Source organism: Sycon ciliatum, chromosome 12 (assembly GCF_964019385.1).
Source record: "Sycon ciliatum chromosome 12, ocSycCili1.1, whole genome shotgun sequence".
NCBI classification, from domain to species: Eukaryota; Metazoa; Porifera; class Calcarea; order Leucosolenida; family Sycettidae; genus Sycon; species Sycon ciliatum.
The window spans coordinates 24,226,316-24,280,402 of record NC_088654.1 but is presented as its reverse complement, the minus strand read 5'-3'; the positions used below and the strand labels follow the sequence as shown (position 1 = coordinate 24,280,402).

Here is a 54,087-nt window from a genome sequence, read left to right as displayed (position 1 = left end):
CTGACAAACTACTGAGACATTCAGCGACCTGAGATGTACATTTGCACAATAGTATTACGTTTTTCTGGGACAATGTTCTTGTGCTTCTCCTGCGAATATGTTCTTAGAATTACCACTTAGCCAGCTGCATTTTTCTTCCCGCAGAAGCCCAAACGCCTACCAATTGGCGGGAATCTGTTCTTGAACTACAGCATAAGATGTGGTGTTGGTGCTGGTGATATTGGCGTGATGATTCGTTGTCTCCAAGGGCGAAACGTCGGAGAGATATTTACATGTACGACGATTGCAGTATAAGACCGTGGTGGGGAAGAAGGGGATTGAGACATGACTAATTGGCTGCAGTAGAACCTCCGCATATTGACAAAATGCTGCAGTATAGCCTCCATAATTGAGGATCGTTAATGCGCTCTGATCTAGAATATACACAGCAGTGTACATGTATGTCTCAGAGTGTGCATAACTGCTTACGTAAATGTGTCTCAGGAGAAATACAGAATGCATGGCGTTACAACACTATTGATCACATTCTATGTTTTGTGATGACAGTGAGTTTCGAGTCCTCATAATCTCTGTCTGTTGTCGGTTCACACAATCATGCCACTAGTCACTGAGGTGATATCTTAACACTTAACACGTCGGTCCCAATGAAGCAGGGGCGGTCAACGCTGCACCAATAATCTTGGATGATTATAACATGGAAAATGTGGGCACAAGTTATGCGACCGAGTCCACCAACAAAAGAAGATTTGGAACATACAATAGGAGGACAGAGAAAGTGTTTTTACTCCGAGTTTCACGCACTAAGCGATCATCAGAAAACAGATTTGGAAAAGTCAGATTACAGATTACAGATTTGGAACAGTCAAAAGATTTGGAACAGTCATATTACATTACAGTGTTTTCCTTGGTCTGTTCCTTTTTCACTACACTATCTCAGTAACACCATCTCAGTTCAATGATCTTATCTTAGGGCTTTTTGAAGGAATGAAAATAATAATATTTTCATTTGGGCCCATTCCAAAATGAGTTACGCTTCCTAAAGCCAAAGGCCGTAAGAGAGTTGGAAAGTACGTGTCTTTGAGCGTAGCCATGGCAATCATGGTGGTTCCGCGCGAGTCTGCGCAACGCAGACACAGCCCAACGTGGTCGTCACTTCGCAGTGGCCTACTTCCCCAGTATACTGATAGGATCAGAACGTGGAGATTGCCAGCCACTGACTATGCAACTCTGTCGTTGTTGTTGTTGTTTGCTGTGTTGTACGGGCAGAGCACAAAGACTTACCGGGGTCGTCACCCTTGTCTTCATGGCAGCACATACATGTACTTGGAATATGTACCTTACGGCGCCCCCTGCATTATACAATCATTTAGGTGCGCAGACAGGCACAACCAAGACCAGGAGTATTTGAGAGATCAAGAGAGAATACGAAAGAACGAAAGAAGGTACACAAGAGAATATGGGAGAGATATACCGAAGGATGTACCCAGAGTGCTGACAGTGCGCAACACCACAAAAGCAGAGCGTAATACACAACAGAACAACAAGGACAATCAAGGCGTGATGATTGCGTGAGCATGAAACTTAAAGTGGAAGCAAACAAGCGTTGATTGTCCTTCTTGTTCTGTTGTGTATGGGAGAGATATATAAAATAGAGAAGGAGAGAGAAGTGGATAGACCTATAACGAAAGAAAGAAGAGAGATAGAGAGAGAGAGAGAGAGAGAGAGAGAGAGAGAGAGAGAGAGAGAGAGAGAGAGAGAGAGAGAGAGAGAGAGAGAGAGAGAGAGAGAGATAAAGAGAGAGAGAGAGAGAGAGAGAGAGAGAGAGAGTGAGAGAGAGAGAGAGAGAGAGAGAGAGAGAGAGAGAGAGAGAGAGAGAGAGAGAGAGAGAGAGAGAGAGAGAGAGAGAGAGAGAGAGAGAGAGAGAGAGAGAGAGAGAGAGAGAAGAGGGTACCAGAGACCGTGGGATGCACATGTACATAGGGAAATAGAAAAGGCGTATAGCGATGGGAAGAATGAAAAGGATAGAGCTGAGTGTTAGAGAGGGGAAATAAGAAAGAGAACATGGATTAGAGTAGGAGGAACAAGAAGGCATAACAAAACGTTATATACAGCAAGAAGAGGACGGATACAACGGTGAAACTCTGAGTCACAACGCTTTATCCATCCTCTTCTTGTTGTTAGTAGCTCTGCACTTGGCCATCGATCACACTGTATTGGATAACCTAGCTGGAACTTCCGTTTTACAAACCTTAGATACAGGTACACTGTCGTGGACATGGAAATCCGATCGCACGCATAGCGGCCCCTTGGCGCTGGCCATGCAGCCGTGAGTAAGCGGTACACACATTCATTTACTGTATGCGCTGCAGCGTGCTGGTCTCATCGGATCAACATGATGATTGTGCAGCGTGCAACATTCTGTTGGCGTGGACGGCGCCGCCCCGGTCATTCGACCGGATTTCCAGGTCCACGACATAACTAGTGTATATGTACCTGTAGAGGACAGGAAGAAAAGACCCGGAGGAGAATCACTCTCCAGACTCCAATCGATCTCTTTTCAATGGTGCTTTGGGTTTGATCCTCAGTAATACGCCTCAAATTCTACAACAGCCATGGCGGATCCAGACATCGTGATGAGCTTTACACCCGCCAACAAACTATACCCAAAGCACTTGGGCCATCTGGAGCTGTCTCGTGCTGGCAATGTCGCTTCTACTCGGATTCCCTGAAGCGAAGCGAAGTCCATGACGCCGGAATGACTTCGGTTATCTCTGCAGATTACGTTAACTCCTCACTTGCCGCTGGACAACGTTGTCTTCTCCAGGCGTCGCGGCCCAGGGGCTTCTGCAATCGCTGACCAAAGGCCAGCAAGGTCCTAAAGCGAAGTGCCCTGAACACAATGCGCTGTGATTCCATCGAGGTACTGTTATTGCATTGTGACCTTACTAATTAACTCAGATGCCTGAAGGGTGTGAAGCTGTGGAAAGACACCAACAGAGTGCAGTAACACTTAGAAGGAGGAAATACTTGTACTTCACGCTTTTAATAATAATAACTTTATTAGGATGACCCAAAGGCAAATCGCCTATCGAGGGGTTCACCGCATTCTCAACAGAAACATTTGGAAAGTTCTCTCGAGTACACTTTGAAGCCTTCTTTCAAATTGTAACTGTTGCCGACTGCGGGATCCTCCTTCTACATTTCACGTGTCCTACCAGTAATTTCTTGTAGCATTTTGTCCTCGAGAAAGATATTCGGATAGTACATGACTGATGTTTCTCTAAACTAATTTTGATGAAGAAAGGAAAAGGACAACATGTTACGAGTTATGACAAACTGTCCACCAACGTAACCAGATCTTGTTTGTCATAACTCGTAACATTTTGTCCTTTTCCTTTCTTCAACATAACTACATGTATATTGGCTCACCATCCGACTCCGAGTTCATCATTAATTTTCTTCTACAATTTAGCCGACATTCAGATCGGTATGCGCAGAAAGGTCCACACGTTTATAATATGTGCGCTGTGCGGAGTGGTGTAAAGAGTTGCGCTTTTGGCCAAACAAAAAATGGAGTACAATCGTCAAGTACTTCTATTACACAGGCGTGAACACTAAAAGCGGCCCGCACCCGCAGTTTTGAAGTCACTTCACGCCTACCGGCATTCTGTGTCTGTTACTTTCAGATGTTTAGTCGCAGAAACATGGACTACTACACGCGCCTAGACCCCAAGTGCTCGTGCCATGGTAGACAAAGGCCAAAAGGTGTGAACATAGTAGCACTGGGCGTAGACGGCTTACAAGGACCAGGGTATCGGGGCGGTGGTGATAAGTGGGACTCGCCCAGAGCGCGTAGATCTACAACTAATACTTCCTCGCCATGATACTTCTTGTCCGAGATGGGAGCGACCACTCATCAACTCAGTTACCGCCACAGTTCGCATAGCTTTCTGCACTGGCCGGCCGGAAAAGCCCTGAGAAGAACAAGCGTTCTCAGCGTGAGAAAAGCTAAATCTGCCCGCACCACCCCACTGACTAGGCCAGAGCTAGAACTGCAGAATGTCAGCGTTTGACGGCGTCTGCAAACACGTTGACACTTAGTTGGCTGACAACAAGGTAGGCTACGGACAGAGAAATCCAAACCTTTGAGTAAACTAGCGCCGGGTGATGCACAGCTCTAGCACCACACACACTGTTCTGTGCCTCGAACGCGGCGCTTCTACTATGTTCATGACATGCGGTCGAATTTCTCTGGCCAGAAATCTGTAGTAGCCAAGAGTTAGCAGAATTATAGTTATTGAGAATGCATTGAGAAAGCACCTTTTCTGTTCTTCATTGGGCTTTAGTGGTGAGGTTATTGTGCGGAGAGCCCCGTATTTCCAGTGCTCATACAGTTTGGTCAGCGTTCGACTGGAACATTGAACAGGTCTTCAAGCAGGAAGTGTATCGCTGGCCGGAAAGGTTTGGTGGGCACGCTGTCGAGTTTCGGTGTCGTTCAAGCTTGGTGTATGGCACACTACATGTGGCAACAACGGCGAGACTAACCCGTATTACTACACGAGGTACGTGCATATTCTTGTTGTTTGCGAGGGCTATTTAGTATTTAGTATTGCGGAGATTTGCATTCTCGGGTGGATTACAGCAAGAGAAAAAGTAAAGCGCCGTGAATGGCTGCAATGAAGTTTGCAAATCTTGAAGAAAATAGCTACAAAGTGGGAATTAATTAAAAATTTAATATCAAAAAGTTAAGAAAATAACTTCTGCTCTGAGGGGAAGGAAAGCGCAACGAAGAAGAGCATGAGGTACCCATCACGGCAACAAAGAATGTCGAAAGTTACTGGATGATGACGAAACTATTAAGACTATTGGACAGACCGGCCTTACTACAACTCGACGACGCAAAGCAACAGACCACCCAACTTACTTGGGAGGCTCAAGTTTATGTAATAAACATAGAAGGGGAAGCCCTCTTGGAACTTTCCGAACCGGAGCCTTCCAAGTTGGAAGGTTGCTGGTTTGCGCCTTGGAGAAGTGTTGGAGCTAGGTTTCAGGTCACCCAATGTCTTAGTACTCCTTGTCAGTTTTGTGCCATTTTGTCGCACTCGCTGACTGTGTAAGATCTGGTTACGTTGGTGGACAGTTTGTCATAACTCGTAACATTTTGTCCTTTTCCTTTCTTCATCATAACTAAATCTACTTGTTCACCGCCTCTCTCTCTCTCTCAGGCTCTCTCTCTCTCTCTCTCTCTCTCTCTCTCTCTCTCTCTCTCTCTCTCTCTCTCTCTCTCTCTCTCCCCGTAGCTCTCTCCTTTTTGAAATTCGCTTCCATAGAATTGGGCACCATTGCCCGTTTGGCCTTGCGAAGCAAAATAAAAATCAACAACAACAACAACACCCTTCCTGCTGGGCTATAAGTTTGTTAGCATAGCACTTATTCCTTCATTTTTGCAAAACATACTTCAAAATGTCAACTCATTTATGAAACCCATGGCTTTATAACTGAGACTGGTAAATTATCGTGTCCGTTCCCGAAGGGAACTCACGACGGCCGCTAACACCCGGTAAACCCTAGCGGCAGATGCAGCGCCTAACCTAACGGTGGGGGTGAGTGGGTAAGTCTCACAACCACTGGCACAAGTGCCGAGAATGACCCCATTAGCTGCATCCATGTACCCCTTGTGCCCTCCCAAGCAGGACTTGAACCAGGTACCTCTCGTATCTCAATCATGGTCTTTGACCAACCCACTGTGCCTGCCTGGTCATTTCGGTACTTCTAGGGTTAAAACCGGCTCAAAGCAACAAAATCAGAGTGCTAGAACTGCGAGAAATACCTCGTGCTTTGCACGATAGCACAATGATTGAAAAGGTTTTCGTCATCTATGCAAAACGTGAAGTGACGATATGTACATTATGGGAGGGGGGGGGGGGGCGTGAAGATGGTAGAAAGGATTTTTCCGCTATCTGTCTCATCATAAAGTTTACATGATACGAACAGAATTCTGGCTGGGGAAAACCTGTAGTTGATACTATAGCTGCATAGCAACTTGTAAAGTGTGTTTATAGCCAATCTAACTAGTGCATCAGAATCTTCATCCAGTTGAGCCAGACTCAGGATGCAAAAACGAGCTAGTGACCTTCGCTGTGCCCGTACTCATGTCAAGACTTTCTCAACTTCTCCATCTCAGTTTCCCTGTTTTTTTCTGTATAAGTATTCCCTTGCCTGACTATGTACCTGGAGTTGCGCCGATCTGTGTCCTTTGTTGGCTCATCAAACGTGTCCCTCTCTTTGTCCCAGGATTCTGTAAATATACAAATCTTCGGCAGCTTTTTAATTTCGGCTATATTCGTCACCGACCCAAAACGCCTAAATTAAAACGCCGATGAAATTTTTCACAGCATCTGTCGCACTATACCATGCCCTCTACCCCACGACGAAAATAAATCGCCACCGAAATGTCAAAAATCGTGAAGTGCCGAAATTTTGCAGTGCCGAAATTTTGTATATTTACAGTATGTCCCTGTCCGTACCTCTAGGTCTGTCCTTGGTGGTGCCCCTGCGTCTTTCCTTGGTGCTGCCCTGGGTCTGTCCTTGGTGGTACCCCTTGGTGCATCCCTGGATGGGTTCCTATCTGTGTTCTTTGTGATAACCCTCGTGTTGGACCTGGCTATGTTCTTTTCGGTGTCACTAGCTGACTCCCTGGTAGTGTTCTTGGTAGTGTTCCCGCCTGTCTCCTTGGCAACGTATCTGGCAGATTCCTTGGTGGTGTCTCTGGCCGTGCTCTTGGTGGTGTCCATGGATGTTCATGACTATCTCTGCATGGATTCCAGCCTGTCTCCTGGGTGGTGTCTCTGTCTGTGCCTTGGTTGTGTCTCTGTCTGTGCCTTGGTTGTGTCTCTAGTTGTATCCATGCTAGTGTCACTTGATGTATTCCTGGCTGTGTTCCTGGGTACAGTTGGTTAGAAGTTCCAAAGAGAGTTGAGGCAAACTCTCGAAACATCAGAATCTTCAGCCAGTTGAGGCAGGCTCGGGATGCCAATAGGAGTCAGTAATCTATTTTGTACCAGTCGAGGTGCCAAGAGTTTCCAGACCTCTTTACTTCACTTCTTTCAAGCCATGTGCATAGCTTCTTTAAGTGTACAAATTTTTAAGCGCTCTTAAATTTCAGCCTCCCAGGATGCGCACACATCTCGACCGTATTTATTACAATCTCACCAACTTGACTTTTACTGCCTCAGGAAATACTTGTTGATTCGCAATATTATCTTAGCTGTGTCCCTGGTTTCGTAACTAGCTATGTTCCTGCCTGTATGCACGGTTGTGCCACTGGATGTGTGATACTTGGCAACCTTTGCAAACCTGAGATCGGGAAAAGGACATACCTACAATGTAGGCATGAACATGTATGTAAATGTAGCAGTGAGGCATGCAACAGATACACTTGTGGGTGCCTATTACCATCCTGAATATCAGGACGGTCCCGGGCAAATCGAGATGGTTGGTAGGTAGCAGTGTCCTTGAACGTGTCGTGTGTTGCATCCTCGGCTGTGTGCATGGCTCATGTACAGTAGTAGTACCTCGGCTGTGTGCATGGCTTATGTACAGTACTCAGTAGTACCTTGGCTGTGTGCATGGCTCATGTATTTAGTGTAACCTCACCTGCCAAAGGACTCTCGCCCCCATGAGTCTCATTGTAGTCGTGTTCGGTGCTAATAGTAATACAGTGGCCTTCAAGGCTTATAAATGCTCTCCTGCAAGTGGTAGTGATTCTGGGGACTTACCCAGGCATGAGGGGGGGGGGGGACTGACCCAGGCATGAGGGGGTGGGGGGACTGAGTACTATAGTGCTATAGTTTCTCGCCCCTGCATATGCCTTCTATTCCCTGAAGGATTTGATATTGATGGCACGTTGAACCTGTATCTGATAATCCTTTGCAATCAAAGCAATCAAAGAGGCACAACTATACAATAAAGCCACAGTCACTTTGGTTTATTTTTACTTCAAGTATATTTCTGTAGATTTGTTCAATGCCAAATTCCTGTAGTACTGTATGAAGCCACATGCTTTCAATGTTAGGTGCCTTGGGCTGAGGATACAATTGCTGATTGAAATCAGTGGAGTGTTTTAACACCCTTAGCAGTGACTGGCCAAAGGCGACCTCATACTAGTCGTAGCGTCTAGTATCAACAACTTATGTCAAGTTTACACGTGGCCTGTTTGGCAGTGCAACCGTTTCCAAGGGGTCTAGTCTACATTAGATGCTTTGCCGAATCGTCCACTCCAGGGGCGGATCCAGGAGGGGTTCCAGGGGTTCCGCGGAACCCCCTAAATTTCGTAAATGTACTACTGGCAACCATCTGCGTGTCCATGTACATGTAGATCTACATGAATCCGACTGAGCTACTAGCATTCAGTTTTGAGTCTTTTGACTATACATGTACTGGAACCCCCCTCTAGAGATCGCTGGATCCGCCGCTGCACTCCTGTATATGCCATGCAGTTCTGAGCTTTTCAAATACTGTGCTTTTCTGGGTGAAATCCGTGGAGTGGCTTTTAAGACCCTTAGCAGTTGACTGACTAACCCATAGCTCATAGCATCCAGTATCAAAACATTTCCAGTTGACACACAACTTGTTGGTAAGCACAGTTGTTCCTACGGAGACTTCTTTGGTTGCTTTGCCAAATTGTCCACTCATGCACATACCCTGCAGTTCTGAGCTCTTGAAATGCTGTGCATTGCTGAGTGAAATCCGTGCAGTGGTTTAACGTAAAAGACCCTTGGCAGTTCACTGGCCAACAGAGAACGCATAGCGTCAAGTATCAATAAATGTCCAGTTTACACACAACTTGTTGGGAAGTACTGTCTCAGTTGTTACTACGGATACTTTTTTGGATGCTTTGCCAAATCGTCTACTTCGAAGTACTCCTGTATATGCCCTGCAGTTCTGAACTCTCTGCACACCTGCAATGTGCATGCACTATTTTCTGACGACTTCATGTTGTCCGCTGCGGGGACGATCGTCCTGCTGGTATCGCCATTGAGTCACACAGCGCCAACGCCAAGAGAGGAGTTAGTTTGTGTTTTCCACTTGAAGCAATGTCACCCTCTGGCAGGTGCACATTGCATGCGTGGTGGTGGCACGACAGTGCACAGTTCAAAAATATCTCTGTTGCATGTCTTTCGATTTGAAGGGGAGGGAGGGGGGGGGGGGGGCATGAAAACATGACCCACTAAGTAATCACACTATGAGGAAAGGTGAATGGACGCGTTCCAGTCCCCATTGTAATCAGGCTGGCTTCAATGAGCAATGATCGCGAGCTGTCGAGTATGCGTTGATTGATTACAGCATCTCGTAATACTGAGTACAACGTGTTCATGAGTCGGAGTACTGGAACATTAGTTAGCGACCACATCATACCTCAAAAGTACATGTACTGGTAACACATTCCCCAGTTGGAGACTGGAAAAATCTGGAAAACATCATGAGTGACTGAACTTACTACCAGTACTGGACCCAGGGACATTCATTGCAGTCCACTGATGATCGACAATTACATGTATGTACATGTATGCTAGAGTGTAGCCATTACTGTATTCAAGGTGAGACTGTTCACCCCATGGTCCTTAGTCTTTATATTTAAAAGTATTTAGACCGACACCTTGCCTTTGACACCAGTATCGCAGTGTGGAATGGGGCATTGTCACGCCATTAGGAACAAATTGTGACAGTAAGTGATACAGGGTGTCGTTCAATACGGCAGTGATCTGAGTATGATTATGCTGGTGCCTCCATTGCAAGTATTCTCCACATACAGAATTTCTTGCAACAAAGGCAGAAGAGAACAGAGACATTGTTGTAGCGCTGCATATGATGCACATACATGTACATGTAGCAAAGCTAAGGGAATCCTCAGACAACTGATAATCTGTACATCATCTGGCTGCAAGCAACCCAGGCAAGTAGCATAGCGTATAGCCCTTTCCCAAAGGTGCTCGCCCTTTTTTCGCCCTTTTTGGCCCCTTTTTTGGAAAAGCCCGTTTCTTTCGCCCTTTATTGCGTTTTTGGTGAATATCGCCCTTTTTGAGCGTTTTTAGCTGAAAAAGTGCTAAAATCTGTTTCCTCATGCATGCGATCACAGTTTCCAAGTGCTCGAAGGGCCTTGGCACGCTTTTTGGGGGGGGGGCAACAAGTTGGTGAAGCTCGTACCCGGTGTACACAATGCTGTAAAAAGTGGGTTTTTTGAACTTTACTTCCTGTTTTGCCTTTCGAGGACCCATAAATCCGATTTTTTTCGATTTCTCAGCTTGGGTTCACATCTGAACATGTATCATGGCTATGCTTCACTGAAAAAAGAGTACTTTTTGCCTTTTTTCACTGAAAAAAGAGCACTTTTTCAGCATATTTTGAGGGACGCGAAAAGCACTAAGTGCGAATTAAAAGAGCACCTTTGGGAAAGGGCTAATAGCGTGGCATTACTCACATTAAAATATTAATAGTTTAACATTATAGTATAGAATTTCTTGTATTGTGATTCATGGCAAACGGAATACCTTACCTATGGAATACCCCGGCCCCCGTGCTACAGGCATAGTAGCACACTCCTTTCAGGAATTTGGGCAACACTTCTTTTGGCTAGGTTCCACCTAGATGTACCGGTGTGTGTAGACGAGGCAAGAAAGCAACTGCCCATCGTATTAGTAATAACTAGCTTTACGGTATTTGTTCATCAATACTAATTTAATAAAGAAAGGAAAGAAGGTACAGGAGACCAGCCCGCCTAGGAAATCGTAATGAAAAATTCAAATTCTGAAGGGATGGTTGTATCAAGGTTGTGTAAAGATCAATTCAATCGATACCCTAATCCTTCCGTAACGAGCTCCTGTAGATGTGTTGCCTCCACTAACGATGTACTGTATAGTGCACAAGTGGGAGTAAATAGGCTCCCTGGGACCTTATCCACTTTTTGTAGTAGTTGCAGCATTGTATTTTTCGGCACAAAAGGCTTTCTTCAGCTACTTGTAATAATACTATAACACTAGTTGCCTTTGTTGTCGACGACTGTGCCCCAGAAGTAGACAGTAGGTAATTACTTACCATTACGATCAACTCCTCAATAATTATGATGATGGTTGAGATGGTTGAGCTCACCAGACAAGGAGGCTCAGCACTTCAAGCCAAGCGATTCCTGCTTGGAAAAAAGACGCTGACACAAAAGACATGTGAAGCATCTGAGTGAATGGACTCCGCACCATACTAGTACCAAAGATAGACCTGGCATTGTGCTGGCTGAAGCAGTGGTGTCTACTTGTGCTGGAGCCTAAATCCTGGAGTCCAGCGTCAGTGGTGCTGTGGCTCAATATGAGACTAATCAGCACCATGCGCACGACAAGATGTCGACCAAACGGCTAGAGCTAGAGCATCGTGCTAATCACTTTCAACATTGATTGGCTATGTTCAAAACAAAGAAGCCAATAACGATTTAGTGTCAGGGCCAAATACAGATACTTTAAGTAGGGAAGTTTGTTGGTTGGTAGGAACGAAACACTAGGCCGAGTGTACACTACTTGCAAAGCGTACAATGAGCATAAAGGTATGTCTCGACTTCTATAACCTAGTGTAGGTAGTGCGTAGCCATTTGTACGGCAGTGGAGAGCACGAATGCTCGGAGCTGTACCCATACACATCAGCAAATACACCAGTGCTCACAGTCACAGAATACCTTGTGCCAGCGTTCTAGCTTCACCATCTGCCCGAGAAGATATCCAGCTGGCTAACGAACAGGAGACCTTGAGAGAGTCGAGCACACTTCTGCGTCGCTGGAATAGGAACAAAGACCCTGGTCCAGTGGGTGATTTCTGTTTCGCGACACGTTCGAATAATTTGATCAAGGTCACAGCATGATACGCAGCAAGCATGAATCCATGTCCTTGGCCGTGTGCAGTAGTCAGTGTCCCCATCCATGCATGCTCTGCACAGGAATTCTCACTTTCCCACATACCGGTGAATGTGTCACATACCGCACAATTCTCGTTTTGTCGCTACTCGTACAGCTTCTAGTTGCTGCCCTTGGAACACACATACACATATGAAGCAGGATCTACTTGGAAGTAATAATGACTAAATTTGCGGTGGGTCGTAGTGGTGTGCTAGCTTTTAAATCCATCGTTGTATGACTTGTACAGTTCTGGACCATTGCAATCCCTCGATGCCACACAACTCGCTTTAAGTGTTGTCCTTGGAATGAATTAATAATACTATGAATAGTAGTTTCACACGTGCCAAGTCCGAGTACAAAGGTTAGATGGGCCTCTCCTGTGCTCGGAATGGTAGTGTTGTGTCATTCAAGTGCCAAGTCGGGAAGAGAACCGCATTTCCATCGTTGGTAGCCACTAAGTACATAGCATCGTATCACAAACAAGGCCGGTCTAGGAAGCTCGAGGTAGAGTACTCAATGTACGAATGTACAGAGCGGTATACACACACAACAGAGGCGAAAAGCTGTGTTAGCTGCAACTTAAAATTTCACGCATCGGAGCGATCATCAGACAGCAGCAAAGATAGTACATGTATCGTATCTGAACGTGAATTGCTGAGGTGCTTGCAACACTATCAGGAATATGGGATGCCGTCATCGGTTTAATAGTATGCGAAGAGGAAAGCAGGGGCACGGTTTGTCACTTTGTGCATGGTGCTTCCTGGAGAGGGGGCCTTGATCCAGAGTGGTACATTTGGCAATACTGTGCCATATACAATCAGATCCAGAAAAACCGCGAGGGGTCTTGGTCCAGGGTTCTGTATCCCGGACCGGCAGGCCAGACCACATTCCGAACTGACCGGATAGGCAAAGATTTTATAAAACATGTACAGTCTCTGTTTGTGAGACAAGAGTGCAACATGTGTGTCAATGGCTACATACATGTAAGTACGAGAGATCAACACAAGGACCTTCTTCCTGCACGGGCCGGCCGTAAATCGTATTTCGCCCATTGTGCAGTGACTGATCTAGTTAGTGAGTCAGAGCTTTCTTGTGCGTATTTGGCTGTTCCAGCTCTGAATTTGTCCGGACGTAGCCGCAGGTATCAAAACTCGAGTATCAGTCCGGGTACAATCCGCGCAAGCTGCTAGAGTGGGCCACAGTGATTAGCCCCGTGCAGTGAGTCATCGTGGACATGGCACAACATGTGGAGAGTTTGACGATGTCACGATGCCCTACGTTATCAAGCTGCAGCATAGGTATTTCTATTCCGAGCTAGACAGGTAAGACTGTCTTTCCATCATGTGATATTGGCCCACATGGATACCTGCCAAACATTCCGATTTAGCCCGGCGTCGAGGGTGGTAATGGGCACCCAAAACTGCCAAAAGTGCATTTCTCGCATGCCTCTTGGCTACATTTGTACACAATTTCACATCGAGTTATGTCATCGTCCCGATCTCCGGTTTCCAAAGGCTGGCAGGTACGCACATGATCGTAATAGATCTTCATTTTACGACTTATGAACGTGTACGGCTCGATGAAATCCGATCGTGTGGTGTCCTCTACAAGTTCGTATCCCAGTGCACGTGTTCGCAAGCCTGGGGCTGCATGGCGTTCAGCGCGTACTTGTCTCGCGCGATCGGATTTCATTGCGCACCACCGTGTGTATGTAGGGAAGTAGAGGTACCGGGTCTCTGCTGGTGGCTTGACTCACTTCTTCTTTCCAGGATGGATGAAGGGCTCGCACTGCGTACCGGCGTCCGCGAGCAATCTGAATTCTTGCATTGCTACGAAGACAAAGAGTCCTTATGGTGTGGGTGGCCGAGAAGCCGGGTGCTTCGCGGTAACTCTGGCGAATCTGCAGAGTTGCCCAGGTTATTGAAACCGTGTTGCTTCCCCATACCACTAACCATCCAGCACAACCTAGGAATATGGGACTTGTTCGTTACAACCGTGCATGTCACCATCGAACCAGGAGATGGGGACTCTGGAGAATACCTACAGTGCGTGAGGAACTCACGGACACACGCACAAGTGGCCACAACACGGGATGCCTTTGTCACTTTCTCTGCTCGTGTAGCTGCACTTACCCCGTTGAGAGTCTGGAGGCGAGAGAACGGGATATGAGCGAGACCCGCGGCCGTCTGTGTGTATTCAACTTGAAGTGCCTTGGAGAGTTGGCTACAAAGCGATGTAACATGTGCTGCAACTGCACACTAGATCGTTAGAAGTCCGCATACCAAAACCGGCCGATCGTCCACCACTTTCGCGAGGAATTCACCTTTGGCTTTGCGATGTGTGCGTGTGTATGCATGCACTTTGCGTGCAAGCGGTGAGAGTGAGCAGATCAAAAGAGATAAGCTCGATACGGTTGTGCTCAGTTGGCAAGCTGCGTCTGAATGTGGACGGTGTCCCGACAAGGAGTCTAGATTTCGTCTGTACCTGTAGATGGAGATTAGAGATAAGACAACTGCTGATATTGTGCTGCTCTGCTTCCTGACAAACATTGCGCTGCTGAACATCCGGGACATCTGATTTTGATCGCTAGTGACAGGTAAGGAAGAGAAGGTTATGAAGTGGGGGGAGGTACATGACACATAATTACCCATTCGCCTTGGAAAAGAGAAACTTACTTAGATACTGATGAGGAGGCTAACAAGGACGTATACTGCATGGCTGTTGATAGCTAGCTGATGGTAGACAAGACCTTGAGAATACTACTCTGCCAATAGACTGTGATCCGCGTACATACATGAGTGTGCAAATGGAGTTAAATAATGTAAAAGTCTATAATTATATCCCTTCAAGACCCTCTATCCTGGCTCTGAAAGGACCAATTATACCTAGTTCGGGGAGGTGAGACCTAACAAGGTGGACACAGCTACATTGTACCTCAGTGATTTGTTCGTAGATTGATTGCCTGTAATCTATACTTCGAGAGCTTTGGGAGGGCAAGGTTGCCGTCGCTGGCAATTCCAAGGGCGAACTTTCACAAGAAACTTAGTTTTCACTTCGTTTGCGAGGTGACAGCGATGGGCAACTGCCACTTGTCAAATCCACAACACAGGCACAAGGTTTCTTGGCTGGCTGTGAAAGAAATCTGAGTATTAGACGTCACACTGGCTCTGTGATCTTCTCAGGGCTTTCCGTAAAACACACAACAGGCTCTTTGTCACTGCCAGTTTGTGTCCTCACTACTCGTATGTACATGTTTCCGTGGCATTCCTCGTGTGGAGTTACAGCGTGGGCGGGCGAGGTTGCAATCAGGCTTGCCTATCATAGGGTCTAGTTCTTAGGTTTAACATCGTTAGCGAACTCAGTACGAAGTACATTGCATACAACACAAAAGTTTTGCGTGATCCTGGACTATGCGTGATCCTGGACTATGCGTGATGCTAGACTATGCGTGATCCTGGACTATGCGTGATGCTAGACTGGACACGTTCATGTTCAGCAGAAATCTGCGTTGGACACGCACTGAGGAATGTTGAAAGTTGGTCGCCTTAGCCTTGTTGCTATCGCTAATAACTCATTATCCCAAACCTGAGCTCACGAGGAGTGAAGTGAGATGAAAGGCAGGTGTCCAAGAGTTCTCCACATACTACAATGTACGGCTACTTAGCATCATTGCCGAGCAACGCGCAGAAGCAACACCGCTCCTTCACGTAACCACAAGCAGGCGATGGTGCACAGCTATACGCAGGGGCTCTGTGCGATTCCACACAGTATTAACAATGACCCTAGCATACTCGTGTAGGGATCATTTAAACATGCTACCAGGTGCAGTACAGCATCATTAGAAGTAGTAGAAGCAGGGTCTAACTTGCTCCGCGTTCCTCATGATAATACAGTCCGTATTTATTGAAATAGTTGCTGAAGAGGGTGGTTGCTCCGAACGTTGGAGCTCGCGCTTCTTGCAGACTGACTGACACTTGACGTATGGAGCAGCCAAATTCTTCTACGAATACCGCAGAAGTTGGAACATTTCAGCTCGGAATAGTTACTTTCCAATGTGTTATGACTAGCATCATTAGGGGGGATGGATGGAGAGTTGTGTACTGAGTATGTCAAGGACAGTGCTGTAGACAGAGGTATCAAACAAATCCTGGTCATACTCAGTACACAACTCTCCATCCATCCCCCCCCCCCCCTTCCCCCCCTTCCCCCCCCCCCCCCACACACACACAGTCCATGCTCAACAGGAAGATACACAATATGTCCTGCTGCTACTTCGTAGCCTATCTCAAATTGAGCCAGGTGCCATCTTCACATGGATACGGATATGGAGCCCGGTTTGTTTGGGAGCGTCTAGGCGGTGTCAAGAGCTGCACATGCCAGGACTATTATAATTAGGTGCTGGTATACCAGTCTCCTTCAAAGGTTTGCTATGTAAAGCTATAAAGAGATCGTACAAAGTGTCAGTGAACCCATAGTGCCCGGTGGATACTTTCACCACATAGATGATCATGGATAGTGAAAAAGGAGAGAAGAGCATGGCTCACGGGCGTGGTGTCTCCGCGAGAGAATCTGTGACGAGAGAAACTCTATCCATGATTACCTGAACAAGCGTGGAATGTTTGTCTCAAACCAGCGTTATCATACCGGGTGTTTGCATTAGTGATAATACGACACGGATATCCAGCGTATACACAAACTGAGTTTCTTAGATTAAGTTAATAACGCTGATCGGTACGGATATGAGAGAGAGTTAGATCATTATAATTTCCGCTTCACTGATAGCCTTCGCGTAGAGTGCCGATACTGGCGATAGTGACAACATTTCGTGAGCAGTGTTGCGCTCTTTGTCTGTACGTATATGCACATAATTCAACTGCGAGACTTGGATTTGATTACTGTGCCCCCCCCCCCTCCCCAGAGCAAAGCAGTAACAAGAAATCTATTCTGCATGTGTTACTGAAAAACTGAGATGGAAAGGTGTATACGCTGTATTGTTTGATTGGCTAGTATCAGGGAGTCGTAAGATACCGGTATTTTACGACTCCCTGGCTAGTATACACGTACATGTACATGACTGTACATAGAACAGCAGCTGGTATGTGCTTGTGCGTGGACACATGTTCGCAGCAGCAGCAGCAAATCAAACAGTCCCTTGCATTATGTTCCTACTCAATTCCCGGACTGGAGACCATTAATTTTAGACGTCTTCAACCGATGTTGTCAGAACCTGCTCAACTGTGCAGGATATTTCAGAGTCGGTCACGGATATCATTTTAACGATCGCATCGACTTCAATTGACTTAAACAAAAGGCGTGAAGACATGTCGACACCGTTCTTGCACCTTGCATAGTATGCAGTGGAGTGGAAGTCATAAACCTGTCCCTTGGGGGTGAGTTGCCTGAGCGACAAAGTAGCCGTCCTACTTTCACCTGTGCCGTGCGCTACAAATTGCTCTCGGATTATGCCTGATGTCATCCGGATGCTGCTCCTGTGTTGAGGGCAGGATGAGATAGCGAATTTCATGTTGCTGTATATAGTCACGTCTTCTTATAGTTCTATCCACTCATATTCGCAGTTTAATAAGTAATGGCTTCAAGTAGGGTGCTCTGCCAGACGACCTTGCACCTTCTTGGGGTTCCTTAGCCACCTGCCATCACTACCGACAGTGGATGGCATCTCAGAGAACATGTCTGCCTCTTTGGAAGCCACTGCTTTTTGGCCAGGTGATGGCAATAGCTAGGCCAACTTGGTGGATCCAATCACAGTTGCTCCACCACAGTGATTTCTATAGCAATGCACAAGGGCCTCTCTCTATTCCTATAACAGCGTGGTCAAGTATTGAAGTACTAGTAACAGTCAAAACTGAGTCCTGGTGGTGACAGCCAATTTTATCTTCAGACTTCCGCCTTTTCCATTCCCTCAACTACTGAACTGTGATAATAATTCAATAGTTGCCGGCTTCACGGGCCCATGGTACTCACACCAGACAGCAGCGATAACTTCGCACCATCAGAAGCAATCGGATGTGTGAAAATCAAATCCCATTGAGCCCCGGTGCAATCCAAGATTTCTCGTTTACACCTAAACACTCTTCCCGGTATGGAAATACGACTTTCTAGCATTGTCTGCTCACCAATCAACTGACGTATATTAAGGTCATTGCTGCCATACGGGCTGCAATGGTCTTGAAGGTATTTTGATGTCCTGAGTGTCTGCTCACAGCGGGATGCCGTCTGAAATATGCACTGCACTCGGCTCTGCCTCCATGTTCTCAGCAACCGTAGTCCATGCTAAGGCTCCATGTTGGCTCAAACTGCTATGCTTCCTTCAGTGTGAATGTGAATTCCACAGCGCTGAGAATTTAGGAGTGTACAAATAAGCCCCGCACTTTGCACACAGGCGATGAGGCCATTTCTTGAATAGTGTTATCATTAAATGTAGTGCGACTTAAAGTATACTATACAAAGCAAGTAATCAAGCTATGATCAACGCAAAATGGATATTACCACACCGCGGGGGACATACCTCATCGAGTATAGCCATCACGAGAATACTGGTATCAGTGATGAATATCAGACGTAATTTGCAGGCAAATTGCATGCAAATCACCAGTCTTCGACGCTACTCCAGGGCTCTGCAAGGGTACCGACCATCACACACTTCAGCCAGAGACCAGGCATGGAGCGTGCATGCATAGCAGGCATGGACCACTTGCCTAAGGCAGTATGCGCCAACAGAGGCTGCTAATTAACTCGAGGAGATAATCCGATTTGCAGGAATGCTGGCACGATAATTGTGCCCCTTGCACATAACTAGCATTCTATAACACCTGGTCGACAAGTCCTGGCATTGGACTATGAGCGTGCATCTTGAACCTCTCAAGCTAGCTCCACCATGGTGCCAGTACATGACATGACTGTAACATTGTTAGGCAATCATCATGCATGCACCACGTAGTGTACTAGTATTGGAAGTGAGAGATGCCCATTCCAATCAACGCGTGCTACTTTGCTCCCACAATCATTGTAGCCTCATGTAGCATTGTAGGTTCCAAAATATCTATGTATGGCACGTAAGAAATGTATGCATCAAAAAATTGAAAATGCGATGGAAGCTTCGGCGATGCATACAATTATTTAGAAGGATGAAAAATGCCAGCGATAACAATGGCTGATGGCCGAGAGTGACTATCCAGACATCGTGTCTCGTTGAAACCAGCCACCAACCGCCGTTTCCTCACAGGTGTCCTTACCTAGCTCTTTTAACAATTTACCTTTTGAGAAACATACAGGGGTTAGGCGTATGATAGACGGACCAAACACACCTATGAAGGCTCGTTGTATTTGATCGCATCCCTTTCATTTTGGTTGCTCTAGAATTTCCGCTACACCTTGTGTCCAACCTTCACCTGGTCTGCTTAGTGACAGTGCAAGGTCTCACGCTTCTCACCAGCCAAATGTGATGACAGCAAATCCATACAGATGACCGTGTTAACTCGCAGTGGTGTAAAATATAGTACATATGCTTCACTCGTTCTTTTACCAGTTGCGAGATTTGGAGATTGGGTCGTTCAGTTTGACTTCTGCTCGATCCTTTCCGTCTGTTGCGGATGCTGGAGGTCTTGTGCGTCATATGAAGTCAACTGCTGGCCATTCGGCGGCGCATCGTTTCCCACAATCACGCCGTGGCGCCAGAGGGCTGGAGAGCCGCAGCCTACCATCGCTTGTAATCATAATACTACAGGCTGAGTCGTTGCAGCACCGTCCGCACCACCATTTTGACTGACAGCTGCGCATGTACGTCTCCTGGATCCTTGGCTGGAGACCTGCATAACGCATTGCTCTGCCTGCTACTACTACTACAGCATGGCTGCATGTATTGCAGCTCTTCTTGGCAAGCTGATTGTACACGACCTGTACTCGTATAAATATAATTATGTATTGACTATTACCGCCGAAGTCGCAACTTCTAAGTTCGTATGTATTGTATAGTTGCGACAAATACATGATTGTACAGTCTTCGTTTGACAAAAAATACTTCCACTGGTGGACAACTGTACGTGTATCTACAGTAGGCGTACATGTATTGAGCATTGTACTACAAGAATTTAGGTGGCAACACTCAGCTGTCGAAGCTCCGAAGGCATTGGAAGGGACCTGGTGCGCAGCAGCGCAATCCACTGCATTCAGACCATAAAGACTGGAAGCCACTCAGGGCGGCGTGCATTCGTGTAGCCGTTAGGTGAACGCGGTTTCGTTTGACTCGGTGCTAGAACGATCCCGAATTCATCGTTTCTCCTGGCAACCGGCAAAATGAACGGCCCAGCCGGTTCTCCTCTACATAGACCAGTACTTGGAGATTGTTCTTTGTCACTATTACCAGTTCTACTAACGTTCTATAGAGTATAGGTCACTACATGTACAGTGTACCTCCGCTTCAACGACCATTGTATTCATATGACAGCACAATTCTATGGGAACTGCTTGTCGAGAAGTACATGATGCGGAGACCTGCCCGCATCTGCAAACTGTTGTTTTGTGCTGCTCGGCGCAACACTGTCCAACACAGCGATCTGATCATGAACTTCACTCAGTGGCCTACATGATTGTGTTCATGTAGTGCTGTATGGTTCTGCATTCATGCCACTCGAACTAATCCTTATCCAGGTTTCGTTTAGCTCCTAGGCTATTTGCCCAACTTACGAGTCTACCACTTCCATGCACATGTGTAAACAGCGAATATTTCCTGCGATGCAGCCTCGTGGTGCGAAATTCCATTGCAAATATGATTATTCCATGGGATCCCGATAGACGACAGGGACTTCGCAATGAAACACGCTATCTTTTCTTCCCCTGTGTTGTGAGAGGCCACCACACTCGACATGATCTAGAGAGAGGAGATAATCAATTCCGCGATTCCAGGTGTTGCCTGGCTCTGTATTGTCGCTACACTATTTCCCAAGCTAATTAGCATGAATGTGGTATAGCTAGGTCGGTATGATCGTAGGATGGCATGATTCCCCGATGATTGCCTGTACATGCAATGATGTGCATGGTGGACATGACAGCACATGTACAAGCTATCAGTGATTTTGTACATGTACCAGGCATATTGTATTAGCTTGATGGGTAATGTGAAGTGGAGACGTGCCAAGTCACTAGGTAGTTATTTGTAGGTATTCTTTGTGGTCCCCGCTCACAACAACACACTCTGCTGCAACAGAGTTTGTTGTCCAGAGCACGTCGGCTCAGCAATGACAAAGTGGTGATCGTGGTGATGTGGAGATTATACGATATTTAATAAAAGGAGAATAACTGACTAAGAGAATGTAGGGATATGGTTCAAGTAGGTATGGAATGTTTAGGAAAGCTTCAGCAGTTCGGTGTGTGTATGCACATCTGAGTGTGTGTGTGTGTGTGTGTGTGTGTGTGTGTGTGTGTGTGTGTGTGTGTGTGTGTGTGTGTGCGGGCGCGTGTGTGTGGTGAAATGTTAGAGAAGCGAGAGCGGATGGGTAGCGCGCTGAAATTACATACATGTACTTGAGCCTCTCTACGCAAGTAGCCAATTGCCACAGCGGCCAATTCGAAAACGTCAAACAAATAATACAAGGTACATACATGTACATGACACATGGTACAGTTGGCTAATTATACCAAATAATTTGACACCAAAAGTTAGGTTCGTGGGAACGTTGTCTAGTCCTGATTGCATTGGGAGTGCAACTCAAATAGAAACGGAGTTATCATTCTTGTTTCTACTGGATGGTTTCGTAGACACCCAGACCTTGTATTGCTTGTAACTGTGGGAGCACTGTGCAGCTGCTGAAGGCCTGTTCAGTTGCCATCGCTTTGACGCCAAGTTGGCTTCCTTTTCAGTTGGAGAATGCGGCGAAATGCGTGACAGCATGTCATGATACGCATTTTGTCACTTACCACTGGGATACTGCCATAGGCGGTATTCTCAACTCGAAGTTTTCACGAGGAGAACGTCTAAATCACAAGTATCACCTGTCTGGTCTATGCCTATGGGGAGTGATGCGGATGAACAATTTCAGTTGCCAGTGACTTTGTTCCAGCTTTGTGTGCTGCCAATTCACAATCTAGGTACTAGGTAGCCTGAGCATTGCTAATGGCGGTGCTAACTAGTGTGCAACGTGAAAATAGCGAGGTGTCATGCTTCAATCTTATCCAAACTGAACATTGTCACTCTCGTACACCAAACATTCTCCGTGTTCCTCCCCGCCCCAGGTACACACACTGACAGTTCCTTATCGTTTAATTAATAGTCATCATCCACTTCAAACGTTAGAAAAAATGTAAAAATCTACCTGAAGGTAGTCGGACGGGTTTTATTGGACGAAGCTAGGCAGCAGCTAGCCATGCTGCATGCATCACCTAGGGCAGGAGGAACATAATTATGGTACGCTGTCAGACTGGACCCTGCACTTTCGGCGAATCATGACATAATACATTGTATTATGTTCATGCACTGCACCTTCCTAAGCTGGTTGTGTTTCTCAACGCAATTATAATAGCCTGCTGTAACGCGGACGTGTAAACTTTACTTTTGACTGCATCGTTAGAAGGATCACCAATCTCAAATGCGTTGGCGTTCTTGCACTGGTAAAGGCAGATATTCCTGACTGTATTTTAAGACTATAGGACTGTCTAGCAGATGTCTTGAAGCAGGTTTCCGTGTGATCGGCTTGGGAAGTGCCAGCAGGCCAGGGGGAGATGTGTGAAGCGCCGCCAGGCACACTACCCCATGCTGTACATGACTGGCGTGCATGAGGCGAGGACCTGCGATGGCTGCGGGGCCCTGACCCTACGCCAACCACAGGAAACGCAAATGTTACCCTGAGTGGGCGCGCGAAATGCACCGCAGGCCTCGGTCTGTCGCGCAGAGCAATTCGGTTACACACAATGTACACGTGCACATGTAGTACCAGTACGTATGTATCTGTGTGCGTGTCTAGGTGGCATCCAATCTGCTTGCATATACTGATTACAACGCTGGTAATATCCGCTGGACCCGCCACAGCAACATCATCCCGACTCCGCTGATCTTGGAAGCTCTCACGTGCCCCAAATACGACAATAGCTAACGTCAGCGTTGCAGATACTGAAATAGGTAAAACCCAAAGGTCTCGAGAAAGCTAGCTGCATGTCGGGTAGTGCGGGTGTGGTATGTAGGAACTGTGTCGAAACTCAATCAATACCACAGCGGCCTGCAGCTTATCAGCTCTGATCCCGAGGCAGAAGCGTTTTCGGTTTTCAACCATCCCCGCGCTGAGGCCATTCTGTCGTTCCGAACACAATCAGAGAGATTTCTAGTTCAGCTTTCTCTCTTGCTGGCCGCAAAGACAATCCACGGCATGATCGATCGCAACGGTTTCTGTGAGTCCATTGGAAGTAATTCAAAGTCCTAAGTGAGGTCCTCAAGTGTTAGGTGCTAGCTACAACTGGATAGTATGTAAAGTTAGCTGAGCTGGTTGATCATTTCGTGACTCACGTGATAGCGGCTATCCAACGCTCTCCAGTGATATTGTGTTGTTCGCCTTGGTGCCATTTCTCTCATGAGTAGTCTGTGCACGGGCAGCTTTCCATCAGTTGGCTAGCATTGTCCCATTGCGTGAAACAGAAAGTGATCGTGGTAGTGTTCGCGCTCCCCATAGATCTCGTACTGAACTCTGTTACTATATCCAGAGAGACCGGCGCAAGACGAAGCCATTTGACTAGAGACCTAGCGCAGAGTGAAGATCCAGTGGAGTGGATTACCGTTTGCCTCGTGTGTGAGGCCACACTAAACTTCACAAAGATCTTCTCCCAGAGCCTCTGCATCCTTAGTCGTGGTTGCGCCACATGTTCACTGGACGACGTTAAACAGAGGCGAAGTCTTATGCAAACTAGTTCCGGCGTTCCTGTTGGATACGATATTTCAGCGTTTTGTCAGGACGTTTCATCTCCAGTAAGTGTTGTAGTACATCCGCTACTCTAGTCTCTAGTGGTTAGGTAAAAACGTCTACTTTCTACATGTTGTACTACTATAACTATCCAGGTGCTGCCAATGACATTCCGTGTCGAATAGTACGAGAGCGTATACCGTTTGTCCTTTTCCTCGTAATGTCACTCTCACATACTGTGACATAGTGCATGATGATATCACATGATAATGACTGCACAGTAGCTCAGAAGTACATGTACATGTAGTGGATTCTTCAGACTACTGTGTGTCTGTACAGACTCCATAACAATGGTAATGTACAATGTAGGCTTAGGATACTGGAGTGCATAGTGAAAGGTGACATTGGGCACTCCCTTGAGGCTTTGGATGACTGCATTGTACTTTAAATACTGTACGTCAGTAGGCGGCTTGTACTGCTCACACACTGCTCAATACGTGGACTTATACTGCTCATACAGTGCGGTCAATACCAGGAACAGAGCTCTCTAGAGCAGAAGTCGGAACGTATGGAGTTTGAATAATACCCAGTACAACAGTGAAGTAGTCTGAATAGCGTGAATAAGCAGGTCACGTCTAGTTTGAGTTTCCACGCCTAGCCTGGAAGTCCTGTACTGCTGCTTGTCCTGCACTGGGGCTTCCAAAGTTGTGCAAAGTCGAGAGATGGATGGCTTAGACGTGATGTGATGAGACGAGGTGTACTTGGATTCGCCGATTATCCGTCTCTGGAATGGCATACGACTAGGGATTGCCACTGCTTTTGAAGAAAATGTATGGCGTATGGATCCCGGTGACTGGATAAACATGGCTCGTGACAGTGTGTGTTCTGATGTGATGTAAACTCCAGTTTATCATACTTTTGCTTGATATCGTTATGCTTCAAGACCACACATGACGGTGTACATGCGAACGCGCAAACGAAGTAAAAGTGCTTTGAAGTATGGTGGCTTCTTTGGAACATGCACATGTACACGGGGTCGCATGTCATTGAGCTGCTGCAATCAATTACTTACGTGTACATGTACATACCATTGTGTCGTACTTCGCACAGGAGACAATAATAGTAATTAAATTAAATTTAAATAACTATTGCCGCTGGGCCGTGACGTGCACAAGTAGAAGTACAATGTGTGTGGCCAGGCCTAGACCTAGGTCAGGATGCTGGCACCGACATCATACAGATAATATTATTTTGCTTGTCGCCTTGACGCTGGCCAGTGTTCGAGCTAATCGGTGATGAAGGCAAGCTAGGCGTTTTCGCTCATGTTCCATGCCATGCAATGGAATGCTATCTTCCGACACGAAATTGAAGTGCAACTGACATAGATATCAGTAAGAAAGGGCGTCTCACTCACAGCGCCTCACTCTTTTCAAGTCATCAATCCTTTTATGCCGCAGCGAATGCAAATCATCTCTTGAAGCCTTTGCACAAGCACGTAGTCTTATCTCCTGTTTTTCGTTTTTGTGAGTGTGTGGGAAAGAAACAGAACACCAAGTACTAGCCACAGCCCCGACAATTAACAATATTACGCCTCCGAATGTCAGGCGGAGGAAAAGCGTAGCACTAAAACTGTGCTGGATCGTTGTGGCACTGCGCTCAGCATGGCTTCCGACGGGTCGTTTGGCTTTGGGTTTCCCTCTGAAGACTGAAGTGTTGAGCCGGATCATGATGTCATGATGCGGATCATGATGTCATGATGCGGATCATGATATCATGACGGCAGTTTGTACATGTACGTGCTAGTAGTTGCTCACCAGCATTCACTGTTGAGTTTGAGTACAGTCTTGGGTATTATTGTGTCAAGTACAAGTACATGTACATGATTGCACGAAGACTACACACCAGTAGTACTCTGTGGTTATGTTCAGGAGTATGCATATACTGTACCATAATTATAGTGATGTTTGGCACATTCCGCTCTCCAATAATTGATGGGAATATCCGGGTTTCGCCCAGTATTTGTTATACTCTATACATCTGAGCAAGTGGTACAGGGCGGGGGGGGGGGTGGTCAATAGGTACCCCAGGTGGACTCCTGGGGTACGTGTATATTCCTTCATGTTATCAGTATCGAGCAAGAGGGGGGGGGGGTTGTAGCGTCCTTCTGGTAGACTAGGAATGCCCCATAGGCACCCCAGGCACCGTCGCGTTTTCAGGACAGGCCAACACCATAGCTCAGGCCCTCCATGGAGACCATTTCACTCTGGTATCCGCCAAGAGCTACTGACCATCGCAGTCTGTAAACAATTGACTAAATAATAGAGATATGACCATACAGAGTAGGTTAAGTCCTCTCTGTGCACAACGTTCTCAATGCCCAAAAGGGAAGAGATTCCTTAAAAGTAAGGTGGAACAAAATTTTATCGCGACTCCGTTTTTCATCATTATACAGGAACCCATTCCCCGCTTGATATTAGAATACCAGTAAAATCCAGAGATGCAATCAATTTTGTTCCACCTTGCTTGTAAGCAAGGATCACATATAAATATAATGGTTGCTGGCAACTTGCTGCACTGCTGAGTCCTTCATATATAAAATTAATGTGTTTGTGCTGTCAACAGTCGTGACCACCATTTTCTTGTGACCATACATGTATACAGTCATACTGAAGTAATAATATTATAAACAAGACACATTCAAGAAGACCGCATAATAGAGTGACCATGTTTAGTGGTATGTGAATAATTTGACCATATACATACCCAGGCCAACCTGTGGAGGAGGGTCTTGCGGGTGGGCGGGAGATTACAGGGGGTCTGTCCAAGCCTACAAGGTTCCCTTGTTAGTCCTATTTCCAAGTCACATTTAGCTTTTGCTGAGAGCGAACTCCCTTTCACTTATGCTCTCCTGTGCTCTTTGCTGTCGTTTGTACGTGTACCTGTATCACAGGCGTTGGCGTAGTGCTGGATAGCCCTGTATGAACTGACCTTCAACGATCGTGGAGAGATCTTTCATAGAAGGTCCTTATCTGGACGCTACTAGTGACGACGTAGACACACTGCGTGGCTGTAGTGACGTGTTCACCGGATCAGAGAGAGAACAACAACTCCTGTCTGGCTGTATAGCACCTGAGGGAGAAAGAGAATAGAATTTATCTGCTGAGCTGTCGTCCACGGTCCAGCTGCACAATGTCTCTACCCATACTGCTGTCCTTGCTGCTGTTGCAAACAGTACATGTCCTCGGTCATTTCGATCAGCACTCATCTTCACCATTAGCCGAAGAGTTTCTAGCAGCAGATCGTCCACTGAAGTGTCAGCGGATGAAGAACCGCTTTGGGAAAATATGCTCTAGCTACGGTTACAACATGACGATGATGCCTAACCTGCTCAATCATCAGCGACAGAAGGAAGCCTATGCGCACTTTCAGGGCTATGCGCGTCTGCTGGAATCGCGCTGCTCTCCGGATCTGCCGTTCTTGCTGTGCGCTTTCCACTTTCCGATGTGCTCGGATGCTGGACGCAGCGACGCCACCAGTGCCTTTGCTCCCGACCTGATCGTACCATGCCGGGGCCTGTGCGAGAGAGTGAGAGACAGCTGCCTGCCCACCATGGCACAGCATGGGTTCTTCTGGCCAGAGCAGATGCAGTGTGAGAAGTTGCAGATTAAGCCGCTGGTACGCACTCGGGAAGGAGAGCGCATCGCTTGTGTGGATCGGCCGTCAGGAGAAACAGTGACCGACCCACGTAAGTATAATAATAATAGTAGTGCAAGTTCAATTCTTGGAAACAGAGTAAAAACCACATATGCGATGCCATGTAACACGATCCAGGATCTGAGAAAATATACCTCCTGGATTCAGTGTCAGAAGTGGACTATCACCAGTCTGGAGTTTCGATCTTTTGATCTAATTCTTCTTGCTGATCAAGATAGTGTAACGTGTTTTTCTAGCTTTAAAGAATACCCCATCTATTGTACAATAGTCGAATGAACATTGTCCAGACCCTTACACTAGTTACAGAGACCATGGCTGATATGTGGTGCAAGGACTTGTATACCAGTAAATACCCAATAGAGATCAACATCAGCACCATGTGTAAGCTGCTGTCAATAGCGCCATAATCGCGTATTCCAAGTCATGCAAAATGCAGGGGACCGTCAGCTTGCCCTGTGAATATGGATACTCTACTGCGATAGGGCTACTGCAGACCTTCTTTTACGAATTGGGAGCGTGGTTTTCAAATTAAAAAAGGTGAAGTTGGGATGCTTGATACTTCATCTGGCAGTAATTAACAAACTGTATGTCATTGCTGACATGTCGCAGACATAAAGCCCGCCAATACTGCCAGCTACAGAGAAAAATTGCTCATATAGAATTTGGGAGGATAATAGCGTCGAGATTAGTGTTCCTTTTATCCGTTTCTCCATTCCTTGACCACAAAGTAATAATTATACATTATGTAGAGCGGTTCTGACATTGCGTATTGGCTGCAAATGATGAGACCATGGCTTGTGTTGTTTCTGTCCACTCTGTGCAGCCACATGTCCACCTATCTCGTGTGATACGGTCAAGTTGAAGAAGAAAACGTTCAGCAAAGGCCTCTTCCACTTTGGTGAGTATATACTGCGAAGAAAACCTGGTGGTCATTTATAATAGTTGTTAGCTCCAGAACCGAGTAGACATAGACTTTGTTCGCAGTATTGTATTGTTTCCCAGAAAGTGAATAAAATCTGTCAAGGCAACCACTCGGAGAAGGCGACCAACTGTCCAAGGGAACCGCTACCACCAGGACCAAGGGTTGTCAATTTCATTCAAATGCCCTGGAGCAGGAGACCGCCTGTACACAGCGACCACATTTTGGAGGTCCCTTGAGCGGTCGCTTTGCACAGGTCTCACTGTACATGTATTGCGTTGTGGTATTGTATTGTATTTTATGATTTTACTTGGGCATTCCCAACAGACCCTAAGGTCTTCTTACAGGGCACCCATGGTGGTGTTTCACGTCTTTCCTCTGCAATGCATAATAGATCCTAGAATACGCCTTACCTAACGCATACAAACAAACATATCCATTTGTGTGCTATTATTGACTGCAGCCATCGAGGCATCGTACCTGGGCGGATTTTTGCAGAATGACCGCAAGGAGTTGCAAGTACGTTTGTCCAATATCCATCACTTCTGCAGCCTGGCACCGGACAGTGCCTCGAAACTCCAGATTGGCTCCATGATAGCACTGCGAACAGAGCAGGCTGACCTCTGCTCCTGCCCCGACCTGGAAACAGGGGCGACCTACCTCTTTACCGGGCACTTTGACCAGCAGGGACGCATGAACGTAGACTCGCACAGAAGCATGATGAGTCTGGTGGGCTCACGGTCGCAGTCCAAGCAAAGTCGGCGCGTAAAGAAATGGATGAAGCGTTTCTGCAAGCGATCCACCCTTTCCTTCCTCGCTCCACCCACGGAGTGATCTGATTCGAAATTATCAGAAACTCTTCCTCTCTTTTTACCTTTTTTTCTCCATATTTCGTGTTTATTCTGCATAATTATAAGATACAATAATAAACAGGTAGCTGTAAGTGGGGTACATCTTGAGTATATCAATAATTATGTTTCAATAATGAGATAAAGGTCACATGATTTGCTTCGCTTGGCCACTTTCTTGTCCGCTGGCCGAAGCACATCTATTATTTAATGCCTATCCCAGTTCAAACCTACTTGTACGTACATGTATGTGAATGAAGGAAACATGCATGCGTGTCATCTGCACTGGATTATGGAGATCATGGAAGTGGCTCCATTGGTAATAAGTAATGTACTGGTGGTGAGTCTGACCACCTTGAACTGAATTCAGACTAACCTAAGTATTACACCATCTGTCTTTGTCCATGAGTTCATGTCTATGTTCGATGCCACTCTGCGTGACGTTTGCCTGTTATGCTGGAATTGCATTGCAAACACAGATGGTCTGTGTTCATGCGACGATATCGTATTTAGATTGCTCTAGTGCGAGATTGACCTTTGAGAAATAATTGCTGAGAACCATTTGCTGGCAGATTTTCCATGATTGCAATCTACATGTAGATAATATGATTATAAGCATAATTTCTTAGATTGTACAAGTAAGCATATACTGTGCACATGGCAATGAATACATGGACCTGCACCAACACAGGTACAAAGAAGGGATACTTAATTCAGAGTTTCTCACCTGCGCTGCCCCTCGAGTCTCCTCTCCCTCTGTGGGTGGGGCAAGCGCTCCCTTTTTCCGAGGTCATCAGCAACAGAGATACAGTACCTTTGAAGGATCCGGCCAGTCTGTGATGCAGGGAGAGCGGAGCTGAAAAGCAGTGATAACAAATGCCATGCACTAACTTACTCGCAAGGAGGCATGCTCCTGCAACCGAATGAGTTTATTGCCAGTCACTAGCTCACAAGCAGTCACAAACATCAAACCAAACGTTTTAGGGCTTGAAAGTGCTACGTCACAGCATAGCAACAATTTCAAAAATTCAAAAACTGGATCCACTTGGACCAGTTTTTGTATGGATCCAAGCACATTTCAAGCCGTCTTACTCACAGCAAGGTGATGCAGCCAGGGAAACTGACTGATTTGGCTAATGGGGGCGGGGTGACAACTGGTGGCGAAATAAAAGTCACACCTGCATGCGACATGAGTGGGTTGCTATGCACCCACATACTTAGGCAATAGCAAAGTCACACCTTAGTGGATCCAAAATAGAAATCTGATGTCAACTTACTACTCCCTGGGCGTTTTTGACGTCATCACTTTCAAGCCCTATTGGGACAGGTGGGGGGGGGGGGGCTGCAAGCCAAGCGCTTACCACCAATGCTGAATAAGCAGTATACAGTAGTAGCCACCAACGGCTAGTGACCATGCAATGCATGCATGGGGGTCTGTGAACAATTTGACCATATTATAGAGATGCGACCATACAGAGTAGGTTTAAAAAAGTTCTCAGGTCTGTGCACAAAGTGCTTCAAGATATTTTTACTGCGATCGGTGTTTCACTACAATAACAAGAACCCATTCCTCGCTTGATATTAGAATAAAAAAATCCTGATAATCGTGCAAGAGTAAAATTCGGAGATGCAATATACATGTATGGTGCTCCACCTAACTTGTACAGCAACGACCACAATCGATGGTTGCTGGGCTGATGAGTCCTGCATTGTCGCCAGTCGTGACCACCATGTTCTTGTGACCATAATATTATAACAACAAGACACCGTGAAGACGACTGCATATAGGGCGACCATGTTTAGTGGTGTGTGAACGATTTGACCATGTATATACCCAGCCTGCCCTGTGGAGGAGGGTCTTGCAAGGGGGGGGGGGGAGATTACAGGGGGTCTGTCCATCCAAACCTACAAGGTTCCCTTGTTAGTTCTATTTCCAAGTCACATTTAGCTTTTGCTGAGAGCGAACTCCCTTTCACTTATGCTCTCTTGGGCTCTTTGCTGTCGTTTGTGCTTGTGCCTGTATGACAGGCATTGGCGTAGTGCTGGATAGCCCTGGATGAACTGCCCTACAACGATCGTGGAGAGATCTTTCATAGAAGGTCTTTATCTGGACGCTACTAGTAGTGACGACGTAGACACATTGTGCGGCTGTAGTGACGTGTTCACCGGAATCAGAGAGAGAACAACAACTCCTGCCTGGCAGTATAATACTTGAGGGAGAAAGAGAAGAGGATTTATTTGCTGAGCTGTCATCATGCAGTGTTCAATGTTCCCCTGCACAATGTCTCTACCCATACTGGTGTCCTTGCTGCTGTTGAAAACAGTACATGTCCTCGGTCATTTCGATCAGCACTCATCTTCACCATTAGCCGAAGAGTTTCTAGCAGCAGACCGTCCACTGAAGTGTCAGCGTTTGAAGAACTGCTTTGGGAAAATATGCTCTAGCTACGGCTATAATATGACCATGTTGCCTAATCGGCTCAATCATCAGCGACAGGAGGAAGCCTATGCCCACTTTCAGGGCTTTGCGCGTCTGCTTGAATCTCGCTGCTCTCCGGACCTGCCCTTCTTGCTGTGCGCTTTCCACTTTCCGATGTGCTCTGATGCTGGAGGCAGTGACGCCACCAGTGTCTTTGCTCCTGACCTGATCATACCGTGTCGGGGGCTGTGCGAGAGAGTGAGAGACAGCTGCCTGCCCACCATGGCACAGCATGGCTTCTTGTGGCCCGAGCAGATGCGAGAGGTGTGAGAAGTTGCAGATACAGCCGCTTGTAAGCACTTGGGAAGGCGAGAGCATCGCTTGTGTTGATCGGCCTTCAGGAGAAACAGTGATTGATCCACGTAAGTATAGTACTAGTAGTGCAAGTTCAATTATTGAAAACAGATTAAAAAATCGTACGCGGTGCCATGTAACACGATCCAGGATCTGAAAAAATTAATTATACCTCCTGAATTCAGTGCCAGAAGTGGACTACATGTGTCACCAGTCTCGAGCTTCCATCTTTTGATCTAACCCTTCTTGCTGATGAAGTTGGTGTTACTTGTTTTCTCCCATAAACAACACATCTACTGTACATTGTACATGTATAGGGAAAGGGACATTGAGCAGATCCTTACTGATACCATTACTGATGTTTGGTGCAAAGACTTGTATACCAGCAATACCCAATAGAGATCAACATCGGCATCATGTGTAAGCTGCTGTCAACAGCGCCATAATAGCGGAATCAAAGTAATCATCTGTTTTTTTTCTGTTCTCTTTCTGTTGTACCCGATCTCCTTCTGATGTACTGCTGAGTCTATGCTGAAGATCTAAGCATTTTAATTCTCATTCTCATTATAATTTTCATATTCGCTTTCATGTTATTGGGTTCTATGCCCGTTTGAATTTGCGAATCAAAATAAATACAAACAAACAAACAAACAAACAAAGTCATGCAAAATGCAAGTGTACCGTCCGTTTTCCGTGCTCCTCAGCTGTGTCAATATGGATACTCTACTGGAATAGGGATACTGCAGATATTTTTTACGAATTGGATGCTTGGTTTTGAAAAAAAAGTTGAAGTTGAGATGTACGTGTATGATACTTCTTGCAACCATCTATAAACTGTATGCCAGTGCTGACGTGTGGTTGACATAAGGCCAGTATCGCCAAATATAGAGCACAGCTGCTCATACAAAACTTACTTAGGAGGACAGTAGCATCAAGAGTCCATAAACATGGACTCTTGGCTGAGTCTTGGTAGCATTAAGAGTCCATAAACTGTTTATGGACTCTTGGTAGCATGGATAATAGTATTCCTTTAGTGCATTTTCTTCCTGGACTATAAAAATAATAATAATTCTCTATTTAGAGCGGTTCTGACATTGCGTAATGGCTGCAAATGATGAGATGGTGGTTTGTGTTGTTTCTGTCCACTCTGTGTAGCCACATGCCCACCAATCCCATGTGATACGGTCAAGTTGAAGAAGAAAACGTTCAGCAAAGACCTCTTCCACTTTGGTGAGCATCTTAAACACAGCGCGAAAATCTGGGTGTCATTTAGTATGAATATTAGCTAAAGTTCTGAGTAGAAAAGGGTAGAAGTAAAGGAATTTATTATTTTTATGGAAACGCCCTACAGACGCTGCCGTCTTGTTACAGGGAACCAGAAATGCTCTTTACAGAAAATATGAATGTATTATTGTATGGTTGTTGTTGTTGTTTTTTATTTGAATTCGCAATACCAAACGGGCAATAAGCCCCTTTACATGGAAGCGAATAAAAGAATGCTAAGAATGAGGCATTTTGTTGAATATTATTTCAAGCGGAAATACTGATCCCGGGAGGTCTCCCATAAAGTGTATTAATGTATTGTTGAACTCGGATGGTGAGCCAATTTTATTTATATATTTATACAAGTATTATTCAAAGGATCAGTCGGGGAAGTGAACTGCCTGAAAAGAGAAAAAACGCCAGACCCACCAGGACTCGAACCTGGGACCCTGCTTGTCATGAGCAATGCTCTAACCACTGAGCTATGGGACCAGGCTGAACCTAGAAGGCGCTGACAAGTTTTTCACTCCAAAGGCAGCTCACAACACGTGCCACACATACTGATGGCACTTGGGTCTTTTTCCCTCCCCCAGGGGACCAATCACGGTCAGTTTCTGGAAACTACCAGAGGTGAAAGAAAGTGATTAAATTTGGAAAGGATGGGAGAACTTCAAATTCAAAGGATCAGTCGGGGAAGTGAAAAACTTGTCAGCGCCTTCTAGGTTCAGCCTGGTCCCATAGCTCAGTGGTTAGAGCATTGCTCATGACAAGCAGGGTCCCAGGTTCGAGTCCTGGTGGGTCTGGCGTTTTTCTCTTTTCAGGCAGTTCACTTCCCCGACTGATCCTTTGAATTTGAAGTTCTCCCATCCTTTCCAAATTTAATCACTTTCTTTCACCTCTGGTAGTTTCCAGAAACTGACCGTGGTTGGTCCCCTGGGGGAGGGAAAAAGACCCAAGTGCCATCAGTATGTGTGGCACGTGTTGTGAGCTGCCTTTGGAGTGAAAAACTTGTCAGCGCCTTCTAGGTTCAGCCTGGTCCCATAGCTCAGTGGTTAGAGCATTGCTCATGACAAGCAGGGTCCCAGGTTCGAGTCCTGGTGGGTCTGGCGTTTTTTCTCTTTTCAGGCAGTTCACTTCCCCGACTGATCCTTTGAATTTGAAGTTCTCCCATCCTTTCCAAACAAGTATTATTATTATTATTTTAATATAGCTATGAATAGGATAAATAATATTTTTGTTATACTTGCAAATACACGGTAATATAATATTATGTCAAACAAGTAACGTACTACCTCCGACAAGCAAAACTTGGCGCGTTTTTTGCTTCAAATCACTCGACGTAACTCACACTTTACAATCGAAAATAATGATTGACTCACCAAATTACAACTTTGTATTGCTCAACAAGGACTTTAGAGACATCAGTTATTCTGAATCACTCTCCTCTGATTCAGCGATCGCAGCTTCTTGTGAAGAGGAATTGTCCCTGTAGTGAGACGAAAATGCGATTGCAGCGGATTCAGTTGCAGCAAGTACCTCTGCTGTGATCACTCTGGAAATATCGATGCCGCTCCTGTATTCTGTGCTCGATCCATGATGTCGAGGGTAGTCATTTCCGTCGCCTTTCTCCAGGATTTCGTCGTAAGAATTGTGCAACACCTCCACACGCGCTGGGACTCCACCTTTGTGCCCGGTATTCTCACCAACAGCCCAAAATTGCCGGCTGCAATTCCTGGCGATTTTCCTTAGCCACCAGGGACACATCGCTGTGGAGGCTATTGAAAGAAGCCAGGTTGTTGACATTGATATCTGGACTCTGTGCGGACTGAGTGAACATGTGGAGAGAGAGCGAAGTCCTTTGTTTTGGGTTGAAACGCGAAAGCACGACGATTCTCCTTCGCAGAATGGAAGCGCGCACCATTGTGCTGGTACACGAGAGACTGGCCTGCCCCAGCAACCCGTCTACCTCTGACGATTTCTGAGCCATGTCCTACTGACCAGCTCGTCGCTTGGCTTCCTGCACCAGGTTGTGTCGAGCTACAAGTAGGTCGTACCTCACAGCCTGGTGAAGTTGTGGAACGAACGCAAAAAAAAACAACAACAAAAACGCGCCAAGTTTCGCTTGTCGGAGGTAGTAGTTGCGTGATGTCTGCGGCCTTCATCCTATTCATAGCAATATTAAAATTATTATCTCCACGTAGATTTAAAGAGTCGGCGTGGAGAAAGCAATTTTATTAGTGCAATTAGGAGTATAATCGATGCAGACATGGCCAGACAACAACGAGTTCATGGAATTTTACGGATTTTTATGTTATTCAAAATCGATTTTCGTGTTCCGCTCATCAGTGAATAGTATCGGAACTGAGGGTACTGTGTACAAAAATAGAACATTTTATAACAGCATAATTAATTAAAAGTGTGAACAACAAAGGAAGTGCTACAGCATTACATAATAGGTGTCAAACATAGTGCTAACGTATATAACTGAGTGCAGCCACAAAGCAAGAGGTGATACAGTGCAACATGACACAACATTTACATCTGATATCCAGCTACGAGAACAACTTTAGCGCGACTACATGCTTCTTTTGTTCACAAAGAACAGGATTATGCACACGAATACATACAGCTTCCAGAACCTTCAACTGCTTAACATAACTTGCACGGCACAAAACAGAAAAGTGAGAATCATCGTACACACTAAGACAATCTGGACGTGATAACAAGTGACAAAATACAGCTGACTTTTTGCTCACGTCGCTCTCTTCCGTCTCATCCCGCTCCTTTCCTTCGACCTCCTCCGCCTTATCCTCGTCCTCCGTCTCATCTTCATCATCATCGTCCTCATCACCACCATCATCATCATCAGTCACTTCCTCATCATCCGTTTGATGCTCAGTCTCACTGCACTCCTTATCAGCCTCCAACTTGGCTCCATCATCTCCACCAGCATCACAAGTCGTTTGACCGCTGCTCCGCGTCACCGTTGCTGGGTTCTCTGCTACTGCTACTGCACACCCATTTCCACTGTCCATTTTGCGTGGGCCAAGTCCATTCCGTGTATAGGTGACGCGGAGCAGCGGTCAAACGACTTGTGATGCTGGTGGAGATGATGGAGCCATGTTGGAGGCTGATAAGGAGTGCAGTGAGACTGAGCATCAAACGGATGATGAGTAAGTGACTGATGATGATGATGGTGGTGATGAGGACGATGATGATGAAGATGAGACGGAGGACGAGGATAAGGCGGAGGAGGTCGAAGGAAAGGAGCGGGATGAGACGGAAGAGAGCGACGTGAGCAAAAGTCAGCTGTATTTTGTCACTTGTTATCACGTCCAGATTGTCTTAGTGTGTACGATGATTCTCACTTTTCTGTTTTGTGCCGTGCAAGTTATGTTAAGCAGTTGAAGGTTCTGGAAGCTGTATGTATTCGTGTGCATAATCCTGTTCTTTGTAAACAAAAGAAGCATGTAGTCGCGCTAAAGTTGTTCTCGTAGCTGGTTATCAGATGTAAATGTTGTGTCATGTTGCACTGTATCACCTCTTGCTTTGTGGCTGCACTCAGTTATATACGTTAGCACTATGTTTGACACCTATTATGTAATGCTGTAGCACTTCCTTAGTTGTTCACACTTTTAATTAATTATGCCGTTATAAAATGTTCTATTTTTGTACACAGTACCCTCAGTTCCGATACTATTCACTGATGAGCGGAACACGAAAATCGATTTTGAATAACATAAAAATCCTTAAAAATTCCATGAACTCGTTGTTGTCTGGCCATGTCTGCATCGATTATACTCCTAATTCCACGTAGATTATTATTATTATTTGTAAGAAAGGGTTCGCTCTAGGCCTTGGCGGATAATGCCGGCAGAAAAATTGGCAGAATTCGGTACTTTTCTGGTAAGTTTCATGCATGTTTGGTATGTGGATAAAGAAATGGAGCAGAATTCGAGGAACTGCACGCCATAAGGTTTGTATGGTTCTGCCAATTTCACTGCTTTTCGAGCAGAATCCGCCACCTTTTCGAGCATTATCCGCCAGGGCCTAGTTCGCTCCCCACATAGCCCTCTCCCAAAGATGCTCGCCTCTTTTTTCGCAACTTTTTGTTGTTTTGGAAGAAATCGCAACTTTCTTCGTTTTCAAAAATGACTTCACAACTTTTCCGCAACTGTGTGCAGAGAAGTGCCCTGGAGGAGACCAATGAAGTGTCCGTGATGCTCCCCTTCAACAAGAAGTGTTAAAACATTCCACCAAATCATCATGACAAGTGTACTTCGAGAAGTACAGTAAGATCGGGTGTCGATTCCCGCGCCGAAGAACCCAGGGGCTCAAGGCGTAGCCTAGCATCGTCCTACCATGTTGAACAGTGTTGGACGTTTTGTAACGATCATGGAGAGCACCATACGATGCGATCACACTACGTGGAAATTATGTAGAAAAAGGTACTAGTACATGGGTTCTTTAAAAAATCTGCAAATCTAGCCTGAATTTGCCCATTTTCCAGCCTGCTCGTACAACTGTGTTTTTTGGCGAAGTGTCTTCTGCGCCGTGCGCCCGGTCATACTGTACAAGTCACGTACATGTACCTGTACATGTATGTGGCAGCCCTGAGCATGCCGCTTCGTCATGTGTGAGAAGATTCAACAAAAAGGACAATGATATAGCTCATTCCGAGTCTGTTCATTTTCTCTATCTCATGCAGTTGTGCTGCAACACAGTGTTGTCTATTTCCGCTCCATTTTCAGACGTTTTTGGCATCAATATGCACAAGAACTCGCTCATTTTGAGTTGCGATATTAGCAACTTCTGAACTTTTTCTGAAAATACAGATGCGATTTCAGCAACTTTCACTTGTTTTGGCACGGTTGCGAAAAGCATAAGTTGCGAATTTTTTTGGCATCTTTGGGAAAGGGCTATCCCCACACCGGAGTTCGCTTTATTCCGCCGACTTGACTTGACACTTGACTGGCTCATGACTGCCATCCAGAGAACACGAGAAGTCCATCGAACCTTCGACTCGGCAAACCTGCAAGAAAGCACCACTCCCTGCTCAATACACAGTGTTTCGGGGAATTCACCCCTCATCAGTTGAGCTTGAGTAGGCTGAGGAAGATTGTGCCTGAAGAGCACCACTTATAGTGCTCTCCAGGCACAAACATCACCAGGGATACAAACTTACAGAGACGCTCCGTTTCCAGCGCGACAAACACCTCGTGAACACCAGATAGCAGCGTGAGTCAGTGTCGCTCGTGGACGGTGAGAACAGACGTTGAGGACCCTCGGTCATTCACAACGCTGTCACCTCCAAACCAAGAGCGACACTGACTCACGCTGCTTACTTGTGTTCACGAGGTGTTTGTCGCGCTGGAAACGGAGCGTCTCTGTAAATTTGTATCCCTGGTGATGTTTGTGTCTGGAGAGCACTATATACATGTACATTATGTAAGTGGTGCTCTTCAGGCACAATCTTCCTCAGCCTACTCGAGCTCAACTGATGAGGGGTGAATTCCCCGAAACACTGTGTATTGAGCAGGGAGTGGTGCTTTCTTGCAGGTTTGCCGAGTCGAAGGTTCGATGCATAATAGATCCTAAAATACGCCTTACCTAATGCATAAAAAAACATTCACTTATGTGCTATTATTGACTGCAGCTATCGAGGCATCGTACCTGGGCGGATTTTTGCAGAATGACCGCAAGGAGTTGCAAGTACGTTTGTCCAATATCCATCACTTCTGCAGCCTGGCACCGGACAGTGCCTCGAAACTCCAGATTGGCTCCATGATAGCACTGCGAACAGAGCAGGCTGACCTCTGCTCCTGCCCCGACCTGGAAATCGGGGCGACCTACCTTTTTACCGGGTACTTTGACCAGCAAGGGCGCATGAATGTCGACTCGCACAGAAGCATGATGAGTCTGGTGGGCTCACGGACGCAGTCCAAGCAAAGTCGGAAGGTAAAGAAATGGATGGAGCGCTTCTGCAAGCGGTCCACCCTTTCCTTCCTCGCTCCACCCACGGAGTAATCTGATACCAGGCTATCAAAACGTTTCCTCTCTTTTTCTTTTTCTTTTACATATTTCGTGTTTATTGTGCATAATTGTAAGATGAAATAATGAAAGGGTCTTCGAGTAGTTGGGTACATCGTATATCATTATATAAAAGAGAAAGACCAAGGAACTACAAGTTACGCTATACTGTCCACTAACACCACCAGTTACTAAACAATCAGCTCATGCGATAACATTGCACGACACTGACCGACGGTACTGCCGTTCTACAACTAACTGGCTAACAGCTCTAGCACATCTTGGATGCGCACACCAACAGCCTTCCAACTTGGAAGGTTCGAAGTTATAGAAATAACCCGCCAACGTCCTTCACAGCTGAGACTTTCAGCTCGTGCATATCTTGGTTGCGCTCACCTTCCCCTCCTTATGTTATTTCTATAACTTAGAACCGTCCAAGTTGGAAGGCTGTTGGAGACATCGCTGGCCGTACCGGTAAGCAAGGGTCCCTGGTTCGAGTCCCCATGGTGATATTCATTTTTTCAGACTTTTCCCGTTTGAATCCTTCCCTCAAACGAATATAAGAGTAGGCTTTGTATTTCCAAAACGAACTAACTCAAAGGGTGCCCTGTAGATCGAGGTGCCCGTAACTTCGAAGTACGGATAAGAGAGATACAGTAAAACCTGTCAAGGCGACCACTCGGATAAGGTGACCACCAACTTCCAGTCTTATCCGTAAATGGAAACCACCAAACATAGATCATTGCATAAAATAAATAAGATATCTTCAGACGGACATTTCCAAACACGAATCCTGATACATTTGCATATGCCACATTCACCTGGACGCAATGACACATTTCAATTACCCCTACCCCTACGCCTCTTTGGGCTCCCAGCGGCTTTGTCCACTTGTGCTATAGATACATGCATCTTTGGTCAAGCGAGTTGGCCTTGCTATCAAAATTTTCGTTACCCATTTCCCTCACTCTGATGATTCTTGAAACAAGACGAAACCGCACGAAAGATGTCGCGACATCGGCGGCGATTGGTGAAGAAAGTGTCTGCTCCGAACGTCGGAGCTCGCGCTTCCTGCCCACTGACTCGACGCTTGACTGACTCACGACTGTGTTTAGAACACACGAGAAGCCCGTCGAACCTTCCTGCACTCGGCAAACCTGCAAAAAAGCACCACTCCCTGGTCAATACGCAGTGTTTCGGGGAATTCAACCATCATCAGCTGAGGTATGCTAATGCTGAGACCAGTCAGGGTCAGTTGAGTACCCCCTCCCCCCCTCCGGGTTCACCAACACGGCCAGTACCATCATTCCCATTGTTCTCTCTTGTCCTTCTCATGTGGTCCACATTTCCCCGTTCCCTGTGGGGCAGTGAACTACACATACATAACATGAAGGGACATTAATTTGTGAATGAGGCTGCGAAGTTGTTAGTATGAACCTTCCGTGATCAGCATGAGCGCAAAGCTAGCACCTCTTGGAGACGTTTGCGAGGGGGGGGGGGGGTGGCTGGGGATCTCCAACGCAGAAGTAGGGCTTGCTTTGCAATGCTAACTGGTCGCTTTGCCAACAGACAGGGCTGTGTGGAAGACTGCTATGCAGTACATGGACAGCTTTTCGGGTGGAATAATCAGCCATGCAGGTGTGAGTACATGTACAATGTCAGTGCTAAATAACTCCTGCCCCTCTCTGTCTCTCTGTCTCTCTCTATTTCCCTCTATTTCTCTCTCTCACTCTCTTTCTTTCGCTCTTTTTTTCTTTCTCTCTTTCTCTCGCTCTCTCTCTCTCTCTCTCTCTCTCTCTCTCTTTCTCTCGCTCTCTCCCTCTCCCTCTCTCACTCTCTCTCTCTCTCTCTCTCTCTCTCTCTATCTCTCTATCTCTCTCTCTCACTCTCTGTCTCTCTCTCTCTCTATCTCTCTCTCTCTCTATCTCTCTCTATCTCTCTATCTCTCTCATATTGCTTGACGCCCGATGACACTGGCCTAAATGCTCCCTTTGTCAAAGCACCATAACGGCATAAGGGTCAACCACACGGTACACTTGTACGTACACAACTTCACAATTCGAATTCCTTTTCCGCCAAAATATGCTTATCAACTGATTTATTCAGAACAAGGCCTTAATAAGCCGATCCGTTGACTGGCGTAGACTACCGTAACAGCCCTGCAGATGTCCAAATTCCAAACCCGCCAATACCAGCATGTTTGCAGCGTATTGTTATCATGTGACAATTCCGTAGACACCCGGGGGAAAGCCACTAAAGTTTCACTACTAGTACCTAAGGACTTGCTTGTAAGTATAGTAAGTTAGTTGCAACATGTTGTGGATCCAAGTGTGATGCCCCAGATGGACTTGGTCTTAGCTTCAGTTCAAAGGATAGACTATTAGTACTAGACCGTGATAAGAAATGAGCTGTCTATATGTATGAACTACATGAACATGCAACTGCTCCACACCTGCGCCGTTGGTAATGACGTCACGGTCAGGTGATGAGAGGCGGCAGCATGGGTGGAAAGTGTCATGCCCAGATCAGGCTGCTTCCGAACACACCACCACATATCAGTATCACCTGGTAGTCGAGCCTGAACGACTGGTCACGCGCCCCGTGTGGACGATGCAACTCTGCACAGACAGTGTACCTTGAATCAGCATGCAATTCACACCACCCCGTTGCCACCTTCTCACCTCAGTGTCCATGTGTTGCACGAGCAAAAACTATACCAAGTCTTTAGTTTGTATGATGTGCGTGCCCGTGCAAAAGGCTTCACTACCGCTACTACTACCGCCGTATGACAAGTTAGTACTATCCAAAGCATTCAGAAAGGTGGTGGTGTCCGTAGCATGCACAATGCCCGCTAAATTGCCAGTAGCCACAATGATCCAATGCGAACATGGCCTGCCTACTTTAGACAGCCGAAATCACGCAGCACTCACTCATGATAATGCCGTGCCAGTGGCTCTGCTATCGCAACTCACACTTACAACACTTCGCACGTTGATGAGGCAGGCCATGGCCATGCGCCAGGGTGCTAGACCTGCGGCGAGAACTTGAGCGAGACCAGCAAAGGGCAGAGAAGAGATCTCACCTATATCACCGACGCTCCACTATGGAAAAGACTCACAACTCATTTCCCTCCATTCCAGTGTCCCGTGGCATGTAGCTCGGGAGATCTGGTTCTAAACTACCCTTACAAATTTTATTCGTTATAGAGTAGCTCCTTTACTTGTCAACCGACTCGAATATTCTGCTGGATTCTGCTTCGCTCCGTAATTAGCCTCAGGCCAGCGGCTTGAAAGTTGACACGGTGAGTGACCATTGTGTTAACATGTCAATGTATGTGTTGGCACAGAATTCATGCTACATTTCGGGAGCCGCAAATTCAAAACGCTTGGTTCAAGTTCTTCAGCGAGGGGCACAGGCTCCATGTATTTGACCATAGCAATTCATTGTCACAAGGTACTGTGCTACACAAACATGTACTTGTGTATATGTGTTCCTTCCTGGTGGCTAATCATCCGGTGATTAACGTGGCAGCTTGCCGATATGGCTACCATTGTTGTCTGTTTTGTGTGTGTGAGAGAGAGAGAGAGGCATCCCTTTCTTCAAGTGCATAACACGCATCCGGTATCCGTTGAAGCATATTATGTGCCAGCCGGGAGACGAGAGAGAGAGGGGGGGAGAGGGAGAGGGAAAGGGAGAGGGAGAGTGAGAGAGAGAGAGAGTGAGAGAGAGACTAGCAGTGAGATTTAAAAAAAGATAGAGAGGAAGAGAAAGAAAGAGAGAGAATTAGATAGAATATAGAAATAGAGAGAACAATAGAGGGAGCGAAATAGAAGAGGCGATACTGCGTTAGAGAAAGAACTCGAAACACGACAGTGAGAATATGAAAGATGGCCAGAAAGTTGGGATTGTAAGAGGTGATGTGCAATACAGTGCCACATTCGCCTTCGGCCATACTTGAATTCAAAGTACAAGCAGTTATTCAGAAGAGGGTGGGAAATGCTATCTCACTGATGTCTAGCACGAGTAGATAACTATAATACATGTGCTTGAAGTAGTACACATCATGTACATGTATCGATACTCATGAAGTCACGAGACTGGTGTTCGAAGACTAGCGCTATAGTGTAGGTTATTTACAAATTGTGTGAAGTTTGATGTCGGGGAGGTCAGGTCAGGTGGAGCATTACACGCCAATGGAAAATACTTGTGGTGACAACGTTTGCTGTGCTGACATCTGTCCAGGAAGGGGAGGGAGTGAGGGTGCTTGTTTTGAGACCACTGACCAGGTTACTTGTACTCTGTACTTCGAAGTAGAATAGTCAAGCAATGCAATACAATACAATCAAATAGAGTGCTCCCTGATGAAGCCCCGAGGGCGAATGGTCAGTAGCTGTCAATGTGGACTAGGCTGCAGTTGAGTAGGAAGATGCGTGAAGAACTGAACGACCTTCTAAAGAGCGTTCAGTGTATTGCATTGTGCAGGTTGAATTACTTACCGGTGTGTATCGCTTCTCCAACGCAACACGGGCAGCCAGTATGATGGATACGATGCATCCGCTGGGAGTTAGGCCACGTACAATGTCGGTAGTGAAGGTCACAATGAGTCAGTGAAAGAAGAGAAAGGCTGAAAATGGATGTAGACGGAGCAATTGCAAAATGGAAAAATGTAGGCACAAGTTATGCGATCCAGGCCACCAACTAAACCAGCCTGGGCTCGATCGCATAACTTGTGCTCGCAGTTGTCCATGTTGCAATATTTTTCCTTGGCTCACCATCTGAGTTCTTTTTGACAATTGCCTTTATGTTTTCAACTTGATGGTGCGCCAGTCCAAACATTTAGTGGAATGTGACGTGATTCGCAGTAAAGAGACCGTTTTTGGAGTTAGAGGTGAAGAGTTATAAATGTGTGTGTGTGGCTGGGCTGGAGTTGTTACCGTCGAGACGATTAGAAAATGATGAATGTATTCACCGGGGCGGAATTTGATTTGGATTGCTCAACGCGAGGTTAGAACATGGCGGTACGTATCCACACTGGTCTTGTATAAAGTCTAGCACACCAGAGAGAGAGAGAGAGGGAGAGAGCACCTCACGCTGCCACAGACATTGGCAACTGTACCGCGCTGTCCGTATGTACATGTATTACCATGCACGTATCTTGTTTACATGTACAGTCAGCGTAGTCCGGTGACCACACCAGCAAATGGCTGGCATAGATACTACAGTACAATGTAATGCGTAGGGTTCCCTGTAAAAAGGCGTCGCTGCCTGTTGGGAATTCCCTAGTAAAACAAGAATAAAATAATAACATAAATAATGCACATACCATGTACATACGTGATTGTACATGTAGTCAAAATAATCAAAATGGCGACTACCGTATGAGGTTGCCGGTGGTACATGGTCACCACACCACAGATGTGCGAGCTATGCCAGTGTATCACTACAGTACAGGGAGAGTGTGGTGATATACAGTCAGGTACATGTACTATGTGGTATAATATGCCTGTGCTAGCTCCTTCGTTTACATGTCAACTCGGTGCTGGTGCGCTATATGTCCGTTAAGGCGTTATTCCGCACGTGTAAGAGCTCAGAAGGCACAGGTGCGTGTTCGTGTTTACGATGTGGCTTTAGATAAAAACGACGTCAACCATAACAGCAAAGTGGATTTGCCAGAGTCACTACACGTTGGTGGATGACACAGGGTTATGCGCACCACAGTTTAGATAATGATAATGGTGGGTAGGTGTCAGTGAACACTGTCCATATCTCCGACACGGGGTCGTACAGCAGGCGAATGCTCTGCGGAGTTAAGGGAACTCCGAAGAATGCACGTATCATGTCTTGACCAATGTCCCAAGCTGCGTTTCTGCGGTGAACTGATACGATACGATACGTTCAATTCTACTGCGAAGTATGCTAGCCTGTAGTACTCAACAACGTTATGTGACAAATCATTGCATCATTCTATCTACAGTGTGCATGCTTCCCTTCATCTACTATGTTAGCTATTGTAAATATTTAGGCTGGCCTAGACTAAGACTAGTAAAAGAGAGATGCGGCTCAGACAGAAGCCTGAATCTAAACATGCGGGGGAAAGGGTGAAACAACTTCTGTGGCCAGCAGATGTGGAGCTAGACCAGCCTTTAGCGGACTCTAGCATGTCAGAGAGGTGTCATTATCGCACCCTGGCCTGCCAGCAATCACTGGATTTCTGGCATGTTACTGTCGAGAAGAGGATGACCCCTGCTGCTCGCAAGAAGTGGGTCGGAGCTAACAGGATAAGCACCTCGTGCTGCATACATCCCTCTACAATGCACTTCAAGTGTTCTGGTAGTTTTCAAATCAACCCAGCCATGCCAGCAGCAGGCTAATATTACCTAACACACGTTATGTAGCTCTCCTCTACCTACGCTACAGTGATGCGCTGAAGGTGGCCTAAAAAAACGGGAGTTTTGCGCAGCGCTTGATACAAATGATGTACTAACTCGGAAATGAGCTAGGTATTCGCGTGCACCTACGTTTTTAGCAGCTGTGACATGTCCGCGATGACGAACAGCAGCATGCCAGCGGCGCCTACGTGCTTGACAACTGCAGTGTCCCCGATTGCACGGGTAGCAGCTTGCCAGTCCGCTAAACGTAGATTCTAGCTGTGTGCAGGGCACGAATGAGTACGGCGAGACACCGCAAAGACACATCTCTGTCGCGTGTCCAGATTGCTGCTGCATATTGGTGCTGCTGTGCATGCTTACATGCCACAATTAGGTCCGGATCACCCGACACTAAAACTCTGCAGACAGTACGAGAGCTGTCAGACACGTCCAACTATACCAGAGCCGAAGACCTGAGGCGAGCGTAAGTGAGCTCAGATGCTGAAGACTGTGACATTGCAGAAATTTCCACCGCCGCACGCAGCATAGCATCGGCGTTTGTTTAGCTCCTCCAGCCGACGATCAGCTCATTGGCAGAAGAAGTCGATCCGGCTTCCCTGTCGGCACTGTTGTTACCCTGGGACTGAGGTGTGACCTGCTAGCATCAGTCGAATACATGTGGATGTAGTGAAGATATCAGCCGCACTTGAGACTTGGTGCGAGCAAACTGGGTCGCTTTCTAGCTCGTGGAGTCGTGGTGGACGCGGAAACCTCTCACTTCCAGCGAAGAAAAGAGCGGGCCAGCGATCAGTGTCGACCACAGGCACAAGGTCCGTGTGCGGAGACTTCTTCGATTTCGGTGAGTGAACGTAATCGCTGACGTGCAATATCATCAGAGTTATATATCCAATGACCCGGTGGCGGTCGTGGCGATTGCTTGAAGTAACTGCTTTTAACCATAGGGTGTTAGGTTTCGTGTCAATGAGCTGGATCAAAACACACCACTGTGAGTCTCTGTACTGAGTCGATAGTGTGGTGGCCAGGTTGTCAAGCTGTTCTTGCTACCTGAGGCGTCTAAACACGCACATGTGCTCAGTGGTAACAGCGGGGTATTAGTATCAGCGGTTTCTGTGCGTCTGCTTGTGCCATCATTATCATACTCGTAATAGGATATCTGCAAACAGTGACTGGAAAAAATGGTGAGCGTGAGGGGAGAGCTTTAGATCCGGACTCTAATGGGAAATCGTCGTGGCATAATGCACTATCACTCTTCTCTTCTACTATCCATCCTGGTCCCAACGTACTAAATTAGACGGGTTCGTCTCGTGAAACATGCTTGATATCGTCGAGCTCACTTGGTGATTCGACTATGCTGTTGGTGCCCAAAGCAATGTATCCTAGTTGTGTCGATACCAGGCATCTTGCACAGTGAGGGCTTTGTTGAACCCTCAGCTAAGACGGCACACAGGTATTCCACGAAGGGACGTCATAAATAGACGGCAAACAACATTCGTACATGTCCATGTAAATTGTATGTCTAGCGGACGTGATGCCCCTCGTTTGGGCTCCATTGCAATCTCTTCTTCTCCAGATCCCCTTATCCCTTCGTACTTCTCTCTCTCTCTTGATCAAACTGCTTCGAAGTACAAATTTCCACGGTGTCAAAATAACATTATGGCTGCAACTCTAAACGTTTTCGTAGCGAATGATATTTGGTGCCTTGCACTTGGCTTCAGCCAGGAAACGCGAGTTTCATTCATAGCCATCTCCGCCAATCTGTACTCTCTCCCTCCATCAATCTATTAGTTCAGGTTTCTTCGTCGGGCTCTCCATGTCTTGTCAAAGACTAGCCGTATTGTAATGTGACTGGTAGAAGTACGCATGCGTACGGGAGAGTAAGGTGGTCTGATGTTGATGCATGTTCGTGTATACTAAATTTTGAGAATCACACAGCCAACTCGCGAAGTAAAGGAAACAATACACAGGAAAAGAGCGAAAAGTACAGAAGGTAGGGAAAGACGAAGACAAACTGAACAGGATACCAATTGAGTAGAGCTGCACAACGCAACGGTGACGTTGGGATGCTACAGGTCGTCACGTGTTTTCTTGGCACATGTACTGTACCACGTCGATCATATGCCGCATGATCAAGTATTTTATCTGCCCAAAGTGTCGCTAAGCATTCCAGTGTGGGAAGGTTTTGTGGAATTATCTGGGATGCTGACAGGGCATGAATGTGTAGCTATGTACTACTAGTAGTGCAGGTAATAACTTGTGCTGAGTACTCCTTGCAATGAAAGGTGAATGTGGTCAGCAAAACTGTTGCATAGGGTACCTGCTACTCCCTGTTTACAGCGAAGATTTGGCACTGGCTTCACACCAAAGATTGCCAGAAGGCATTTGATGAATAGAGACGAAAGGGTAAGAGAGTTATAGGATGAGAGGATTGGAGGATGATAGGTTGAGGCGATGTTACAAGGCGGGGACATCATTCCATTACGAATACCACCAAGCTGATTTGTGAGGTAATTAATTTGGAAGTTCGTTTTATTTCTATGTTTGCGTCAGACAAAATCCAGAACAGACACAGTCACTGGTATTATGTTTAGAAGCAGACATGGCGATTTGTTCTGGCACTGCTCATATTCGCCAAATATGCGTCAAATGGGATTATCCTGCAGTCGAGCTGCACCTACACCAGTACAGCGTGTAGCGATGACATGCTAACATGGCGTACTCCCTGCGTGCACACTGAAAGTGGCGACTGGTTTGCTATCACGCCATGCCTGAGGCTCCGTTTGTACAGCCTCTCAATCAGGCAATATCAATTTGGTAATGATGGCATGACTTCGCATTGGTGACTTGTGACTAGTGATCGCCCTGTGGCACATGTATTCAAGTCAGGTCACATCTTTGTCCCTGAGAAAGGAGAGGGAGAACATGAGCGGTATGTTAATAATCCCCCTCATTCGCACCCTACGCGTTGGGCGTTGTCGACCCTGCTGTGGGTGTGTGCTTTCCATGTATTCCATCCTAGAACATCGTATAGCATTCCTCGGTACGCTAATCAGTTGTCAATTCCCCAGTCGCATACCAATCAGATGCGATAATTAGCTCCAACGTTGGGACAGCTTTCATGCGACATTAGCAAGCGACATTGCTACATTCCAAAAATTGTAATGAGGGAAGCTGGGAACTATTATCTCCGATTCATGGAAATTGGTTTGATTGCTTGCCCACCTCTGTAATGGCTGGTGGTTGGTCACACCCAGTGTAGCCTGCGGCAGTTGGGGTATCCAACACCACGAGTTTCAGGGCTTGTAAACACGTATGTACCAACAACACTACATGCACTGGACAACCTTGGCCATCGAACTGGTCATCACAATAGGCAAATAGTGTGTGTCACATAGATATAGAGTGTACTACTGCTATGTGCTAGTATAATTATGGTAGGCAATGACTACAATGTAGTCATGTATGTGTGCTCGGACGCAGTCGTGTGGAGTGGAAAGTGGCTCTTTGCCAATGCTACACATCGAGTGCTTGTTGAATAAATACAGAGCGAGCCAGGAACGCCTCACTTGTGCATGCAAATTACCCTTGAAATCCTGGCGAAAAGCGGGAGGATGGCTCCTGATGGTCTTGGAAGCAATATCAATAGTTTGTCACGGTTAAGTAGGCATTCATGGATAAATAGTAGGTAATACATTGTATGAGCAGGAGTACAAGCTTCAAGGTTCCATGTTTGTTTTGGAAATAATTTCATTATTTGAATTTATTTCCTTACACTCTGACGCTAACCCTTGGGATGATGATACCAGGACATCTACCTGGACGGTGGTAACACTGGCATCATGTGTGTACGCAAGTCTGTTGTGCTGGGATACTACGTTTACATCTACGTTGAAGTCCCACAACTCTTATGCCTTCACTGCGTGATCGTATGCTGGGCTGTGGATACAATGTAGATCTACTAGTAATAATAGCCAATCGGGTAGAATTATCACTGACACTCCAATCCGAATGGCGTTCTCACACGTTTGTCGTCCGTCGAGACATAATTATACCACCCATCATTCTTAAGATCATGAGAGAAGCGTGATCCCTGGCTTCTCAAGTAATATCTGAACTAGCTGCCCCGAGGCTCAGCGTGAAAGTCGTAAAAACATGCATCATGCCAACCAATGCATCCGTTCAGCTAAGATTTGGCTTCATCATCGTGTGTGTCAACGTTCAGCACCCAGGGGAGGCATATTAAACAGAAGCATACAGCAATGATTATGTAGTGCCAGTGGTGGTGACTGATCATACTGAAGCCAATTCATATTATGAATTGGCTTCAGTGGAGCCTCCGTGTTCTAAAAAGCATACAGCATAGGCATAGGCCCGAGATCCATGCGTCAATGGTACCTACATGTATCCGAAGGGCAGTTGCCAATGTAGTCTTGTAGTCTTGTAGTCTTGGAATGCCAAGCCGATCAGCGCATGGCGGAATGCTGGAGATGGTGCCCAGAGGCCCAGGTAATACGTCATACCGGTTATCAAACCTCAATGCAACCCGCTGCAGCAGCCACATGCATCAAAGTACATTATTTGATTTCAATCTTGTGAATTTAGAATTGGACGGGCATGTAATACTCGTTGCTATAAAGAACACCGACATTGTACTTTGCCAGCAAGTTACACGATCGTAACGACATTAGCAGAGTTCTTGTAATTGTGCATCATGCGGAAGATCCTCTCCGAAATGGCATTGTGGTGAAGAAGAAATCGGCTTTGCACAGAAGTTAGCAACAAGTACAAGTTGACAGACAACTGCTGAGGACCGAGCAGCTTTGGCAAGGCGTTGAGAGGCTGGCGGAGGTATGTAACAGGTGCTGCGATTGATGGCAGTGGTGACTGTACCAACACGACCACCATGTGCTGGTCAGCAGGACTGACAAATTCAATGTAATTAGCCGCTCAAGGGCCCACTACGAAAGCCAAGATTCATCACATAAATAGTATTACCCAAAGGCTTGGGTGCAAGTTCAGCAAGCTTCAACGTACCCTTATCAGGCTAGTAGAGCGAAGAGCTGAGTGCAAGTGTATGCATTGTGGTGCAGTGCCATGCCGTGCTAGGACAACCAACGCAGTATGCGCGCCAGAAGCTTACCTGGCCCGTGCGGCATATTTGGAGAAGAGCCGCGACACAGGCAATGAAATCTACATGGCAACAACTTGACAACTCCACTCTCTACTAGTACAATCGGTCATGTAGATTGTAATGTAAAGGGTGCTAATGCTGAGATGCAGGCTGTGCATCAGCTATGGTAGTTCTAATTGTGCTTACAGACATGTTCCGAATCTTTATCTACTTGCGTTGTTGAGCAGCGTGTGTCTTGAGCAAGAGGAAGTAGTTGCTGACACTGTGCCTCTAGTAATGCTAATGCCTAGTATAATGGCTCTGTGGCCCTGGCACTAGCAATACTGCAGTGCAACTGCAAGAGAACCACATCAAGACAACAGGATGACACTCTATGACTCTGTCACGTGACCGCAACAATGACGCAATGCTTCAACAACATGGGATCCAAGGGATCGGGGAACGCACTGTTTGCTAACTCCTAACTGTCTTGTAGGTATAGTCACCGTACAGCATAATCATTTTTATAGCGACACAGCATTGTACCGCCTGCAAACAGCCTTTCACGGAATTTGAAAATAATTGGAAATACTAAATAAACTACATCCCGACATCCGCGTAGTGCTGGTAAGCAGCGATAGCTTTTGTTCCGATTCCCACAGCACAACTCCGCTCGATCAGAATTTATAGTTTTATCATAAACCCGTAGCGTACGGGTATAGACGATGTCAAGAGTAGTTGTGAGAGAATCAACTTCCGTTTTTTACCAGCGACAGTCAGTAGTGCGAATCATCTGAAATTCTGAATGAACGGTAGTTATGCTGGCTGGTTCTGAATGACCACCCTACTAGGCAGTGTGTTAATGGGCTACTTCCGCTTGATTGATGGTTGATTTTCATTTCGTAAAGTGGACATTGTCCGTGGAGGTCTACTGGTGCACTTGTGCGAAGTAAGTTGTCGCTTTAGTGGGTTTAACCCACGGATAATTGGTAGGTCCTGCAACCATTCATAATTATACAAGTGTGTGTGCTCGCTACCAGTGAATACTACTTACTGTAAGTGGCATAAGATTCCAAAATGCAATGCAAAGAGCCGTGAGATGATGCTAGAGCCACTAAGTATACGTTCTAGTACAGTAGCAGATAATATGATGTACCCTTAAAAGCCCTGAGTGTGAGATCATCCTGGTATTCTTTTTTTCCGACGTTGAATAAACCTCTTATACGGGCAATCAGTGAACATGATATCACTGGCCTGACACAACAACTAAAGGAAAAGCAAAACATTTTTTATTCCTGGTATACACTAGCATGCTCGTGTCTAGTACAGGACTAGTGGAGCTTTGTTGTGCTCCCGAGTGTGACATCTCTCTTACTGAGTGAGCCTAAGTCGAGCGCTCCAGATGGGCTTCAAGAGTTGTATATTGGCCTCATCCAGTTACCTGTGCGCCATAGCAATGTAGGTACATGTATATTGTAGCAACTAAATTTTCTGAAATTAAGAGTATTATCGCAAGCACAATTCCGTGGAAATCGCGTGCATGCCTGCCTTTCAAGTGGTAACAACTGCACCGTCTGTGGTCGTTATCAAGTCGAAATTCGATCCCATTTTTCAACAAATCTGAAGTGAAGATCACACCAGAAATCGGATCCTTTCACGTCAGACAGTGCTAGAGAATCATCTTTCAACAAGGGTCTAAGTTATAGTTGGCCATAGCAGGATCATCACACAGAAGCCTTGGTCCTCTCCAGCAGCTTTCCATGCCCTGTGTATGACCAGGGACAGCACAGTCCAGTGTCCACGTTAGTCGCTACATGGTGTAAGCTAGAGATAATAATACTTCGAAGTAGGCACAAGTAGCGTTATCAAGACCTTTGCCCTGGACTCTTGTCAGGTCTGGATAATACCATTCAGTCTTCCAGACCTCATTATCGCATTCGTAGAGGCACGACATGGGAAGGAAATAGTCCTCCTTTCCAGCTGCCCAAGGGGCACGATCAAGCCTTGAAGATCACGTGACACATCATAGCAACAGAAAACAATGTCTCCATGGGAAGAGTGAGATTGTGTGCAACACTTGACGCCATGCAGGATGTACTTGCAGTTTGTACTGAAGTATTAGGATACGTAATCTTCTTGGTGTTCTTCGACAGTGCACGTCTGTAGTGGTGAATAGTGGTATGTAGTTTTAGGGTGAGGTATTTGTATAGGTGATACTGGTACAAGCCAATACTCGGTAAGACCAGCAGACTACACATTTTGGCGTTGGGATAAAACGTATGACTGAAAATGAGCGCTCCGCTACCGTAGCTGGTTCATCACTTCTGACACAAAATAGTCATGCCTGCGAGAAAGACAGGAAGAGATGGGGGGCGGGGGGGGGGGGGTGTTGTCGCTCACTAACTGATTTGATCTACTCTCGGCGTCACTTCATCGGCTATATTTAGTTTGATGCACTCAGCTTGACATTAACTTGATATGACGTCAGCTTTGCAGTTCACGCTGTGCCTTTGCCTCAGGCAAATGAAGTCAACACGATACGTCATTGAATGCACGCGTGGAGTAATCCCATCATGTTGTTTCATGTGGGGACATGTAGTGGTGGATAAAGATGTAGAACAGGAGTCAGGACATAGCCCTCCAGCCAAATAATTGGAGCATATTGAAGAGATGTGATCACAATATTGGGTTAGTGCATCTTCGACTGCCATTACCACCTTTTTACTTTACAGACGGGGCACAGAGTACATCTATTATTGACATGTACTTGCAACTGAAATCCGACCCCTGAATGGTGCGCTCACATCGCAAAGACCCTACACGGTACGGGATGGTAAAACTACGAAACAGTGACCGCTAGAATGTGGACGCACCGCTAAGTGGTCGGATTTCAGTTACCAGCACTTTACATGTACTTGATACCCTAAGTCGATCACTGGCAGAACCACTGCTTATGCATCAGAACGGATGTTGCCTATCGTATGCCTAGAGAAATGTATGGCTTGTACTCAGGGTTCCTCGTAAACGTTTGTCCCATCATTATCTTTGTACTAATCCAGAGCAGACTAAACAGTCATATAGCTGGATGTACATGCATGTAAATATTGTGTTGTCGTGATGTTGTCATTTCTATCCTCTGCATACCATCTGGGAAGCTGGAGCAGAGCGAAACGATTGCTCCAGACCATACATGTATTTCAACCCAC

General features: G+C 46.2%; 2 protein-coding genes across 5 annotated transcripts in view; both read left to right on the top strand.

The window, feature by feature from the left end:
• The first annotated feature begins 13,069 nt into the window (after nt 1–13,069).
• LOC135828158 (secreted frizzled-related protein 3-like) lies at nt 13,070–29,940 on the top strand. 3 transcript variants are annotated; one of them, XM_065340604.1, is made up of 4 exons: nt 13,070–13,257; nt 26,789–27,583; nt 28,376–28,450; nt 28,935–29,940. In XM_065340604.1, exons 2-4 carry the CDS (start codon nt 27,028–27,030, stop codon nt 29,303–29,305), a joined length of 1,002 nt encoding a protein of 333 aa, XP_065196676.1. In that variant the 5' UTR covers nt 13,070–13,257; nt 26,789–27,027; the 3' UTR covers nt 29,306–29,940. The 3 variants fall into 3 exon arrangements, with proteins under 3 accessions (XP_065196676.1, XP_065196673.1, XP_065196674.1); XM_065340601.1 differs by lacking the exon at nt 13,070–13,257 and adding an exon at nt 14,254–14,531; XM_065340602.1 differs by lacking the exon at nt 13,070–13,257 and adding an exon at nt 23,019–23,903.
• Nucleotides 29,941–42,540: 12,600 nt separating this feature from the next.
• Nucleotides 42,541–54,087, top strand: part of LOC135828697 (secreted frizzled-related protein 3-like) — a 16,159-nt gene continuing 4,612 nt past the window's right edge. The window contains exon 1 of one of the 2 annotated variants that reach the window (XM_065341118.1): nt 42,541–42,686. The gene's annotated coding sequence lies outside the window, so the exon portion shown is untranslated. Of the gene's footprint in view, nt 42,687–46,282; nt 46,613–54,087 lie in introns of those variants that run through there. The other variant, XM_065341117.1, reaches the window with a different exon arrangement.

Excerpts from the sequence above, each read along its gene's own strand:
- LOC135828158 (XM_065340604.1), top strand. The coding sequence starts at position 27,028 with ATGTCTCTACCCATACTGCTGTCCTTGCTGCTGTTGCAAACAGTACAT. Across the intron at positions 27,584-28,375 it reads AGAAACAGTGACCGACCCAC|CCACATGTCCACCTATCTCG; the intron begins GTAAGTATAATA and ends CACTCTGTGCAG. Across the intron at positions 28,451-28,934 it reads CAAAGGCCTCTTCCACTTTG|CCATCGAGGCATCGTACCTG; the intron begins GTGAGTATATAC and ends TATTGACTGCAG.